Source organism: Schistocerca gregaria, chromosome 8, assembly GCF_023897955.1.
Source record: "Schistocerca gregaria isolate iqSchGreg1 chromosome 8, iqSchGreg1.2, whole genome shotgun sequence".
NCBI classification, from domain to species: domain Eukaryota; kingdom Metazoa; phylum Arthropoda; class Insecta; order Orthoptera; family Acrididae; genus Schistocerca; species Schistocerca gregaria.
The window spans coordinates 311,200,295-311,272,383 of record NC_064927.1 but is presented as its reverse complement, the minus strand read 5'-3'; the positions used below and the strand labels follow the sequence as shown (position 1 = coordinate 311,272,383).

The 72,089-nt window shown below is 43.7% G+C and overlaps 1 pseudogene; it reads right to left on the bottom strand.

The window, feature by feature from the left end:
• Positions 1-54,675: 54,675 nt before the first annotated feature.
• Positions 54,676-54,794, bottom strand: LOC126285588 (5S ribosomal RNA; annotated as a pseudogene).
• Positions 54,795-72,089: the final 17,295 nt, after the last annotated feature.

Genomic DNA, 72,089 nt, shown 5'->3' with positions numbered 1-72,089 from the left:
TCCAGAAGTCACCCAGTCGTGCACAGAGAGCGGGGCGTCACACGACAGATGTCAACGTGACTAAAGCCCCCAACGGGGCTGGCCCCGCAACACGAGGAAGTTGGTGGGACGGGAAAATTCAGTGTGCGTCAATCAGAAAGCAATTACGGTGCATTGAGGTTGTGTCCTCCATTACGACATGGCGCGGACACAACACTTCGTTGACTTCACACGGGAAGAGTCATCGGGAAAGTGAAAGTAGGACGAAATGTGACGAGTGTAGCTCACGAGTTTGGTATTGCTCACAGCATTGTGTCATGTACATTGGGAGCATTCCGAAATACAGGCACTACTGACCGAAGGAGAGGAGGTTGTCGATCTCGGTCAGCTACAGCAACAGATGGCCGCTACATTGAGCAAGAGGCAAGAAAGAAGCCACGTCAAACAGTCGGTGTAATTGCTGCCGCGTTTAACTGGTCTATAAGATAAGCAATCTCACCGTCCGCAGTAAACGTTGACTGTAAGGGAGTGGTCACCTTGCCTGTCGGCCAGTACGTTGTGTTCCGTTGACACCTGCAAATCGGCGGCACCATTTGAAGTGGTGCCAAGGACATAAGTACTCCACCAAAGACGAGTGGGGTCGCGTTCTCTTCTCGGATGAGAGCAGATTCAGTCAGAGTACTGACGTACCTTCATAAGGGGAGAGGTGTGGACACGTATTGTCCCCAGAAGCGTTGTCGAACATGGTCGTTTTGATGGTCCAGGTGTTACGATGTGGGAATGCATAATGTTGCGTGGCCGTACTGACTTCCAAATTTTTGAATCAGGTACACTTAATGCCATTTTGGCACTGTACTGCTACCCTGTGTGCGTCTTTTCTGGGTTGCTTTCGGCCCTGACTTCATTTTTATTGACAATAATGCGCGACCTCATCGAAGAGTGCAGGTGGGTGAAGTCTTGGAACGGGAGGATGAACTGCGAATGGGCTGGCCTGCCCCTTGCCCAGACTTAAATTCCATCGTGCACGTATGGGATGCGGTGGGGAGGCTATTAAAGCACGTCCACATTGTAATCTTACCCCCCCCCCCCCCCCCACACACACACACCACCATTAAAGTTCTCATCCTTTGCACAAATGTTGAAAACTTCGAGAGGAGTAAAATGACAAAAGAAGAACTTTTTCACTTATTTTGATTATCCCGTTGTTGATGTTGTTGATGGCTCAAAATCTTGTTGTGTCTAGCAGTACATTCTTGCTGCTGAAAATTTTGATTTGACGTTGCGGGCTCTTGAAGAAGATATAACTGACGAAGAGTTGCATGTTTGCTATGAGTATCCTTTTGTTTTATCCCATTCTTCTAAATCACATCGACTTCATAATTTCTACATTTAAAAAAAGCAATAATTACATTACTGGTGACAAACTTAGGAAACGTCTACATCCATCAGAGGCATGCCCACCACTACTCACATTCTGCGGTGCTCACAAATTCCAAAGAGTTTACAAAGCAAAAGAGTTTACAGACTTTCTCTTCAGGAGAAGACTCTTTGCCGAATTACATTATTATTTCATAAATAAATCCAGAAACAAATTTAGTCATTAGCATTTGATTACGCAATTAATAATATGAATTTTAAGTATGGCAGAAATTTTGTAATTTCAATTATTCTTAAAAGAATAGTACTTTTAATTGTTAGTACTTACCGAGTGTAACACATTAATTTCTTTTTTATACATTTTAGCCTGAAATATAATACATCGTATATAAAATCATATGAATCATTTTAGTGAAACAGCTGAGATAATTTTAACCTATGCAAGAATCGATAGTATACATGGTATCGGTTATCTCTATAAAAAAAGGTACTGTTAGAGGAGCATGATTCATTATAACATGCACCAACGGCCATCCATCTGGTGTAAAAATGGAATGCCTACCAAAAAAGCTCCTTACCAATCGGAATATAAGCAGAAGAAAGTATTCAATAGTTTTGTTTCGATACCAATTGCTTTAAGAATATAACCATTCTTTCGATTCTTACTTGATATCGTAAGAAAAGTACTTGCATCGATTCGGTCTTACATATGTTACAATATCCAAAATACACACATAAAAACAAGTTTTGCCTCGGCCCGGTTCACAGAACTCTTGAAGATAGAAGTTGACTGCGGATATTGTATCACAGACGCAGTCCCTTTGACTGTTCAGAGATGTCAATAAACCCGCCCAAAGACGTAAACAACCAAGCATGAGCAGCGCCTATTAGGCGGAGGCGATCCGGCAACCGATCAGTTCGAGTCATTCCACCACGAAGGACGTAGACGGCTCGTGTTGTCTGTGGTTCAACCACGCGCAGACGGTCAATACCGCGGTTCCACCGCGTCCGCATTGTTACTTTGTGCCAGGAAGGGCTCTCAACAAGGGAAGTGTCCAGGCGTCTCTGAGTGAACCACAGCGATGTTGTTCGGACATGGAGGAGATAGAGAGAGATAGGAACTGTAAATGAAATCCCTCGCTCAGGCCGCAGAAGGGCTATTACTGTAGTGCATGATCGCTACTTACATATTATGCCTCGGAGGAAACCTGACAGCAACGACACCATGTTGAATAATGCTTTCCGTATAGCCACAGGACGTCGTGTTACGATTCAGACTATGCGAAATAGCCTACATGATGTGCAACTTCACTCCCGTCGTTCATGGTGAGCTCCATCTTTGCAACTACGACACCATGCAACGCGGTACAAATGGACCTAACAACATTCCGAATAGACCGCTAAGGATTGGCATCATCTCCTCTTCATCGCATATCCCTTCAACCACACAATCGTCGGAGACGTGTCTGGAGTCAACCTGGTCAGGCTGAACGCCTAAGACACACTGGCCAGGTAGTGCATCAACGTGGAGTTTCTCTGCTATTTTGGGGTGGCATTATGTGGGGCCGCAGCTGGTGATCATGGAAGGCGCCGTAACGGCTGTACGATACGTGAATGTCATCCTCCGACCGATAGTGCAATCATATTGGCAGCACATTGGCGAGGCATTCGTCTTCATGGGCGACAATTCGCGCCCCCATCGTGCACATCTTATGAATGTCTTTCTTCAGGATAACAACATCGCTCGACTAGAGTGGCGAGCATGTTCTCCAGACACGAATCCTACCGAACATGCCTGAGATAGATTGAAAACAGCTGTTTATGGACGAAGGGACCCATCAACCACTCAGAGATCTACTCCGAATCACGTTGAGGAGTGGGACAATGTGGACCAACAGTGCCTTGATGAGCTTGTGGATAGTATACCAAGATGAATCCAGGCATTCATCAATGCAAGAGGACGTACTGCAGGGTTTTAGAGTTACCGGTGTATACAGCAATCTGGACCACTGCCTTAGAAGGTCTCACTGTATGGTGGTAAAAATGCAATGTATGGTTTTCATGAGCAATAAAAAGGGCGGAAATGATGTTTATGTTAATCTCTAATCCAATTTTCTGTACAGGTTCCGGAACTCTCGGAACCGAGGTGATGAAAAACTTTTTTTTTTGACGTGTATACAACAATGATTAATTGTTTGCTAACTGAACTTAATAGTATAACATCAGCATTGCCAACTGTAAAAGAATGCATGGACGTTTTAGTGAGAGAGCTGAAGCAAAGCTAGGGGTTAACTGAATCATGTAATGACCATGAAAGCTACTGCTACTGTATTGGAGCCAAGGTTGAAAAACCTGCAGTTTCAAGATCCAGGAGCATGCGAGGGAGACATGAACAGCTCAGAAGTATAATTTGTGAGCAGCTTAGTACTGAAAGTTATTCTGAGAAAGACGCTGCTTTGTCATCTGCAACACGGGAGTACGACTTCTGAAAGCGTCATAGAGAGCTAGCCGCAAAAGAAAAAAGCAACACACGAAAGTGATGACGTATCCCTTTATTGGTCAACATATCCCCACGAGATGGTACAGCCGCAACGAGATTCCTCTAAACGGATTTTTTTTTTTTTTTGTGATTGGTTCAACGACGTTGTACCCAGCCGGTTGACTGGCCGCAAGGGGCCCGATGCAAGAGGTTGTTTCACATAGGCTTTATGTTCACCTGATCTGACCCCAAGAGATTATTAACTTTGGGGGCTCATAACGATCATGCGCCCGTGCTTCCGCTACTTGCCGATCTACCCATATTAGGAAATAGTACTGAAGCAGTTGTTGCAACAATTACTACGGACACACTGATCAAGGCGTAGGAAAAACTCGCCCATCCACTCGATGTACGACGAATGGTGCTCACATTGAAAACTTGTAAGAAAAATTGTTTGAGTTGCTCTTTCATTTGATGTTCTATTTATAATTGTAAGTTGAATGTAAGAAAATACCAAAATGCCTTAAAACCCAGATGTTCATTTTGAAACAACCAGCAGGATGATTTTTTCCTTTTTGTTATCCCACGATGGGATAAGCTTGCCGGCGGGTAAGACATTAGCACTGAATGATGGACGTCTTGTGACGTAGGTTCTGAGCTCACTTTTTAGGCTGAGGGGGGTGGGGGGGGGCGTAAGTCACTGGATTGGAGAAAGTTTTACGAAGCCCCTGGAGAGAGAATTGCAACCATTATAAAAACATACCATAGGCCAGTGTTGGTGGTAAATTTAGTAATTGGTGGGAAAACTTTAGATTCACAGAAAATAGCTACCAGAATGAGGATAGCTGTGTTTTGGACACTTAGATTGCAAACTCTGGAGAAAGAGCAACACTTAGGGTTGGTACACTGGAGAGTGCAGAGGACTTGGGCCGTGTACTCTGGTAAGGCTACTACAGCCAGGATCTAGATTCCGAAGCGTATCTGAGGCCACCTTCTGACAATGGAAAGAGCATGTTGCAGCAGGAGCATGGCAGGGAAAGGTCGGTACGTTAACTCGGTAAATTTGCGGTATTAGGGATCACTCTATCGGCCGCTTTGCCCATAGTATTACTCCTAACGTCACAGGCTGTCATCCTTTTGCGTTGCAATCACTTTGTACTTGGGCTTTAGTCCCTTGATAAGATGACAATGACTATAAGTGGTGTGTTCAGTTCACTAATCCCATCGCCCTAAGAGCTATGCCAACAGTTAGGTGTAATAAACAATTTTGATCGATGATTTCAATGAACCATTCGTAATGAATGCCAGAATCAATAGAAAGCTTAATGAAGCCCTCTCAGGATACAATGATTAGCCCCTCCAGAACCCACCCTTAAGTTATCGCGTCCATTGCAATCCGTTGTTCAACTTCATTACTCACCACTAGCTGCTGAGGGGTGGTCTCTTGCCGTAGCTGTAGTGGACGGTTCATTAGCAAAACAGCAACTCGTCGGTTCTCACAAGGTAATTTCTTCTATCCTACAAGTATAAATAAAATCGTATAGGGCCAGTCCCTAAGGTCTCATCGGTGAATATAACCATCGAATCAGAGGAAGTCAACAAAAATACAGTGGAATATGGCGGTTGCAACTGGTTAAGAGAAAATTAGAAGGGTTTGCAAGTGCAGAGGAATAGGGCAACCCACGTACTATTCTGGTTCAGTTTTACACCGTGTCTGACTCAGCTGTCACTATCGTATTGATAATAGCTGAAAAAGTCAAGATCACGTCACACTTAATGTGTTTTACGAAAGAAAGTAGTCTCAAGGGTCCTTACCCAGGTTCTCTGCAAGGTTAAAGAGGTTAGAGAGAGAATGGATTTTTTTTTTTTTAAAGTCATCATTCTGATGGCGCATCAGCACGCGAATTACCTATACTGCTGTTTGCGAGGAGATGGCGAGAGGTGAAGCTATGCTCGCAGTTGGCCGCTGTTAAGCGGCTCGGGTTATAGGGGTGACGCAGATCATAGGAATAACTCAAGGTATGAAGTCAGGTACCCACAAATTCGGCGGGGAACGTCTCCTGCTTCGCGGCATGTGTTGAATCACCTTGACGACTGTGAGAAGACAGACCGCAGTTCCTAACTTGAGGGAGTTACGTCTTCTGCCTTACAGCTGGTTTCTTATTTGTGGATATTTTAATGTCTTTCCTGTAGTCCAGAGTCTTGTTGCAACTACCGATCTTCCCCCTCCACTCTTCTTAGCAACAGTAGTCGTCGTCGTCGTCGTCATCGTCGTCTGCCGCCCCCCCCCCCCTCCCCTCTCCCCCCCACCCCTCTCTCTCTTTCTCTGACAGCCGTAGCTGTTTGATGCAAACTTTCACTTTGGTTTTTGATGACCGACATTCGTCTTTAGCTCAACACGGCGAAATTTGGGTAATGAATTTGTGCCACCTTCCTTACGCCTCTAGAGTGCTGACCATTCTTGTTTTACGCTGGTTCCTTTAGGATGAGACTTTAACCCAACTTTTCTAAGGTTCCTGACAACGTCGCTTTCATCGTTCACTAGTGAGTAGTGAGATGTGATACTGAAATTCGGTGGAGAGGGGACCAACCTCTAGTACGTTGCCATGTTGAGTCCTTTGGGTAGTGAATTCAATAAATTGTACATAACCTACAGAAAAACGTTATATTGAAAATGAACAAACAGTACATTCAAACGTATAAAAATGAACATTATTATTATTATGTCAGGTATTAATTATATGAAAGACATTCCAAGAGATGTAGATACAAGCAGACACATTAAAATCGCTGCCATTGTAAATAATGTATAAATAGCAAATGGCAAGTATAATCTCTCTGTATTGATCTTTATTGCTAGTTTGCTTTTGATATTATTGCTCGTATGTGGTATCGACATTCTTTTTTCTTTTTTTGTTATAAGAGCGATTGTTCTTATCTGGACCTATACGTCGGTATCGTGGTAAATGTATAATTGTTAGGTTTCTTAACACACTGTAAAGCTACATTGAGCGTACATATATTCATTTATTATATAATAACCTCCATTTGCCACTTATCTGATATTTTCCAGAAATTTGGCATGGCTGTTGCGGAGGCCGAAAAGATTATCGCTGACCGCCATGTGATTCGCCATAACGCGGACTTCTTAAATTTCAGTATACTTAAAACCAACAACGCACTCTAAGGCACAAAAAATGCTTAGAATATGGAATAAATGATCCTGACTTGTATTTAAACATAAAAACTTTGATTTAAATACCAGAACTTGACGTAAGTAGAAAGGGTAAAACATACAATCCTGGCTTGACTGTATGAGACTGAGTAAGTAATTGATGCTTAATTTCCAATTGTACTGACAATGAGGAGTGAATGTCATTTTACGACATTTCTTGCAAATCACTTTGTTGCCTCATAAGTAGGTGTGTTTTGTGGTGAAACCCACGTATATCAAGTGCTTCAGTATAGCTGACGGGATTTTATTTTCTTTTTTATTAGATGCTAACAAATATGAACCATTTAATCCGCGGATGTGATAGCTTGCCATTAGTGTAAATTTTCAGCATTTGCAGGCCACATTAATACGAACAACGCATACAGCACCGACTCCGCACTCCTATCATCTGAAACTTCTTAACACAACTTTTTATACCTTATACACCACACACAAGTGGCGCCCAAAGCGGGGCTCGAACCCACGACCCGGAAATTAAGCATCTCATGTTTTACCGACTGAGCTATGAAATTTAAAAGCTGCTACATTACCCGATGTTCGGTTGAAGTCCAATGTCAGCGCTCTTTAATACAATTTGAGCAGAAGATGAGCCAGTTCCCATCTGTGCGGAAATCCTTCATATCTTTCCTACAGTGAGACTGTCATGGATCGTCACATGTGACTGAAATATCGCCGGTGCACCCGAATTTGAATGAACAAGGGCAGCCATTGGGCTCGGGCAAGGGAGAGCGGTAACTGCAGGCCCATTCTCCTTTTCCAGTCGTAGCACACTGACCACCCACGTCTAGCCCCGCCGTCTGGTAATCTGTCGTTAAGCGACAAACAGGAATGATCAGGAGCCACAAACCACACTGAACTGCTTGTCCTTGGGTAGTGCTTTTCACATGCCGAGACGTCACGAACAACAGATCTCAGAAAGCTCTCCAGTATAAATCAGTTTATATTGAGTGACTGTACGGAGTTCTGTGTACATCTACTGAAGAAAAGTCATGTGAAACACGTACCTGAACACAGACGAAAACGTCACGAAAGGACACAGTGTTTATTGATATTAATGATGAACAAAATAACTAACACTATTAGCATATCAAAAGAAGAATTACCAGTCTTCTGCTGTCCAGTCAGCCGGCCGGTGTGGCCGAGCGGTTCTAGGCGCTGCAGTCTGGAACCGCGTGACCGCTACGGTCGCAGGTTCGAATCCTGTCTCGGGCATGGATGTGTGTGAAGTCCTGAGGTTAATTAGGTTTAAGTAGTTCTAAGTTCTAGGGGACTGATGACCTCAGATCTGAAGTCCCATAGTGCTCAGAGCCATTTGAACCATTTTTTTGCTATCCAGTCAAAGATTTTGCCAGTTAGGACGGATGATGCTTCCCGATTCCAAGGAAAGTACTGAATGCCTATATGAACTACAAGGGCAGGACGAAAAATATGGAAACGCCTCGAGAAAATAATGTTTGAACATAAATGCAAATTCTAGTCAGACTTGAAGGTTGCGCTGTTGTGTTTAGTTCTAAACGGCAATTGTGCCATGTCCTCAATATGCTGAATGTGTCAGTGGTGGTCGGGATGAAGTTCCGTATATTCGTGAGTGTACTGAAACAGAACTTGATGTCCCGTTCCATATATTTGTCAATAAATTCCGGTACAGGAGAATTATGGCGAGAGTGTTTTTACTCTGCAGAAGTAAGTCTGTGAGTAACAAGCAGAAGAGAATGGTGTTTATTTGTTTACTTATTGATTTTTTATTTCGTGTGTCCCACGTTTCCTTGCATCCTTTCCGATATGCGACCTTGGACTGCATGAATGAGGGATTATGTGAAGTAGCAGAAAGCTTTGGTCAGAGGTTGGAGCACTGCATGAATAGAGTAGTTCTGTGGTAGGGTAGTACCAACCCCTAGATGCGAACAAGTTTGGCAAAGATAATGTGCAAATCAGGTCAAAGAGGTTACGAAGGCCGAAGTAGGCCGGCCGCTGTGGATGTGCGGTACTAGGCGCTTCAGCCCGGAACCGCGCTGCTGATACGGTCGTACGTTCGAATCCTGCCTTGGGCATGGATGTGTGTGATGTCCTTGGGTTAGTTAGGTTTAAGTCGTCTAGGGGACAGATGACCTCAGATGTTAAGTCCCATTTGAAGGCACGAGTATTGGCTCTGTTAGGTTGGTGAACCATCCCCTCCACCACGTTTTCAACGAACAATGGTTAGGCGAGGTGTTCGCAGGCCCCCTTGTTCCAGGGCAGCGGTGCTGGATAGGCGTGGTGACCCAGCTCTCGGTTTTGGTAATGTTAACAAAGGTATCAGAATGTCTAAAAACTGCTAATAATAAAGTCCAGATGTCGAAATCAGGTGTGAGATTACCACCAAACCCCCATAAGGGAGTTTAATTTCATAATTTAGTCAAATTTCAGTCAGAACTTTGCGTTTGTACCTTGGTCAGGCCACGTACCCTGGGCCTGAAGCTCACGTTCGCATTATTGCTTTGTGTTTACCGGAAGTTCACTCATTTAATGTATTTTAATGTGGTCTTTCTTTTGCAGTAATATTTTGAGGGATTTTTTTATTTATTTTTCATGTGTTCTCTTTGTCTTCTTGCTTTCCCACCACGTGGTTGGATGGAGCAACCGCCTCATTGGTAAAGTGGAGTTTCGGTCTGAAAATGTTTAGTAGACGAGTGAATAACCATACGGTAGTGGGCGAGTGTAAGATAGGGAAGGAATAATCCTGTGTGTGTCCGTATTTTTTGCATTTCTGTTGGGTAGCGCAACTTGTCCACGTGTGCGGAATGGTATTAATGTGATAACCCCCTCCCCCCCATAACTATTTGATTCGCTGGCAATGTTGTGCGTTACGTAAAAGACACGGTTTAAAATCTTGTTTCCAGTAAAGTTCAGGTTTTAATGCCTATTGATGGAATAAAAACTTCAAAAGTTTCCCCCCATTTGATAGTAAATATTCTACCCCTCAGCTCAGTAGTGTGGTGTTGTTTCTCAAAGCAAGATTCATTCATAGTTAAGTGCACCACTTGCTACCCATTCTTCAGCATACGTTTCAACGAAAATTGAAATATTTAGGCAAATACTCTTCCCCCCCTGACCGAGTTCGCTTGTAGTGTCTTTGCTGAACTTGTTCTGCGTGATCTCTAGTAATTGGTTGTAATAAGTATGGGTTTAGGTATAATTGTGTGCCTGCTTAAAATTACATTGAAGCCAGGCCTGCTCTGCCCTCTCCCTTTCCATAATTACGTGGCGAAAGTGAATCATGTTAACTAGAGATACCAGTTGTGATTATGTGCATTCCAACAAACACAGGCTAATTATTGAAATGCCATCCGTATTGAATAAATATCTATTAACCTATACCCTATGATTGATTATTTCCTCCCTTCATCATAAACAGTTCAATGCTCGGTAATGAAAGTAAATAATGGCTGCATGCTCCCTATTAAGCCCTGAATAGGTGCCCTTTGTAGTGGTTACAAAAAATATTGCGTAATCCGTTGCTTTCAAATTTTTACCGGTTGGTTAAAACCTCCCGCTAGAAATTATTTACACCCCAGTAGTAAATCGCAGAGGCCTGTAATTTCGTGGACCACGCGAATTTGTTTAACCATTTTACAGATGGTAGCTTGCAGGAGCTGTAGGACATGACAAGCGACGATAATCTTCGTACCAGGTTGAGTTATAACTTTAACTATACCACCACCAGTAAGGAGGTTGCGTTGCAGCGTTATGTCGGAGGTAAGTGGAATCGAACCCGGGGCAGCTGTTGGTGCTCGTATAATAGGTGCTGCCTTAACCAAAGTAGGCTAACTGTCTGGCGTTTCAAGAGGCACCATATCGAAGATTTATACCGCTTACAGGGAAACCGGTAAAACATCATCAGCTAAGGCACAATGCGGACGAATGTTTGTGCTGAATGATCGTGACGGACGGTCATTGACTTGGACTGTGACGAGAAATCAGGATACGACAGTTTCGAAAGTCATTTCAGATCCGAATGTCGCACTCACGAACCCTATCAACACCAAAACAACAAAAAAGGGAGCTCCATATGCAAAGAACTGCAAGGCGAGTTGGGATTCTAAAGCCTCTCACCAGTGACGCAAATGCCCGTTTCCTTATTTGCTTATATAATTTGCTAAGAGATTCCAGTCAAACAGAAGACTTGCGACAGCATTATCTGATGGAATTTAGCAAACGACATTAATATCTATCTTATTTACTTCTGGATGAGCCATGTTTGTAACGGTGATGAATAGTATTATGTGGTGACGCTATGGTCTTTCCGTTCATTTGCCACGCAGAAAGTGAAAAAAATTAAAAATATAAGTTACAGCAGTATTAGTTAGTATTTGAAAGAGAGATGACAATGACAGAAAGCTTGTGTTAAAAGGTCTGTTTGTATTTAGAGACGTTTAAAACTGCTGAAGCGCTTGAAATGCATGGCTAACTACAACCTGCCTCTTTTATAAAGACAATTTGAAAATAAAAATCAAAACATTTACTCCTGTTCGGAAATTTTTACGTCAATGTTTAAGAGCAAATTTTTATTTTATTGGCTTTCTGAACGTCCCCATTCAGTCAGCTAAACACAGGAAATGTCATATTACAACTGATTAACAGTTCACGGGATAGACATTATTTAATTGGACCCTGGTACGATGTAACATGGGGCTAACAAAGCACTGATTCGACATAATACAAGATTTACAATCAGAGTATACGAAAGCGAGTAAACAAGACGAAAATGAAACACAGGATATGCACTGGTAGTATACTATAAAAATCCTATTATTAACAAAATAAGAAATGTTAAATCGTCGTTGGTACACATTCGGGGTATTCCCAATAATATCAATAGCTCTCTGGGTTACTCGAAGCCTTTTCGCCGGCAGATATGAACTCGTTTTCTTCAGACGAATTTCTTGGAGTAACATATTTAATTTACTGACAGAAGTGTAACTGGGTCCGTAAACTAGAATGGGCGGTCTATACTAATTGTGAGGGCTTCAGTTACGTTTTTTATTAGAGGTGAGGTATTAGCGAGGTTTTTTTCCCCCTCGGCTAACAGAAATTTTCTTCGTAACTAACATTGATATAAAATGTTTCATGTACCTCGAAAACAATGATTATGACTACAATAGACTCTGAGGAATTACTTTATTTGCACATCTTTTAGCAAAATTTTCGGTTTATTGAGGGCTTTGCTACCTCTGCTTGGTTTTCCTGGAATGACTGGAATTGATCATTAGACTCATTACACACTTCTCTGATCATTTTTAACTACATTGATAGAGTTTCATGACCAGGCACGCTAAAGGTCTCGGATGCAAAAAAAAAAAAAAAAAGTACGTGTCCAGATTTTTCATTGTCTAGTACGTCAAGTTTACCCACGGCCAATACTATGCTTCTACTAACTCATAAACGATATAGTCTTTATTGAGAATAGTATTTTTAAGTAACTCTGCTTTCTGTTTGTTTCTTGTGGCTCTTTGTTTGTCTAAAGATCAAACGGCCTTGGCAACACGTCGTATATTTTTGTCACATTATTAAGTTACGTTGTGAGACACTTTTTATTCGTTTTTGAGGGAAGTATCTCATTTGTTTTCGACTATTTCGAAGCCTTTCCTTTGTTTTTTAGTCGACAGTATTGCACACCTTAGGAACGACATCTTCCCACAGAAGGTGATGAACATTATGCTCCAGTGCGTCCCATTCTGTTGCTGTTTTTTCTACGTAGCGCACTTGTTGGCTAGTTTCTAGCACTGCCTTTAGGCATATCCAGTCTTCATTTAGTTAAATGGTAAAGAACGTGTTTAACAGAAGCTGGAAGCTGTGCAGGAGTTCCTTGGGTGCGCTGCGACCTGTTTGCCAGACCGACGGTCAGCTTGGCTGGCGCTCCGCTGCTAGCTGGAAGTGTGGCAGCAGCTGCAGCCGCTGCTGCTGCTGCAGCGCTTTCGCTTTCCCGGCCATTATTCCGGTCCACGAGCTGCAGCATTGGCCTAACTGGCGCGTAATGACGGAACAGTCCGCCGCTTCCCTTTGTCCTGCAACAAGCGCAGCGCAGCGCGTCCACGCCGGCGTGCGGGGCGTGTACTACGCGAGAGCTGAGTCACGCTCGGGGTGCATCACGACAAGTGCATCGCAGTCTGCTGTAATTTGGTGGTCTGGTACCGAACTCTACGAAAGTCGACTTTCATCCATCAAAGGTAATAAAATACACTCACAAGCAAACAAATGTTCAAATGGCTCTGAGCACTATGGGACTTCAGATCTGAGGTCATCAGTCCCCTAGAACTCAGAACTACTTAAACCTAACTAACCTAAGGACATCACGTACATCCATGCCCGAGGCAGGATTCGAACCTGCGACCGTAGCGGTCGCCCGGTTCCAGACTGTAGCGCCTAGAACCGCTCGGCCACTCCGGCCGGCTACAAGCAAACAAACGGATCCACAATATGAATGCCTCGCATTTACTTCATAAATACACTGCTGTGCAAAATTTGAGGACCGGATTGATACAGTAACGTTACACAATAACTACTCGGTGGAAATGAGTGGAAGTGCAGGATAATGTTCTTCCAGTCGTGCACAGACAGTTGGCCGTCGCATGGCGAGAGGTCAGCGTGACTATAGCGTCACGAGGTAGTTGAAGAAACAAGTCAAGACGGTGTGTCTCAACCAGCGAACAGTTACGATACACTGTGGTTGTTCTCGGGCATGGATGTGTGTGCTGTCCTTAGGTTAGTTAGGTTTAAGTAGTTCTAAGTTCTACGGGACTGATGACCTTAGATGTTAAGTCAATTAGTGCTCAGAGCCATTTGAACACTGTGGTTGTTTTCTTGGTTACAGCATGGTCCAGGGACAACATTTGGACGACTTCATACAGGGAAAAATAGTAGTGAAACTGGAAGACGGAAGAAGTGAGACGAATGTAGCCCAATGTAGCCCAAGAAATTGGTATTGCTCGTAGCACTGTCTCACGTTGAATGACAGACATTACAAAGGGGAGAAGGTGGTCGAACACAGTGACCTGCTGCAGCATATGACCGCTACAATACGCTTCAGGCAAGAATTGGCCCGCATCAAACAGCGGATGCAATTGCAACCACGTTTAGGAGGACTGCAAGGTACGCAATCTCACGCTCCACATGGTTGGTTGGTTGGGTGGTTGGTTGATTTGTAGAGAGGGTACCACACAGCGAAGTCATCAGTCCCATCGGATTAAGGAAGGATGGGGAAGGAAGTCGGCCGTGGCCTTTCAAAAGCATCATCCCGGCATTTGCTTGAAGCGATTTAAAGAAATCACGGAAAACCTAACTCAGGGTGGCCGGACGTGGGTTTGAACAATCGTCCTCCCGAATGAGAGTCCGGGGTGCTAACCACTGCGCTATCTCGCTCGGTCTCTACAGAGGCATGACGACTTCAAGAGGGTGGTCTCTTTGCCCGAGGAGCAATGCGTTCCTTTGACATCTGCCCATCGGCGGCAGGGTTGCGATGGTGCCAAGAGCATAGGGACGGGATCAAGACGGAGTGCAGTCGAGTGCTCTTCTCGGAGGACAGCAGATTCAGTAGGAGTAATGATTCTGGACATATCCTCATAGGGCGAGTGATCGGAACACCTGAAGTATCCACATCGCCGGACATGATCGTCCTGGCTGTCCAGGTGTTATGGTATGCATAGGCATAAAATTGCATGGGTACACTGACCTCCAGATCTTTGAACACGGTACACTCATCTGTCAAGAGTATAGCGTCATTGTACTCCTTCCTCATCTGCGTCTTTCAAAGGGTGCTTTCGGCCCTGACTTCATTTTTATGCATGGCTGTGCGAGACCGCATCAAACTGCGCAGGTGAAGGTGCTCTTGGAACGTGAAGATATTCGGCGAATTGACTCGCAAGTCACATTTATCATGTGTAGGATGCGTTGAGGAGAAGCACTGCAGCACGCCCATGTGCCCCAACGACTATCCATCAGTTGTTAACCGCGCTGGTGGTGGAATCGACGCTATGCCACATGCACTCCTTACCAACCTTGTGGCCAGCATTGGGGCACGTTGTAGAGTATGCACTGCTGTTCGTGGTTTCCACACACCCTTTTAAGATCCATGTTCCGCATTTTGTAATGTCCATGGAACCATCATACATCACTGTGACTGCCGTGTAAATATTGTATTTCTGTTACCTTCTGTACTATATTGCAGCAATTCCTTCTGTGTATCGACCACGTTTCATCCAACTGTATTACTTGGCAGTGACACATCGTCCTAAACCTATTTATGTACTTGAGTTTTGCACACCAGTGTGGCAAAGTAAAATATTTTCATTGTTAATAACTGACTTAAAGGACCCATAAATGTAAGTAAAAATTGTCCATACAACTAACAAGTATATACACTGAATCACCGAAGAAAGTGGTACAGGTACGCGTATTCAAATACAGAGATATGTAAACAGGCAGAATAAGCACTGCGATCGGCAACGCCTATATAAGACGAGAAATGTATGGCGCAGTTGTTAGATCGGCTACTCCTGCTACAGTGCCAGGTTGTTAAGATTTAAATGGGTTTGAACCTGTTGTTACAGTCGATGCACGAATGATGGGACACAGAATCTCCGAGGTAGCGATGAACTGGGGATTTTCTCGCACGATCATTTCACGAGTGTACCGTGAATATCAGAAATTCGGTGGAATATCAAATCTACGACATCGCTTGGCCGGAAAAAGATCCTGCAAGAACGGGAGCAACGATGACTGAAGAGAATCGTTCAACGAGACAGAAGTGCAACCCTTCCGCAAATTGCTTCAGATTTCAGCGCTGGGCCATCGACGAGTGTGAGCGTGCGAATGATTCAACAAAACATAGTCCAGCTGCATGGTCACCGATGGTATCTGTTCTTTCGAACATTTCCGACACACATATATATATGTGTGTGTGTGTCGATATGGGCTTTCTGAGCCGAAGCCCCACTTGTATAGCCTTGATGACTGCACGACACAAACCTTTACGCCTCGCCTGGGCCTGTCAACACCAACATTGGACTTTTGACGACTGGCAGGAGGAGTCTCGTTTCAAATTCTATCTAGCGGATGGACGTGCACGGATATGGACACAACTTCAGGAATCCATGGACCCTGCCTGTCAGCAGGCGACTGTTCAAGCTTGTAGAGGCTCTGTAATGTTGTTGGGCGTGTGCAGTTGGAGTGATATGAGACCCCCGACACGTCTATATACGACTCTGACAGGCGACACGTACTTAAGCATCCTGTCTGATTATCTGCATCCGTTCATGTCCATTGTGCATCCCGACAGATTTGGGCAATTCCAGCAGGACAATGCGACACCCGACACTACCAGAATTGCTACAGAGTGGTTCTAGGAACACTCTTCTGAGATTAAACACTTCTACCTGCCACCAAACTCCCAAGATACGAACATTACTGAGCATATCTGGGATGCCTTGCAACGTGTTGTCCAAAAGAGATCTCCACCCCCTCGTACGCTTACGGATTTATGGACAGCGCTGCAGGATTCATGGTGTCAGTTCCTTCCAGCATTACTTCAGACATTAGTCGACTCCGTGCCACGTCGTGTTGCGGCACTTCTGTGTGCCCGCGTGGGCCCCACACGATGTTTGGCAGGTGTACCAGTTTATTTGGCTCTTCAGTGTATTTATACAATGATGAGCGAAAACATTACGATCAATTGTCTTACTGTGTTTTGGTCCACCTTTGGAATGCAGCGATGCTGCGTAGTGTAGATTCTACAAGGCCGTGGTAGATATCGCAATTGTGTGGCACCAGATATCTATGGGCAGGTCACGAAGTTCCCGAAAACTACAGTCAGGTGATTTGTGTACGCCACAATTCCTCAGTCTGGTTGCTGCTATGGTGCGGAATGACCACAGAGTGTTGCAAGAGCTCCATTACTTGTTATCGGATGTTAGGCGCAAGTTCCAATGGGTTGCGATGTGCTTGGCGCAGAGTACGGAGATCATCCCCTCTGGCGGTCACACGTGGTTGACCATACCCTTGACGAAGAGTACACCTGTCTTCACGTCCCCATGCAGTCCAGTGTCGGGCCACTGTCGCACACGAATACACCACAAGCTTTGATATGGTACGATTCGACTAGCCTGCCACACGGAGGCCCAAAATCAGGCCCCTTTCAAATTCTGTCTAGTGCTGATAACGCGCCTAGTGTTGTTAACGCTTTCTCACGCGAGTACGCGACATCACCGTGTCCTTTACCATAGTCAGTCAACATCTGACACTGTTGACGCCCCTTATATACACCACCAGGCCTCATTACGTTTTTTTCTTTATTTACTTTCCATAGCCCACTTTCTTGGTTACAGCAATGGACAGTAAAATTTAGAATTACATGTGCGTTGAAGTGTTCCTCCTTCTCTCTCTGCCGTGTGAGGTAGCCGGGCATCTGAGACGTCTTGTCACAGTCCGTGCGGCTCCCCTCGTCGGAGTTTCGAGTCCTCCCTCGTACATGTGTGTGTGTGTGTGTGTGTGTGTGTGTTGTCCTCAGCATAAGTTAAAGTTAGATTAATTAGCGAGTAGGCTTAGCGAGTAGCCTCAGCAGTTTGGCCCCCTAAGACCTTACCACAAATTTCCAATTTTCCTTCTCTCTCTAAATACTGAGATATTTTATTAATAATTTTTCTCACTTCTGCAGAACTTGAATACCGCGACGAGAAGGAGAAAACTCCAGCGACTATGAACAGAAAAATTAGTCTCTCTTTTGACTGATTATGGCTACCATGCGTTTATATGGTGGTTGATCGTCATATTTAAATAGTGGAGCCACATCAGGCCTGTGAAGCGATTGACGACGTCATTGTTCAATGATAGATGACCGATCATTTTAACAAACCTCTTACGTGAAAATGTATGCAAGAAAGTAAAAATGATCGGTTAATAAATCTCCGGGCGTTTCTGCTTTGCAAGAATGAATAGGTAAACGTGTCCTATCGTTATATCACCGAACAAACCGCCCTAGATTTTCGTTGTACGGCCTCTGGAACGATAAAAATGCATATAAAATGACCTTCACAAGAAAGGAATGATGAGAGCTAATGTGCTTTAAAATAAGTAGGATAAAATTAATAATAAAATATGATATACTTCGTCTCAGCAACGGACTATGCCACTTTCGTGTGTGCAGTTCAAGCCCACATCAGAAAAGGCCTCAATATGCGGGTAGAAAAATTGAAGTGCCATATCTTCTCCTGTTAAAAAATTGATAGTACGCCTTTCAGAAGAGTGGCTGAATAAATTTGAGTCTTTTCCTGTGATACAGCTAATTCCTGACTTTGGTTTTACATTTAAGACTGTTTTAGACAAAGAAAAAAGAGAATATATGTACTTTATTGTTATAATAGTAAGTTCACATGTACAAATTAATTTTAAATAGGCGAGTGGTTGGAGACCTTTGAACAACCATTCTGGAGTGTAATTAGCAGTCTTCGAAAGAGAGATAAGAAGGAAATGACAAGTATTTTGGACAGGTGAGGAAAACTGCTGGTGAATCCTGTTGATGCCTTGGGCAGAAGGAGGGAATATTTTGAAGAGTTGCTCAATGTAGGAGAAAATAAGATCAGTAATGTTTCAGATTTGGATGTACAATGGGATAGGAATGATGGTGGAAATAGGAACACATTTGAGGAAGTGGAGAAAATGGTCAATAGATTGCAGTGAAATAAAGCGGCTGGGGTGGATTAAATTAAGTCGGAACTCATCAAATACAGTGGAACGTCAGGTCTTAAATGGCTACACAGGATAACTGAAATGGCGTGGGAGTCGGAACAGGTTCTATCAGACTGGACGAAAGCAGTAATCACACCAATATTTAAACATGGCAATAGAAAAGATTGTAACAACTACAGAGGTATCTCTTTAATCAGCGTTGTGGGTAAAATCTTCTCAGGTATTGTCGAAAGGAAAATGCGAGTATTAGTTGAGGACAAATTGGATGAAAATCATTGTGGGTTTAGGCCTCTTAGAGGTTGTCAGGACCAAATCTATAGCTTACGGCAAATAATGGAGAAGTGTTATGAGTGGAACAGGGAATTGTATCTATGCTTTATGGATCTAGAAAAAGCGTATGACCGGGTTCCTAGGAGGAAGTTATTGTCTGTTCTACGAGATTATGGAATAGGAGGCAAACTTTTGCAAGCAGTTAAAGGTCTTCACATAGATAGTCAGGCAGCAGTTAGAGTTGACGGTAAATTGAGTTCATGGTTCAGAGTAGTTTCAGGGGTAAGACAAGGCTGCAGCCTGTCTCCACTGGCCGGCCGCGGTGATCTCGCGGTTCTAGGAGCGCAGTCAGGAGCCGTCTGACTGCTACGGTCGCAGGTTCGAATCCTGCCTCGGGCATGGATGTGTGTGATGTTCTTAGGTTAGTTAGGTTTAAGTAGTTCTAAGTTCTAGGGGACTGATGGCCACAGCAGTTGAGTCCCATAGTGCTCAGAGCCATTTGAACCATTTTTTTTTGTCTCCGCTGTTGTTCATATTATTTATGGATCATATGTTGATAACAATAGACTGTCTGGGTGAGATTAAGATATGTGATGGCAGATTCGATTGAAAGTTTGCAAAGTAATATTTCAGAGCTAGATCAGAAATGTAAGGACTATGGTATGAAGATTAACATCTCCAAAACGAAAGTAATGTCAGTGGGAAAAAATACAAACGGATTGCGTACCAAATAGGAGGAACAAAGTTAGAACAGATGGACGGTTTCAAGTACTTAGGATGCATATTCTCACAGGATGGCAACATAGTGAAAGAACTGGAAGCGAGGTGTAGCAAAGCTAATGCAGTGAGCGCTCAGCAACGAGCTACTCTCTTCTGCAAGAAGGAAGTGAGTACCAAGACGAAGTTATATCTGCACCGTTCAATCTTTCGACCAACTTTGTTGCATGGGAGCGAAAGATGGGTGGATTCAGGTTACCTTATCAATAAGGTTGAGGTTATGGATATGAAAGTAGCTAGGATGATTGCAGGTACTAGTAGATGGGAACAATGGCAGGAGGGAGGAAATCAAAGAAAAACTGGGAATGAACTCTATAGATGTAGCAGTCAGGGCGAACAGGCTTGGCTGGAGGAGTCATGTTACACGCATGGAGAAGCAAGGTTACCCAAGAGCCTCATGGGTTCAGCAGTAGAGGGTAGGAGGAGTCGGGGTAGACGAAGGAGAAGGTACCTGGATTCGGTTAAGAAGGATTTTGAAGTAATAGGCTTAACATCAGAAGAGGCACCAATGTTAGCACTGAATAGGGGATCATGGAGGAATTTTATAAGGGGGACTATGCTCCAGACTGAACACTGAAAGGCATAATCAGTCTTAAATGATGATGATGATGATGATGATCATGATGGTGATGATGATAAGTGGCTGATACTTAAGAGTTTAGGTGCGTGAAACAGGTAATGTCATAGCGTGAATTTTCATCATAATCTACTTATTTTCTTATCCTTTTTTTCTGTTCTGAGCATGAATTATATTTAATTCTCTCTTTACCTGCCGAAGAGGTCTCAGAAGCCCCAATGGCACCTGCCGACCGCCGTATCATATTCAGCCGACAGACGATATTGGATGCAGATACGGAGGGAGGGGCACGCGGTCAGCACATAGCTCATCGGCCGTTCCGTTCTCAGTCTTCCGGACCTGAACCACTACTTCTCAATGAAGTAGCTCCTCTATTGGCCCCACAAGGGGTAAATGCGCCACCTCTTGCCAATAGCACTCGGATGACCCGAACGGTCACCCGTCCAAGTGTTAGCCAAGCCCGACAGCACTTAACTTCAGTGATCTGACGGAAACCTGTGTTATCGCTGCGGCAAGGTTGTTGGCTGAATTAAGTTTATATTCACTATAACACTATTTTTCCTTGTCTTTAATTTTTGCTAGTATTATCTGTCTAACATTTAGATGGTCGCGTATCGTTTTCATATGGCATCTCTGTACAGAGTCAGTCGGGGCTTCCTTTACTGTGACAGAAAGAGAGCCATAGGTTTTCATTATATCAAATTATCTGGACTGATCTACGGTTGTCATTGTGCCTACTGCTATTACTACCGTTATGACACCATATACTACTGCTAAAGCCGCGAGGAGTAGCCGCGGGGTTTGAGACGCCTTGTCACGGATTGCGCAGCCACTCCCGCCGGAGGTTCGAGTTCTCCCTTGAGCATGGGTGTGTGTGTTGGTCCCTTAGAAATTCACACATTTGAACATTTTTAACTACTGCTACAATAACTAACAATACACCTATTACAATTACAATAATGTCGCTAATACAACTACCACAATCTAGGTTCTTTTCGGTTTTTTCCACAAATGATGCTACTACAGAAAATTGTATTATTATTACTAACACTAATACTAATATTTCAATATTTCTCATGTAGTTACATACGATCACTATTTGTTCTTTTTGAAATCTGGAATTGAGAGATGTACGCACATGCAATTTGGTAATTAAAATGTATTCAGTTCCTCTCTCTGTACCAAATCGGCTATCCCGTCGGGTTAGGCAATATTTTGCTGCTTGCAGACAGTAACGCGACGGATCAGAATTTATCACTTACACTCCTGGAAATTGAAATAAGAACACCGTGAATTCATTGTCCCAGGAAAGGGAAACTTTATTGACACATTCCTGAGATCAGATACATCACATGATCACACTGACAGAACCACAGACACATAGACACAGGCAACAGAGCATGCACAATGTCGGCACTAGTACAGTGTATATCCACCTTTCGCAGCAATGCAGGCTGCTATTCTCCCATGGAGACGATCGTAGAGATGCTGGATGTAGTCCTGTGGAACAGCTTGCCATGCCATTTCCACCTGGCGCCTCAGTTGGACCAGCGTTCGTGCTGGACGTGCAGACCGCGTGAGACGACGCTTCATCCAGTCCCAAACATGCTCAATGGGGGACAGATCCGGAGATCTTGCTGGCCAGGGTAGTTGACTTACACCTTCTAGAGCACGTTGGGTGGCACGGGATACATGCAGACGTGCATTGTCCTGTTGGAACAGCAAGTGCCCTTGCCGGTCTAGGAATGGTAGAACGATGGGTTCGATGACGGTTTGGATGTACCGTGCACTATTCAGTGTCCCCTCGACGATCACCAGAGGTGTACGGCCAGTGTAGGAGATCGCTCCCCACACCATGATGCCGGGTGTTGGCCCTGTGTGCCTCGGTCGTATGCAGTCCTGATTGTGGCGCTCACCTGCACGGCGCCAAACACGCATACGACCATCATTGGCACCAAGGCAGAAGGGACTCTCATCGCTGAAGACGACACGTCTCCATTCGTCCCTCCATTCACGTCTGTCGCGACACCACTGGAGGCGGGCTGCACGATGTTGGGGCATGAGCGGAAGACGGCCTAACGGTGTGCGGGACCGTAGCCCAGCTTCATGGAGACGGTTGCGAATGGTCGTCGCCGATACCCCAGGAGCAACAGTGTCCCTAATTTGCTGGGAAGTGGCGGTGCGGTCCCCTACGGCACTGCGTAGGATCCTACGGTCTTGGCGTGCATCCGTGCGTCGCTGCGGTCCGGTCCCAGGTCGACGGGCACGTGCACCTTCCGCCGACCACTGGCGACAACATCGATGTACTGTGGAGACATTACGCCCCACGTGTTGAGTAATTCGGCGGTACGTCCACCCGGCCTCCCGCATGCCCACTATACGCCCTCGCTCAAAGTCCGTCAACTGCACATACGGTTCACGTCCACGCTGTCGCGGCATGCTACCAGTGTTAAAGACTGCGATGGAGCTCCGTATGCTACGGCAAACTGGCTGACACTGACGGCGGCGGTGCACAAATGCTGCGCAGCTAGCGCCATTCGACGCCCAACACCGCGGTTCCTGGTGTGTCCGCTGTGCCGTGCGTGTGATCATTGCTTGTACAGCCCTCTCGCAGTGTCCGGAGCAAGTATGGTGGGTCTGACACATCGGTGTCAATGTGTTCTTTTTTCCATTTCCAGGAGTGTATATACACTGATAAATCAAGAAATTACGACTTCCTACCTGAAAGCGTGTTGGTTCACTTCTGGAACGAATTTAACAGTGATTCTGAGCTCCATGGATTCGACAAGTACTTGATAGTTTTCCAGAGGTTTGTGGCACCTAATCAAAGGTCACATATTCCCCGTAATTTACGGGCGGTTGGTTTGGATATTGTGGTACTTGCAGGGAGTGACACTTGTAGGGAAAGGAAACATGTTGATATTTGTACGGGGCCCAGGACACTGTAGGTAGTGGACAGGGTGTTCCAGAAATAGGATACACCGGCCTGTCCGCCGCTATCTGCGACGTATTCTGGGGAAGGCCAAAGCCCAAAGTTCCCTGTCCCCGCACTTCTTCCTGCACGTGGCTTTCTCCATAGATCAGTACTGCAATTGATTTCTGACTGACAAGCAACGTTCCGCGTTTTAGTGCTGAGGTAATGGAGTTCACCGAGTTCACCACAGGGAAGCCTTTATTGATTTACAATGGGCATTAGTACATAGTGAAGTATACAAACAATCAAGATATGTGACTTATTGGAGTTGTGTAAATTTTAAAAAGAATAAACGCAAAGAAAGACTCGTTCGTATACCATATGACGCTGCAAATGAAATGCGAAAACATTTTGTCAGCGCAAAAATCTAGCAAAAGAAACAAACGCTGCAGTTTCATCAGTTTAAGTAGAAGATGTAGGGCAGCTCTTCAATAGGGGCTACTATTTACCATATCATTGTTACCAACACACAGCAGTGCGAACATCAAGACTATTTCTTGCAAAGAATTCATTCAGATTGGTCTATATTTATGGTTAAAAAAGTTATGGAAAAATGGATTTTAACATTTTATCAAAAAATGAATGTTACTACAACACACATTGCAATTAAAATTCACCGGCCCCATGACGTGTTCCCTTCCTGCATATAAGAGTCGTCTTCTTTTAACTTCAAGCTGTGAGTGACATTTTCTTGAATTTTATGAATAAAAATCTACTCACAGTCTTCTTGAGGAGGTGCAGTTGTACGGATATCTGATTGTAAGCCAATGCCTGTTTCTTTGGAGCTTGTTTATTGTACTGAACAGAACTTCAGTAAATTCTTTATATTTATATCTACACAGTCAACAGGCAAAGTAATTGATTTCCAACGAGTGGCTTCCAACTGTTTCGCTTCAGTTGTCCTGGAAATCTTGCAACTTGCTTTTCCCAGTCTCAGTTTATGCCAAGTTCGTAGTGACGATGGTTCTGTTTTATGGTGCTAGAAATCAAAATTTATCTTTGGCATCTTTCGGTCTGCCACAGCCTCTTACGCCATGTATATATCAAAGTTTTCTTAGGCGTTCTTGTTATTCGAATACAGCCAGATCGTTTTGAGATCTAAGAGCAAAAAGTGTGAAATATGAAATAGCAATTAAATTTATTTGGAAGAAAACTGTAAGTTTTAGGACGGATCAAAACGAAAATTTCTGTTCCGACACTGACAATGTTGAGTGTTTATGTAAAAAGTTTAAGGCAATTGTAAAATGCGTTTTAGACAGGTTCATGCCGAGTAAAACTGTGAGGGACGGGAAAAACCCGCCGTGGTTCAACAACAAAGTTAGGAAACTACTGCGGAAGCAAAGAGAGCTTCACTCCAAGTTTAAACGCAGTCAAAACCTCTCAGACAAACAGAACCTAAACGATGTCAAAGTTAGCGTAAGAAGGGCTATGCGTGAAGCGTTCAGTGAATTCGAAAGTAAAATTCTATGTACCGACTTGACAGAAAATCCTAGGAAGTTCTGGTCTTACGTTAAATCAGTAAGTGGCTCGAAACAGCATATCCAGACACTCCGGGATGATGATGGCTTTGAAACAGAGGATGACACGCGTAAAGCTGAAATACTAAACACCTTTTTCCAAAGCTGTTTCACAGAGGAAGACCGCACTGCAGTTTAGTTCCTTCTCTAAATCCTCGCATAAATAAAAAAATGGCTGACATCGAAATAAGTGTCCAAGGAATAGAAAAGCAACTGAAATCACTCAACAGAGGAAAGTCCACTGGACCTGACGGAATACCAATTCGATTCTACACAGAGTACGCGAAAGAACTTGCCCCCCTTCTAACAGCCGTGTACCGCAAGTCTCTAGAGGAACGGAAGGTTCCAAATGATTGGAAAAGAGCACAGGTAGTCCCAGTCTTCAAAAAGGGTCGTCGAGCAGATGCATAAAACTATAGACCTATATCTCTGGCGTCGATCTGTTGTAGAATTTTATAACATGTTTTTTGCTCGAGTATCATGTCGTTTTTGGAAACCCATAATCTACTCTGTAGGAATCAACATGGATTCCGGAAACAGCGATCGTGTTAGACCCAACTCGCTTTATTTGTTCATGAGACCCAGAAATTATTAGATACAGGCTCCGAGGTAGATACTATTTTCCTAGATTTCCGGAAGGCGTTCGATACAGTTCCGCACTGTCGCCTGATAAACAAAGTAAGAGCCTACGGAATATCAGACGAGCTGTGTGTCTGGATTGAAAAGTTTTTAGCAAACAGAACACAGCATGTTATCAATGGAGAGACGTCTACAGACGTTAAAGTAACCTCTGGCGTGCCACAGGGGAGTGTTATGGGACCATTGCTTTTCACAATATATATAAATGACCTAGTAGATAGTGTCGGAAGTTCCATGTGGCTTTTCGCGGATGATGCTGTAGTATACAGAGAAGTTGCAGCATTAGAAAATTGTAGCGAAATGCAGGAAGATCTGCAGCGGATAGGCACTTGGTGTAGGGAGTGGCAACTGACCCTTAACATAGACAAATGTAATGTATTGCGAATACATAGAAAGAAGGATCCTTTATTGTATGATTATATGATAGCGGAACAAACACTGGTAGCAGTTACTTCTGTTAAATATCTGGGAGTATGCGTGCGGAACGATTTGAAATGGTATGATCATATAAAATTTATTGTTGCTAAGGCGGGTACCAGGTTGAGATTCATTGGGAGAGTCCTTAGAAAATGTAGTCCATCAACAAAGGAGGTGGGTTACAAAACACTCGTTCGACCTATACTTGAGTATTGCTCATCAGTGTGGGATCCGTACCAAATCGGGTTGACGGAGGAGATAGAGAAGATCCAAAGAAGTGCGGCGCGTTTCGTCACAGGGTTATTTGGTAACCGTGATAGCGTTACGGAGATGTTTAGCAAACTCAAGTGGCAGAATCTGCAAGAGAGGCGCTCTACATCGCGGTGTAGCTTGCTCGCCAGGTTTCGAGAGGGTGCGTTTCTGGATGAGGTATCGAATATACTCCTTCCCCCTACTTATACCTCCCGTGGAGATCACGGATGTAATATTAGAGAGATTCGAGCGCGCACGGAGGCTTTCACACAGTCGTTCTTCCCGCGAACCATACGAGACTGGAACAGAAAAGGGAGGTAATGACAGTGGCACGTAAAGTGCCCTCCGCCACACACCGTTGGGTGGCTTGCGGAGTATGAATGTAGATGTAGATGCAGATGTAGAAAATAGAGAGTATCTAACATTCTGCGTGGTGTTTGTTTGTTCTATATCGTGTCTCCCTACAACTTTCGCGCAACGACGCTCTGAGCGTGTTTTTTAGGGAATTGACTAGTTTGAGCCTGGGACCTGTTGGTAAGGAGACGCCAGACCACACATGACATGTAGAATTCAGAAGAGTTCAGTGAGACTAGCGATGATACAACCAAATACTTAATGATTTCAGCGTCAGCTCCACTGCACTCCCTGTAAAAGAATCTTAATACTAACTAAATTTAGTGGAAGGGGTTCAAGGCTTTCCTATTTTTAGTTAGCTGGTAAAATAAAGTCTAAAAAGCAGGTACGTTTACCATTGGAAATTTTATTCTACTCATAAAACATCATTTATAAATTGCACTATTGATAAAAGGAAATGTTTTAATACGGGATGGTAAAAACCAACTGCGTTCAACAAAAATGTGAACGAATACTCCCTGAATAGGTTTCCAAGTTCTACAATGGCTCGAAGGATAACCTATGCCATATCACATCTATAATCTAGGTTTAAATTAAGTTTCACAAAAGAGAAAACTATCAAATTGGTCTACAGTGACCCTCAATTATCTTTAATTACTTATCTAACTTGTCGTAAATTACAGTGGCTTATGTGGCTTCTCAATAGTTATATAACAGAGAAATCATCACGTTTCAGATTTTTGCTTCAAGTGGCAAATGTGAACACCATGGCTTTAATTGACGATCGACACTAGTATTACGCAAAAAGGGGGTGTAACAGATGAGACTTCTGCAGTTCTGAGTAAAGCTTTATGCGCTGTTATGCGGCATCGCGTGCGTTCATCACTTTGTTGGTGTTCGTCAGGGGGCGGCGGCCGGCGCAGCAGCCATCCAACTCGCCGTCTCGGAACTAACTTACCTCTCCTAACTTCACCTTACCACAATTTACCGAAGTTGGTTTTAAAAAAAACTATCTGGCTGTGTTTTCATCTGACCAATTAGGGTCTCAATGTTAACCTTAAGCCCCGCCTACAAAAATTCTGTCTATCCAATAAGAAACGTTATACTTTTCATGGTGAGGCAATGTTTTTAAAGTTTGCAACGTAACAGAGACGCGAAAAAGTCTCACGCTAAAACTAGCAGCTGGTGTGGTCCTTTTAGCGTTATCGTAAGGTCTATACTGTTCTTCTGGAGGGCTCTAGCTTTTAACATGGGCTGCGAGGTGGTCCTGACGTAACAGAGACGCGAAAAAGTCTGACGCTAAGGCTCCAGCTTTTAACATGGGCTGGGGGGTGGTCCTAACGGTTAGCTGGCGACGTGGGTGTCCGTCCCTTATCGTAGGGCCTTCTAACTTAACATGGTTCTGCTCTCGGCCTCTGTTCTCGTTTCTCTCCTCAACTGCGTCTGTCTCACGGTGGGAAGGTATGACATGCATTTAGGCATTCTGTGGTATTCCATTTGCTCACTCGTTACTCTTATTGCTTTGGTTGACTTAATGTCACGATTTATTCGGAGCTATGTGACATACTACTGGATTTGCTTATCATGTCAGAGTTTTCATGGAAGGTGTTGGATTTGCCTGACACCTTACAAGTACCTGTTTTTAAATGGATGAAAAGTAGTATGATGGTTGGGTTGGAGCTTCAAAGCCGTCAGACATATCAACATCAACGTAATCGCCGGGTAGCCGCGTGGTCTAGGACGCCTTGCCACGGTTCGCTCGGCTACCCCAGTCGGAGGTTCGAGTCCTCCCTCGGGAATGGGTGTGTGTTGTCCTTAGCGTAAGTTACTTTAAGTTAGATTAAGTAGTGCATAAGCCTAGGAACCGATGACCCTAGCAGATTGGTCCCACAGGAACTTACCACAAATATCCAAAATTTCCAAATCAACGTAACAGTGCAGGATGCCTATTCTATACGTTTATTGTATGTGATGGTGTCTTGATACGCTTAGCGTTCTATTAATGTGCTTCAAATAATCAAATGTGTGTGAAATTTTATGGGACTTAACTCCTAAGGTCATCAGTCCCTAAGCTTAGACACTACTTAACCTAAATTATCCTAAGAACAAATACAAACACCCATGCCTGACGGAGGACTCGAACCTCCGCCGGGATCAGCCACACAGTCCATGACTGCAACGCCTTAGACCTGTGGTTCAAAACTCTGAACCTAACGAAGAAATTTAGTTTACAACGACATTACAATAAATCTCATTCAAAAGACTGTTGACATTTGAAAGGCAAACAGTGAGAAGCCGATGTGGAAAAATTAAAAAAAAAGGGGGGGCGGGGCTTTTAAGCGATATGACTGAAGAATGTATTAATCATAAGGGAACAGAGAAATAAACATCTCAGTAATTTTCCCATATTTTCACCATGGAAATACATTTTTGTCTTCAGGAGGAACACTCGACGAATAAACCTGCAGTTAGATCAAGTTAGCATACCGCTTTTCAGCTTGCAAAAGGTTGCGCACTTCCATTGGTTTTCGGGTTACGTTGACAGTGTGGAAACTCAGCAACAGAAAGAACCCTAACACTTGCAGTGTGACGTTTGCGTGATTAGTTTCATAGGAGAATTAGTTTCGTAGATTTCTGTTTCCTCAATATAAAGCAGTGTTTATATCGAAGTTTAAACGTACATCTACATCCTGCTTTTTTACGCAATGAAGAAAACGAAATCCATCCATAGAAACTTGCAGGCAGACATTAGGAACTTGTCTTCGAATTAGAATTACTCGAAAAGTGTGGTCCTTTTAGCGTTATCGTAAGATCTATACTGTTCTTCTGGAGGGCTATATTTTTTAACATGTGCTGGGGGGTGGTCCTTGCCGTAACAGAGACGCGAAAAAGTAAAAAGCAAAATAAATTATATTCATTGACATTCCGTGGTTTTATGTTTAACGTTTAAATAAGATGGCAGTGAAGTATAATATTGTCAATTTAAATTTTATCCTAAAAGGGCAGTTAGAAGTCTGCAAAAGTCGTAAAAGATTCAAGGTGTACCACTTTGCTTCCGCCGTTAGTCGACAGGTGGCGACAACGGTAATTAACGGTCGAAAGAAATAAATCGCAGACGTCAGGCATTTAGCTTGCACCTCGGTCAACATAATCTCATACAAACATTAGTCGATTTGTGTCTGCATAAAGTTGTTCTTGATTGAAAATGTCAGTTTAAGAGCCTAATTCTCGTCATTTGCGGGAGGTGTTACTTTTTTGTTTCAGTATGAAGAAAACAGCGATTGAGTCTCATCGAATGCTCTCAAGTACGAAGGACTGTATTAGTGAAATAACGTGTCGTGAGTGGTTTCAATACATCAAGAACGACGATTTTAATGTCGTAGACTGGCATAGTGGTGGAAGAGAGAATGTTTTCGAAGATGTAGAATCGGAGACATTGCTGAGTGAAGACTCGCGTCAAACTCAAGAAAAATTGGCACAATTAGTGGGAGTGACACAGCAAGCCATTTCAAAACGTCTCAAGGCTACGGGCATGATTCAGAAAGAAGGAACTTGGGTCCCGTGTGAGCTGAAACCAAGAGACGGCGTTCGTGTGTTTGTGAACAGTTGCTTCAGAGGCAAAAACGGAAGGGATTTCTGCATCGCATTGTGACCAGGGACGAAAAATGGGTTCATTACGATAACCCTAAACGCATGGGGATATACTGGCCATGCTTCCACGTCGACGGGGAAACTGAATATTCACGGCTCCAAGACCATGCTCTGCATTTTGTGGGAGCATCTCAGCGTCGTGTACTGTGAGTTGTTAAAACCAAGTGAAACAATCACAGGTGCTCGTTATCGAACGCAATTAATGCGATGGGGAAGAGCTTTAAGAGACAAACGGCCGCAATACAGCGAGAGGCACGATGAAGCGATTTTACAGCACGACAGCGCTCGTCCCCACGTTACAAAAGAGGTCAAAACGTACTTAGAGACGTTAAAATGGGAAGTCCAGCCGCACCCACAGAATTCTCCAGACATTGTTCCCTCTGACTATCACCTGTTTAGATCAATGGCGCATGCCCTGGCTGACCAACACTTCCGATCTCACGAAGAAGTCACAAACTGGATCGATTCGTGGATCGTTTCAAAAGATGAAAATTTTTTTTCTACGCGGGATTCGTATACTGCGCGAAAGATGGGAGAAACTAGTGGCCGCGGTGGAAAATACTTTGAATGATGCATGTGTAACCAATTTGTTTCATTAAAGCCTCATATGTTAGGGAAAATACGGCGGAAGAGAAGTTGTACACCTTGTACCATGTTTCGTACTTACCTGCCCCCCGTTCTTTGCATCATAAAAATATTAAAATAGATGTTGAATTTCATTGTCAGTTCTTATGATGTTGAATTTCATCGTTAGTTGTCATTAACAGCGCATCGTTCAAAATAAAATTCCTATGACACTCTCAACTTGAAGCGATACATGGTTGTTCACCGCTGCGATGTAAGCACGAGGCAGCTCGCACGAGCTGCTGTGATGAACTGCTAGAGTTCTTAGTGTACCCGTACCTGTGAAAAGCCAGTTACCTCGGCAGGAGCGCCAGGCTCCGTGCGAGTGTTGCTCCATGCAACTGTCACTCTGTGCAAGTGTTCCAATCTCGTTGGTTTCTGAGTGCGGAGCTGACGCCCGATAGCGTCCAGAGTTGGTTTCACCGGATCCAGATAAACCGAGTCTGATGGTCAAGAAATCAACGCGAGTTCACTATCATGCTTCTCGAGCCATTGCAGCACGATTGCTCTTGTGATATGGACTGTTATCCTACTGGAAGATGCCATCGCTGTTGAGAAAAGCATCAAGCATAAGGGATTACAGGTGGTCCCTAATAATGTCCACGTAATCCACAGTTGTCGCGGAGCTTTCGATTACTACCGCTGGTCGCATGGAAGCCCAAGTGAGTGTCTCTTGTCCGGAGCGCGCTACATGTTCGGAGCAGCCGATCGCCTGTATGACGGCGTATTTGGACACGACCGTCGACCTGGTTTAATAATTAACAGGATTCATTCGGCTAGCGACACGATTACATTGATCCGCAGTCCAATCTCAATGAACCCTTCCTCACTGTGATCAAAATTGACGATGTTGCTGAGTTAGCACGAGAGCACGTAAGGGTCCTCTGCTGTGGAACACCGTATTCAACATCGTGCGCTCAATGGAATGCTCCAAAACACCTGTGCCTGCGCCAGCACTGTACTCAGTCGTCAGATCTACCACAGATATCCGTCTATCCTGTTTTAGAGAGAGGTACGGACGTTCAACTTCTTGTCGCTTTCCGTTGATACGACAGTGGGACGAGAACAGCCGCCCAGCTTCGCCGTTTCCTAGATGCTCGCTCCCAGGCACTGGAGCACAACAATCTGGCTTTTGTCAAAGCCGTTTAAGTCGGCGGATTTCCGCATTTGTGCCACTTATCCTGTCTTGAGCGATTCCTCATTCGTCTCTGCTCCACTCATATAATTCTTTTACTGCGTCACGTGCCCTTAGCGCCACCTGGCAACATACAACCTCGCTGTGGGCAGTAGTCATAATATTTTGGCTCGTCAGTGTAAGTGCCTGTAACAACGCTAATGCACTTGGTGGCTATTCCCTACATAACCATTTACATAGCCGCCGAACATATATCTGTGTACGACGTACATTCACGCCCAACCATGTCTCTGGGTACTTCTCTTCTTTGGTCACGGAGTGTATGTTCAAAATCCGCTCATTAAATTCTTCGTAGCCTACTTGTAACGACGAAATCTGCACCAGTGTTTGTTTTAAAATACTCGTAAATTGGTTTCTGAACTTTGTTTCCAAGGAGATGAACTGTGAACAAGTGTTCCAATTCAGTTTGCCTGTTATCTCCAAACGTCCTTGCCTTGGTTCCATCTCCCGGGAAGGAGTGCATTGTCATATACAAGGAAATGATGGGGAGAGAGAGAGTGAGAGAGAGAGAGAGACAGGGAGGAAGGCGGTAGAGAGAAGAGAATTGAGACTGCGACACGTTCAGGGCTTCGCAAGCAGATAATAATGTAGTCACGGGTTATTAGGTATAGTTAAGTTAAACCACCTGATGTAATGACAGTGCTGACGGAATGTTACAGCTGGAGCAAAAACGTAGCGTGTTACGCAACATTTCCTTGTTTTGTTTGTTTATGACATTCCCAGTGTTCGTTGAAGAATTCTTTTCGGTTTAATTTTTTCGTATTGATAACTCGTAAATCCTTGTTGTGTAGAGCAGGTCTCTTTCGTATCCGCTTGCATTTCAAAAGATTCATTGGTTTCTTCAGTTTAAAATTTCATTTCCAACCAGATGACAGACTAGCTTTTTTTGTACTCGAGTCAACATAGCACAGTATTTCTGCGCCCTCATCCTTTCTGTCCCCTAAGGTACGAGTCACTTCTGTGAGGGAACAAGCTCTGAAAATTTCTCCTCAGCTTATGAGCCACTTGCGAGGGGGCCTTGTAATTGATGAGTTCTCGTAGCTAATTAGAGTACTTTTATTGTTTTACTGTGTCGGTGTGACCATGTAAACTGTAACACATAAATCAAGTAAAAAGACAACGATAAGAATGAAAGTTTGTACGTAATGAACTTAGTGTATTAACTTAATGAAGTACGCTGAGGCATAGCGTAAAATTATCATGGAAATTTAGTTCCAGAGAACAGATTTATGGTCGATCTTAAATTCTACACTATGTGATCAAAAGTATCCGGACACCCCCTAAAACATACGTTTCTTCATATCAGGTGCATTGTGCTGCCACCTACTGCCAGGCAATCAATATCAGCGACCTCAGTAGTCATTAGACATCGTGAGAAAGCAGAATGGGGCGCTCGACGGAACTTACGGACTTCGAACGTGTTCAGGTGATTGGTTGTCACTTGTGTCATACGTGTGTACGCGAGATTTCCACACTCCTGCACATCCCTAGGTCCACTGTTTCCGAATTAACAGTGAAGTGGAAACGTGAAGGGTCATGTACAGCACAAAAGCGTTCAGGCGGACCTTGTCTATTTACTGACAGAGACCGCCGATAGTAGAAGAAGGTCTTAATGTGTAATAGGCAGATATTTATCCAGATCATCACACAGGAATTCCAAACTACATCAGGATCCACTGCAAGTACTATGACAGTTAGGCGGGAGGTGAGAAAACTTGGATTTCACGTTCGAGCGGCTGCTCATAAGCCACACACCACGCCGGTAAATACCAAACGACACCTTGCTTGGTGTAAGGAGCAAAAACATTGGACGACTGAACAGCGGAAAAAACGTTGTGTGGAGTGACGAATCACGGTACACAATGCCGTGATCCGATGGCAGGGTGTGGGTATGGCGAATGCCCGGTGAAGGTCATCTTCCAGCGTGTGTAGTGCCAACAGTAAAATTCGGAGGCGATGGTGTTATGGTGAGGTCGTGTTTCTCATGGGGGGGCTTAATCCCCTTGTGGTTTTGCATGGTACTATCACAGTACAGGCCTATATTGATGTTTTAAGCACCTTCTTGCTCCCAACAGTTGAAGAGCAATTTGGGGATGACGATTGCATCTTTCAACACGATCGAGCACCTGTTAATAATGGACGGCCTGTGACGGAGTGATTACACGACAATAACATCCCTGTAATGGACTGGCCTGCACAGAGTACCGATCTGAATCCTGTACAACGCCTTTGGTATGTTTTGGAACGCTGACTTCGTGCCAGGCCTAACATCGATACATCTCCTCAGTGCAGCACTCTGTGAAGAATGGGCTGCCATTCCCCAAGAAACCTTCCAGCAACTGATTGAGCGTGTACCTGCGAGAGTTGAAGCTGTCATCAAGGCTAAGGGTGGGCCAAAACCATTCTGAATTCCAGCATTACCGATGGAGGGCGCCACGAACTTATAAAACATTTTGAGCAAGGTGTCCGGATGCTTTTGATCACATAGTGTATCATTGTCATCATCTAGTTCACTGTTGGCATGGTGTTTTTTCCTGATATGTTGTTTACAATCCTAGACAAGTTTTCGAAAACGTGTCCACTTGGAGAGATAAAAGGTACTAAATCCATTAATTGCTCTGTTCTGTTACTTATATTCTCATTGCATACTGTTTCTCTTTTTCGACGACTGCAAGAGAACGCACTGGATGTTTTTGGCTTTTTAGAAGTCAATCTCAGAGTTGTGTCAGTGTTTCTTTAAGTAGTCCTCTCAAATTGCTTCCATGCTTTCTTCAGTCAGCTTGCACCCCTTCCGCCGTTTTCAGTTCGGCGAACCCCTTAACGGCGTGCGTCGCGAATTTGCATCATACCAGAGCGGCACGAAATAGTGGGAGGTTAACTGTTTCTGAGCACCGGCGGATGTACCTGCAGCTACCAACGCCTCTGACGTGTGTCGCCATTTGCTCAGTGTTTCGTGTACTTGTAGGGCTACTTTCTTTACACGCCTTTGTTCGCGACACATACACGGAAAGTTATCATCATTCTTTAGATAATTACAGATAAATAAACAGGTAAGATCAGTTCTGAAAATTATTTGTTTGTTCTGTAATATCTGTGGAGTGACATAAATCTCATTTTGAGGTAATGAATTAGCTGCACGTGCAAAGAAATTTGAAAATACTGTTTGTGTAAAATAGGCATTATTAGGCATTAATCTACGTTTGTGAGGCATGCAAGAGATGAAATCAAGTGAAGTTATTGCACCTGAATACTACATTGACCAATTGTCTTGCCCTAGAAAGAACAGAAATTTATTAACCTCAAGGATAGATTCAAATCTCAGGAAGTCTTTTCTGAAAGTATTTGTATGGAGTGTAGTCATGTATGGAAGTGAACAATGGATGATAAATAGTATAGACAAGAAGAGAACAGAAGCTTTTGAAATGCGATGCTACAGAGGAATGTTGAAGATTAGAAGAGTAGGTCAGATAACAAATGAGGTACTGAATATAATTGTGGAGAAGAGCAGTTTGTGGTACAACATGACAAGAATGAGGGATCGGTTGGTAGGACACTTTCTGAGGCATCAATGGATCGCCAATTTAGAACTGTAAGGAAGCGTGGAGGATAAAAATCGAAGAGAGAGAGACCAAGAGATGAAAACAGTACGCATATTCAGAAGGATTGTGAGCCATACGTTTGTGACTATTACAGCGCCATCTATCACAAAGCGAAAAAAGTGGTCCAATTAAAGCATTCATATTTCTTTACGTACTACACGAACATGTAATAAAAAATGGGGGTTCCTATTTAAAAACAACGCAGTTGATATCCGTTTGACCCATGGCAGCGCCATCCCGCGGGCCAACCGTAACGCCATCTGGTTTCCTCCTTCAAGCTAGACGGGTTTCGTTCTTTGTAGTTTTTTCGATTGATGCTTATTTCGTGAGATATTTGGCCCGTTCACTATCAATGGACCACCCAGTATATACAACTTCAAAACTGTTCTGAGTTATTACATTTCACTTTTTTCGCGATGTGGAAATTTTAGTGAGCTGTCAATAATCTGAAGCTTTTATTTTGCTAGCAATGGATTGCCAAAGACTTACGTTCCACGAAATGCAAATGGACATTTCAAGTCTCGTGTCCTACCTGCGGAAAGAATCTGTGAAAGTTGTAAAATCCCCCATTGTAAACAGAATGTTCTATTAGAACTCAAATCCAGAATAGTAGTGTATTACCAAAATGTTAAATAAAAATCTTTTACTAAATGGAGTGTTGCAAGTGTTCGGTGTCTCAAATAGCTGTTGTCACAAATATACGACATACCCAGTTGTAGCTGACAAGTACAACATTATCTTAGCTTTGACCTTGTGTACTCTACAGTATGTCATTGTTTGTTATAGAATATGAGATTTGATTTGTTCCTTAGTGGAAATTTGTTCACGTATTAAAGGATTAAAAATTTCCTAGGGGCACTTATGAAATCATCTTGTTGCATCACAGTCACCTGAACCAACTTTCGTTTAGTAGTATTTACTATACTCATCCGATCATGAAACGAAGAAATTTATTTTCGCTGTTATGCATTCTTTTCAACAAATTCAAAATCCGAAACATTAGGCAGATTGCACTGTTCCCATTCAAGAAATCTGTGATCAATAATTTTGCCTTATTGTTTGAATTGTTAACATAGTGCATAAACGTAAAGCCATATTAACGTAACGGATCCCCAAAATTATGTATACGCTAATAGCCGAATTTCGCAGGTGTGTCCGAGATGGTGATGCTACAAGATAGTCGGTAAGAAGTAGAAATCGTAACGGGCCACTGGGAATAACAAATTATACTAACAGAATCTTCCGTCAGTTCGTGGTAGAACAACATTATAATAAATGAAAAACTCCAGTTTGCTTTTGTTCTACAATATGACTTTTATTTTGTCAACCGGTTTTCGGCTTATAGTTCAAATGGCTCTGAGTACTATGGGACTTAACAGCTGAGGTCATCAATCCCCTAGAACTTAGAACTACTTAAACCTAACTAACCGAAGGACATCACACACATCCATGCCCGAGGCAGGATTCGAACCTGCGACCGTAGCGGTCACGCGGTTTCACACTGAAGCGCCTAGAATCGCTCGGCCACACCGGCCGGCGGTTTTCGGCTTACAAACCCATCTTCAGACATTTACAAAGTATTGTTACCAAAGAAGTTACAATGTTTGCAAACAACATTAGAAGAGAAGTAACACGTCTATACTGAAGTAGGAACATACAGTAAGTAACATCTTTGACAGTGTTGTGGTAATGCAATGAAAAATTGAAAACATGAACAGTAAATGAATAAAAATGGAGTAGACAGGAAAAACTTTAACACAAAATAGGGACAGCATGCCTTTAGTGCTTGACAAGGCCACATTTGGAAGTATAAAACATGGCGAGTGATACACAAACCAATTATAAGAAGAAACAATTATCAGTGTAACTACAGAATACATAAGGATCTTAGACAATATCTATAAGAGAAACAGGAATAAATAAATGCAGGAAAATTAAGGTGTTTGAGGGAACATACAGTAAATGCAGTTTTTGAGAGTGTGGTGGCACTGCACTTTAACATTAACATTATATTCAAAACAGTTTGCATTGAATAAATGAACAAAGTAAAATATGAACAATATTTGATGAGACAACTACAAGAGGTGCTAAACATGGACAGTAATAGAAGTACCAGTTCAAAGAAAGCCTTAACTATTGAAACGACAGTCTATATGGAATACACAGGTAACTTCGATAATACAAGCATGTCTGTGTGGCCAGTCTCAAGTAATTCAGTTCCACAGGATTGACATTAGACTTGTGCATCAGCTCTGTCAGAATATCAACGCATTCTACCAGTGGTATGTTGGAAAACAAACTGCAGACATCAAAGGATACTAATTTATCTCCGTGTGAGACAGACATACCTTATAACTTATTTACTATGTCCACAAAGTTTGAAATATCATGCTTTGGTTTGAATTTAGTATTGCTCTTAATTAGGCCATCCAGTTTACTATCTAGTTTGTAAGATGGAGTTGTGAATGATGATACAACTGCACGAATAGGAACGTCTTGTATATGCAGTTCAGGAAACCCATACATTCTAGGAGGTACTGGTTTATATTAGTTTACAGTTTTGCTTCAAACTCAGAGAATATGCTTTTCAAGAATTGATTGCATATTTAACATCCTCTTTGAATAATTTAGTAGAGTATTTAGAAAGAACTTGGAAGCCTGTGGTGATCCGGAAATCATTAACTTTTTCCACATAATCACATTTGTTCTTGCCTTTATCAGATTTTGTGGCAATGATACCTTGGTGTTGTAATTTCTGCTTTAAGGACTGAGGGTGTGAAAGTCAATAGCCCGTGAGATGTTACACACGAATTTGTTGTTATCACTTCCATCGTGTACGCAGCATAGAACAGGAGTCGTATAGGAAAACGCACGGAACGAAAGCTATCGACGACGACATTGTCTGAGAAACAGTGACAACACCTGCACTGAGGGTGAGCGACTGAGGTAGACAAGCAGTAGGGAGGCTCAGTTTGCAAACACCTCGTTAGGGAACCGGTTGCTCGGGACAGCTTCGCTACCTACTGCACCCTTGTAGGAAACCCCACGATAGGAATCCCACATAGCCCTTGTAAGGAGACTGCGTATAGGATGCTTGAGCGACCTATTCTTGAGTACTGCTCTAGTGTTTGGGATACGTACCACGTCGGATTAAAGGAAGCAATTCAGAGGTGGGCTTCTAGATTTGTTACTGATACGTTTGAACAACATGCAAGTGTTACGGACATGTTCCGGGAACTCAAATGGGAATCCCCGGAGAGAAGGCGACTTTCTTTTCGGGGAACACTAAAGAGAAAATGTAGAGAACCATAATTTGAAGCTGACTGCAGAGCAGTAGTGCTGCTTCGAACATACATTGAGCTTAAGTACCACTATCATAGGGTATTAGAAATTAGGGCTCATACGGAGGCATATAGACTGTCGTTTTTCTCTTGTGCTCTTTGCGCGTGGAACAAGAATAGAAGTGGCTAGTAGCAGTACGGTCTACCCTCTCCCACGCGCCTTACGGTGGATTGCGCAGTGTCTATGTATATGTAGATTTAGAGTGTAACGTCTCTATGTGAGCCGCTACATAGTTCTATGAATGTTGCGAGCAGTGTAGCCAACCATTGCGTAGAGCTTCGAATAAGGCTACGTAGGGTCAGAGAGTCAATATTGGCCACTGGTCAGCACCAATTTGAGGTTGCTACAGGTAGAAACCAATTACGCGCTCTGAGCCATTTTGGTCACTGTGACTGGACCCCGGTCTGGAGAGACGACTTGGTTACTCTTCCCTAGGACGCTGGTGACTACGGATGCTCTGAGTAGCATCTGTGTTTGCTGAAATGAAATGTGTGAGAGCTTTGTTTGAGTTTCCGGTAGTCACCCTGCTGCGTGGCATTGATAATCGTGTCGCAACACCTAATTCAGTCAGGGAACAGTGTGAATTTCAGAAGTATTCAGTTTATTTGATGAGATCTTTTGAGCAACTGTAACTTGGCGTGAACGAGCGGTGCCGTCACATAATGTACAGCTTTAGTTAGTGTGTGTGTGATCTTGATAAATCGTATGCAGTAATTTAGCAGTCTTGCCCCACATGTATAGGTCCAGAAGCTGCGCTGTATAATGTGCCATGAGTCATTGCGAGCCCTAGCATCCTAAGTACCTGTATTTTAACTTCTGTGTGTGAATGTTACTGTTAGTGAGAAAATAAATGTGAATTACTGCTAAATTATTTGTTATTACATCTCACAGGGCCATTCCGCTCCCTAGTCAGGCTCATTAAAATCAGTCAGTTTGCACCTCTTCTTAGCAATGTTTCAATGAAATTTACACTAATTATTGTATATCCAATATATGGACTGGTATTTTATTAAATCATCAAATGATCTATGAGATGGCGCCTTTTTATCAGTTTAATTAATTAATATTTAAATAAATTTGGCCCACTAATCAGAAATTATGTTTGGTACTTGTTGCAGGCAAGCAGACAAAGCCCCTACTTGCAGAGTCATTCTTGGGAGTTGTTGTTGTGGTCTTCAGTCCTGAGACTGGTGTGATGCAGCTCTCCATGCTACTCTATCCTCTGCAAGCTTCTTCCTCTCCCAGTACCTATTGCAACCTACATCCGTCTGAATCTGCTTAGTGTATTGATCTCTTGGTCTTCCTCTGGGATTTTTACCCTCCACGCTGCCCTCCAGTGCTAAATTGGTGATCCCTTGATACCTCAGAACATGTCCTACCAACCGATCCCTTCTTCTAGTCAAGTTCTGCCACAAACTTATATTCTCCCCAATCCTATTCAACACCTCCTCATTAGTTATGTGATCTACCCCCTTATCTTCAACATTCTTCTGTACCACCACATTTCGAAACCTATTCTCTTCTTGTCCAAACTATTTATTGTCCATGTTTCACCTCCATACATGGCTACACCCCATACAAATACTTTCAGAAAGGACTTCCAGACACTTAAATCTATACTCGATGTTAACAAATTTCTCTTCTTCAGAAACACTTTCCTTTCCATTGTCGGTCTACATTTTATACCCTCTATACTTCGACCATCATCAGTTATTTTGCTCCCCACATAGCAAAACTCCTTTACTACTTTAAGCGTCTCATTTCCTAATCTAATTCCCTCAGCATCACCCAACTTAATTCGACTACATTCCATTATCCTCGTTTTGCTTTTGTCGATGTTCAACTTATATCCTCCTTTTAAGACACTGTCCATTCCGTTCAACTGCTCTTCCAAGTCCTTTGCTGTCTCTGACAGAATTACAATGTCATCGGCGAACCTCAAATTTTTTATTTCTTCTCCCTGGATTTTAATACCTACTCCAAATTTTTCTTTTGTTTTCTTTACTGCATGCTCAGTGTACAGATTGAATAACATTGGAGAGAGGCTATAACTCTGTCTCACTCCCATACCAACGGCTGCTTCCCTTTCATGCCCCTCGACTCTTATAACTGCCATCTGGTTTCTGTACAAGTTGTAAATAGCCTTTCGCTCCCTGTATTTTACCCCTGCCACCTTCAGAATTTGAAAGAGAGTATTCCAGTCAACAATGCAAAAAGCTTTCTCTAAGTCTACAAATGCTAGAAACGCAGGTTTGCCTTTCCTTAATTTTTCTCTAAGATAAGTCGTAGGGTCAGTATTGCCTCACGTGTTCCAATATTTCTACGGAATCCAAACTGATCTTCCCCGAAGTCGGCTTCTACCAGTTTTTCCATTCGTCTGTAAAGAATTCGCATTAGTATTATGCAGCTGGGACTTATTAAACTGATAGTTCGGTAATTTTCACATCTGTCAACACCTGCTTTCTTTTGAATTGGAATTATTATATTCTTCTTTAAGTCTGAGGGTATTTCGCCTGTCTCGTACATCTTGCTTACCAGATAGTAGAGTTTTGTCAGGCCTGGCTCTCTCAAAGCCGTCACTAGTTCTAATGCAATGTTCTCTATCCCAGGGCCTTGTTTCGACCTACGTCCTTCAGTGCTCTGTCAAACTCTTCACGCAGTACCGTATTTCCCATTTCGTCCTCATCTACATCCTCTTCCATTTCCACAATATTGTCCTCAAGTACATCGCCCTTGTATAGATCCCCTATATACTCCTTCCATCTTTCTGCATTCCCTTCTTTGCTTAGAACTGGGTTTCCATCTGAGCTTTTGATATTCATACAAGTGGTCCTCTTTTCTCCAAAGGTCTCTTTAATTTTCGTGTAGGCAGTATCTATCTTACCCCTAGTGAGATTAGCCTCTACATTCTTACATTTGTCCTCTAGCCATGCCTGCTTAGCCATTTTGCACTTCCTGTCGATCTCATTTTTGAGATGTTTGTATTCCTTTTTGCCTGCTTCATTTACTGCATTTTTGTATTTTTCCTTTCATCAATTACATTCAATATTTCTTCAGTTACCCAAGGATTTCTACTAGCCCTCGTCTTTTTACCTACTTGATCCTCTGCTGCCTTCACTACTTCATCCCTCAGAGCTACCCATTCTTCTTCTACTGTATTTCTTTCCCCCATTCCTGTCAATTTTTCCCTTATGCTCTCCCTGAAACACTGTACAACCTCTGGTTTAGTCAGTTTATCCAGGTCCCATCTCCTTAAATTCCCACGTTTTTGTGATTTCTTCGGTTTTAATCTACAGTTCATAGCCAATAGATTGTGCTCAGAGTCCACATCTGCCCCAGGAATGTGATACAATTTAAAACCTGGTTCCTAAATCTCTCTGATACCATTATATAATCTATCTGATACCTTTTAGTATCTCTTGGCTTCTTCCATGTATACAACCTTCTTTTATGATTCTTGAACCAAGTGTTAGCTATGATTAAGTTATGCTCTGTGCAAAATTCTACCAGACGGCTTCCTCTTTCATTTCTTACCCCTAATCTATATTCACCTACTATGTTTCCTTCTGTCCCTTTTCCTATTCTCGAATTTCAGTCACCCGTGACTATTAATTTTCGTCTCCCTTCACTACCTGAATAATTTATTTTATCTAATCATACATTTCTTCAATTTCTTCGTCATCTGGGGAGCTATTTAGCATATAAACTTGTACTGCTGTAGTAGGCGTGGGCTTCGTATCTATCTTGGCCTCTATATTACGTTCACTATGCTGTTTGTAGTAGCTTACCCGCACTCCTATTTTTTTATTCATTATTAAACCTACTCCTGCATTACCCCTATTTGATTTTGTATTTATAACCCTGTATTCACCTGACCAAAAGTCTTGTTCCTCTTGCCACCGAACTTCACTAATTCCCACTATACCTAACTTTAACCTATCCATTTCCCTTTTTAAATTTTCTGACCTACCTGCCCGATTAAGGGATCTGACATTCCACACTCCGATCCGTAAAACGCCAGTTTTCTTTCTCCTGATAAAGTCGTCTTCTTGAGTAGTCCCCGCCCGGAGATCCGAATGGGGACTACTTTACCTCCGGAATAGAGGACGCCATCATCATTTAACTATACAGTAAAGCTGCATTCCCTCGGGAAAAATTACGGCTGTAGTTTCCCCTTGCTTTCAGCCGTTCGCAGTACCAGCACAGCAAGGCCGTTTTGGTTATTGTTACAAGGCCAGATCTGTCAATCATCCAGACTGTTGCCCCTGCAACTACTGAAAAGACTGCTGCCCCTCTTCAGGAACCACACGTTCGTCTGGCCTCTCAACAGATACCCCTCCGTTGTGGTTGCACCTACGGTACGGCTATCTGTATCGTTGAGGCACGCAATCCTCCCCACCAACGGCAAGGTGCATGGTTCATGGGGGGGGGGGGGGGGGGAAAGTTAGGGAAACAGTATAGGGATATTTTGCGTTGCAGATCTTACCAGTAACATGCAGTAGTAAAAGACGACAGGTCTCATTCAAGAGGTCTAATGTCTACCACAGATCCAATGCATCTCGTAACAATCAGTTAAATTATCTTTAGGATGAGCTCAGACCATTTACATTTTAGGTTCTTTGATATATTTAACGGTACAACAATAGTTAAACACGCAATATCAAATCATCTTATAGTCTGACAAAGTTTGGTTGCATGTCTCTTTGTATATGAGCACTATTACGTATTCGTAAATCAGTGAAACCGCATATCCATAAGACACCACACGTCATGCTATGTAACACTGTTCCATTACAGGGTCTTCAGTGCCACACGTCCAGACTTCACTCCACAAAATTGTCAAAACCAAGCCACCGCCTGTTCGGAAACAATTTAGGGGAGTCCGTAACGTCCATAGGGCGAAGGAACAAAACATGATCGTTGAAACTTCTTTAATTTCATTGCCTTGGGAAAATGTCTCTCGAGTTTTTCCTTCAGTATTCCTTCGAGTCCAAATCATAGCTAATTATATATTCTGCTGTCTGGATTTAAAGAGACAGTGGCCGCTCGTGCAGACGTGAATAATAAAGCTGACTTGTACTAGCTTTGGCTCTCGAATTATATTCTTGTAAGAGCAGTCTTCCTGCAGATCGGTGGAGGGGCAGTGGTGGGAAAGGCGTGCAGCTCAGAGGCTTGCCTGCTGCGTCGTGTCCCGCGTTTCTCCTCAGAGCAGTGTGCAGCTGCGCGCCAGCTTTATTTGTGCCGACTGTGCTCCACCAATAAGGCTGGCAGCACGATTCCCAGAGGCGCAGATTACAGCACTGAAGCATCGGCACCACAGCGGTTTCCTTTATTACTTCGAGGATTCACTTTTTCGCCGACTTGGAAAGATGCTTTGAGAATGTTGACCAACCACCCAGTATATTTCCAAGGAACATGGATTGAATTTCACTCTCCTTCCTCCCAAACTAGGTATATGATAGGTATAGGTATAGGTATATGACAGTTGGCAAAGTACAATTTGTGGCAACAGGAAGAAGAAGAAGAAGAAAGGGAAATAGAGGAGAGGAAGAAAGAGAATTAAGAAGAAAAAGAAGATGCCGTTGTAGTAGGGGAGACTCCAACTTGCCAGGTATAGATTGACAGTGTTGTGGCATCAAAACTAGTGCCAGAGACAGGGAATCGTGTGGCATTGTTCTGGCTGTCTTGTCCGAAAATTACTTTGAGCAGATAGTTAGAGAACCAACTCGTGAGGGTAACTTCTTAGACCTCCTGGCAACGAACAGACCTGAACTCATCGAATCAGTTAACGTAGAGGAAGTTATTAGTGATCGTAAGACTGTGACAGCATCTATGACGACAGGTGCTACAAGGAATGTTAAGAAAGGTAGGAAGATGTATTTGCTCAGCAAGGGTGACAGGATACAAATTTCAGAATATCTCAGGAGTCACCATCAAATATTCGGTGTCGAGGAGGAATATGTGGAAAACAAATGGAAAAAATTCAAAGGCATCGTTCGATATGCCCTAGACAATTATGTTACGAGTCAGGGTTTAAGCGATGGGAAAGATCCACCATGGTTTAATAGCCGTATTAGAAAAGCGCTACGTAAACAAAGAGCACTTCATATCAGATTCAAGAGAAGTAAAAACCTATCTGACAAACAAAAGCTGAACGAAGCGAAAATGAGCGTAAGGAGAGCAGTGAGAGAAGCATTCAATGATTTTGAAAGTGAGACGTTGTCAACCGACTTGAGTAAAAACCCTAAGGTGTTTTGGTCGTATGTACTCGTAAAATCAGTGAGTGGGTCAAAATCATCTATTCATTCTCTCAGCGACCACACCGGCACCGAAACGGAAGATAACAGAGAGAAGGCCGAAATACTGAATTCGGTATTCCGAAGTTGTTTCAGCGCGGAAGATCGTAACACTGTCCCTCCTTTCAATCGTCGTGCGAACATCGAAATGGCTGATATTGAGATAACTGATCATGCAACTGAAAAGCAGCCACAATCGCTTAGTAGTCGAAAAGCTTCAGGACCAGGTGAGATATTTATAGGATTCTATAAAGATTATGCGAAAGAACTTGCTCCCCTTCTAGAAGTAATTTATCGCAGATCTCTTTACCAACGAAAGGTACCTAATGATTGTAAAAAAGATCAGGTCATTCCCATTTTTAAGAAATGCCGTAAGACAGATCCACACAATTATAGACTTTTATCGTTGACGTCAATATTTTGTCGAATTGCGGAACAAGTTTTGTGCCCAAAAATTATGATGTTCTTGAAAAATGAACAGCTCCTGTATAAAAATCAACATGGACTCCGCAAACAGAGAACCTGCTGAACTCAGCTCGCTCTGTTCCATCGTGAGATCCACAGCGCAGTGGACAACGGTGCTCAGGCTGATGCCGTGTTCCTTGACTTCAGTAAGGCATTTGACACCGTCGCGCATTGCCGTTTCATGAAAAAAAAAAAAAAAAAACGAGCTTACGGAGTATCGGAGCAGATCTACGATTTGATTCAAGACTTTCTTGCAGATAGAACTCAGCACGTCGCTCTTAACGGAGCTAAACCGAAAGGTAATATCGGGATCACCACAGGAAAGTGCGATAGGACCGTTTGCTGTTCACAATAAATAGAAATGATCTAGTAGAAAGCGTCGGAAGCTCTTTAAGGCTATTCGCCGATGATGCAGTTGTTTATACCAAAGCAGCAACGCCAGAAGATCGTAAGAATTTGCAGAACGACCTACAGAGAATTGATGAATAGTGCAGACTCTGGCAGTTGACCCCGAACATAAATAAATGTAACATATTGCGCATACATAGGAAAAGAAATCCACTACTGTACCAGCTACACCATTGACGAGAAAGAGCTGAAGACAGTGTCTGCCGTATAATATCTAGGCGTAATTATCCAGAGCGACCGTAAATGGAATGACCATATAAAACAGATAGTGGGAAAAGCAGACACCAGAAGAATCTGAAGGGAATGCAACTCATTCCGATTCTTGAGTATTGTTCATCTATCTGGGATCCCTGTCAGGTAGGACTAACAGAGGAGATAGAGAAAATCCAACGAAGTGCGGCGCGTTTCGCCACGGGATCGTTTAGCTGGCGAGAGTGCGTTACGGAGATGATAAGCAAACTCCACTGGCAGATGTTACAAGAGAGACGTTGTGCGTCACGGAGAGATTTACTACTGCAATTTCGTGAAGGCACTTTTCAGGAGGAGTCATACAACATATTACTTCCTCCACATACGTCTCGCTTATTGACCACGAGCAGAAAATTCGAGAAATTAGAGCCAATACAGACGCTTACGGACAATCATTTTTCCCACGCACTATTCGCGATTGGAACAGGTGTCATGTCCTGACTTAGGTGAGAGAGGGAAAAAGGGGTTACTGGTCAGTCTGCGCTTCCGAGCGGTACAGAGCAGAAGGCAAAAGGACAATTCACAGTGAAAGCATTTGATTGTTTTCTTCTATCCGAGCCAACACTGGTACAGGCATGTACTAGAAATGAAGGACTCGGTAGGGAACCCGTTGTGAAGACTCTTGGACAAACAGGGTTTTGAAATAGTTGTTTATTCCAGACAGGACTAACTAATACACTGGAGGCTAGTTCTAGGGTTGGAAAAAGCCTGAATAACACTGTTACAACAGAAACCAATGCAGAAGTCCCAGGAGTGGATGCTAACCACAGTAGCAAACACTTGGTTCAAATGGCTCTGAGCACTATGGGACTTAACATCTGTGGTCATCAGTCCCCTAGAACTTAGAACTACTTAAACCCAACCAACCTAAGGACATCACATACATCCATGCCCGAGGCAGGACTCGAACCTGTGACCGCAGCAATCACGCGGCTCCAGACTGAAGCGCCCAGAACAGCACGGCCACAGCGGCCGGCTAGCAAACACTAGCAGCATCTTAAGGTAACAACTTAGGTGCAAAACAAAACATAACTGAATGTGACACTGTTCAGTGAGGCAATCAAAGAGAGAGAGAGAGCAGACTTACGCGGAGCTGGACCGAGGCTGGAGTCGACGGACGAGGATTCGGATCCCAAATCGTCTGACTTAGAACTCTGCCAAAATGCGGAATCTAGGGGTTTTAAAGAGTCGCGTGTGGGCACTGTTTTTCCCACTTAGCCACCCACCCAGTCCCGTAGGTCTCTTGCAGGTGCCTGCCAAACACGGTTTAGTTAGGTCCCCTCTACTGCTCCTAAGGCGGGGATGCTAATGCAGTTGCACTAAGTAAGTCCGTATTTGGTATCAACATTGTTCAGCTGACAGCTGAACGTGCCTGCTCTGCCAAATAAGGCTTGCAACATTATTGTTACACGTCATTTAGCTCCACCCTTCGGGCTCCCCGCAGACTGCTAGGTCTACAGTTTTTCTTTCCAAACCTTGAGAGCCTACTGACAGGGCTGGTATCAAGCTGGCTTTATACGCTAGTACGGGCCTGTTGGTTACAAAGTTCTGCGGTGGCAACCTACCACAGCGTCTACACGACTTTTAAAGTTACATGTTATTTCCTTGAAGAGTAATTGGCGCCCTGGGACAGAATCTGGGGGAGTCTGCATGTTCGCAAGGCTCTTCCCTTACGGTTTACTTCTCTCCTAGTTTCGTCTGCCCTCAGCATCGTCTCTGCTTCCATGCCATTGAACGTCTGTCTTCCTTTCTCACCGCTTCAAGATAACACTACAGTAGCAAGAAATAATCAATATATTACACAAGGTTGGAGAGATCAGATAATGGTACCGATAATGGTACCGAAAGTACCCTCCGCCACACACCATTAGGTGGCTTGGGGAGTATGCTGTAGATGTAGATGTGATCTACACATTTCGCCATAGCCATTGTACCAGGGACAGCTGTAGTTCCCTTGTACGGTGGCGTGTCGCACGACTGGGACGTAGCCAGTTAGAATCTTGGTGGTGGAACGAGAAGAGGAGAGGTTCAGCATAAATAGTCTGATGACCAGATTCTGATCCGATCTCACGATTAATTCCAAACTTTTCTGCAGTGCCTCATGAAGTGAGGGCATTTGATTCGACCCGTCATACGATGAGCCCGGCAGTTCTTTTGTTGTACTGTAACGGACCAGTCTCTGTGCCGGAACCAGGTACCACGCTCTTTCTTGTGTCATCATCATACAACACCAACATTGCACCACACCAATCACACAACCATTTACGACCATCAAACTCAAATGGTACGCTTCAGGTACAGTTGTCTGCAACCAACCTGTCTGTATCCTAGACACACTGGACGTACACCTGGAGTTATGGTCTGGAGTGTGATTTCGAATATCGTCAGTCTGTTGTGCTGCCAGTCTTGAACAGAATTTCAGGGATTGTTTTCCAACAGGGTAACGCTAGCCCATGCACCGCTGTTGTAACCCAACATGCTCTACACACTGTCGACATATTGCTGTTGCATGCTCGATCACCAGCCCGCATCTCGTGGTCGTGCGGTAGCGTTCTCGCTTCCCACGCCATGGTTCCCGAGTTCGATTCCCTGCGGGGTCAGGGATTTTCTCTGCCTCGTGATGGTTGGGTGTTGCGTGATGTCCTTAGGTTAGTTAGGTTTAAGTAGTTCTAAGTTCTAGGGGACTGATGACCATAGATGTTAAGTTCCATACTGCTCAGAGCCATTTGAACCTTTTTTTTTTTTTTTTTTTTTTTTTTTTTTTTTTTTTTTTTCTCGATCACCAGATCTATCTCCAGTGGAACGCATATCTGACATCATCGCATGACAATTCTTGTCCTCCACAAACAAACCGTTCCTGTACTGACTGACCAAGTGCAACAATCATGGAACATCATCCCACTAACCGAGCTGGCCGGTGTGGCCGAGCGGTTCTAAGTGCTTCAGTCCGGAAACCGCGCTGCTGCTACTGTTGCAGGTTCGAATCCTGCCTCGGGCATGGATGTGGTTGATGTCCTTAGGTTAGTTAGGTTTAAATAGTTCTAAGTTGTAGGGGACTGATGACCTCAGATGTTAAGTCCAATAATGCTTAGAGCCATTTGTTTTACACTGCGTAGAAAGAAACCTTTTTGATTAAGTAATTGAAGAGCCCATCGGGTCTTCACGGTCAAAATTCATTATCAACTTTGCATCATCCTAACGAGGAAGTGTGTCGCAGCACTTTGTTGTTCATATTGTACGTGACTGACTTTATGGAAATATCAACAGTAATCTCAGACTTGTTGCGGATGCTCCAGTTATTTATAATGAAGTACCGTCTGAGAAAAAGGCTTCATACATATCCTATGACAAGAAGTTCAAGAGGTACTAATCTTGGAAAATTTATTTAAATGTTCAAGAATTTAAGTTTTGTACTTCACAAAACGAGAAAACATAGTTTCCTTGATATAATAGTAGTGAGTCGCACCTGGAATCTGTAAACTCACACAAATACTTAGGTCTAACATTTAGCAGAGACGTGAAGTGCACAAAGGCTTAAACGTGAGTAAAGAAGGCAGCAGACTTCGGTGTGTCGGTAAAACACTAGAGAAAAGCAGTCAGTTACGAAGAATATGGTTACAAACCACTTGCGCGACCCATCCTAGAATATTGCTCAAGTGTGTAGGGCTCGTACCAAACAGGACAACAAGGGGAAATTGAACGTGTACAGAGAAGGGCAGCACGAACGGCCTCAGGTCTGTTCAAATGGCTCTGAGCACTATGGCACTTAACATCTGAGGTCATCAGTCCCGTAGTACTTACAACTACTTAACCTAATTAACCTAAGAACATCACACACATCCATGCCCGGAGCAGGATTCGAGCCTGCCACCGTAGCGGTTGCGCGTTTCCAGACTGAAGCGCCTAGAACCGCCTCAGGTCTGTTCGAGCAGTGAAAGACAGGGTGTCAGTAAGATGCTGAAGAAACTGGAGTGGCAGATGCTTGAAGACAGACAGAAACTGTCCCGAGAAAATCTACATACAAAGTTTCCAGAACCAGTTTATTTGATGAAACTAGGAATATACACTGACGGAAAAAAATCGCAATACCAAAAAATAATTAATGTAGAGTAATTAAATTTTGGGAATTCATTTGCTGTCAAACATATTTAAGTGATTAACATTTCAAGATCACAAGTTAACGTAAGGGCGAGATACGCAATTTGCAAATGTGAAATACTGGTACATTACTAACCGGTGTAACGGCAAGAATGTTGAATGCAAGCGAGCAAACGTGCAAGAATTGTGTTGTAGTGTTGTACAGGTGCCAGATGTCGGTTAGTGTGATGATGTTCGATGCATGTTGCACTAGGTCAGTCAGTACAGGGACGGCTTGTTTGTGGATGACAGGAATTGTCATGCGATAATGTACGGCAATATGTTGACACTGTGTAGAGCATGTTGGGTTACAACAGCGGTGCATGGGCGAGCGTTATCCTGTTGGAAAACATTCCCTGGAATGCTGACGTACAGATTTGCAGGTGGTGTGTGTGTGTGTGGGGGGGGATAACCACGAGCGTCCTTCTGCTGTAATTCGAAATCTCACTCGAGACCATAACTCGAGTCGTACGTCCAGTGTGTCTAGGATACAGACAGATTGGTTGCAAACCCTCAATTGCCCGCCCGGTTAGCTGAGCGGTATAACGGACGGCTTTGCGAGTGGGAAGGAGCGCCTGGTCCCTGGCACGAATCCACCTGGCGGCCTTATGTCGAGGTTCGGTGAGCCGGCGAATCTGTTGATGGTTTTTAGGCGGTTTTCCATCTGCCTCGGCGAATGCGGGCTGGTTTCCCTTATTCCACCTCAGCTACACTATGTCGGCGATTGCTGCACAAACAAGTTGTCCACGTACGCGTACACCACCATTACTCTTCCACGCAAACATAGGGGTTACTCTCGTCTGGTGTGAGACGCTCCCTGGTGGAAGGGGGGGGGGGGGGGGGGTCCACCGGGGGCCGAACCGCACAATAACGCAAATAACCCTGGATTCGGTGTGGGACGGCGGAGGGGTGAAGTGGACTGCGGTAGTCGTAGTCGGGTTGTGGACCACTACGGCTGTGGCGGGGATGGAGCCTCTCTGTCGTTTCTAGGTCCCCAGTTCACATACAACAACCCTCAACTGGTTTCCTCCTAACCAACATACGGCAATCGTTGGCACCGAAATAGAAGCACCTTTGATCAGAAAACAAAACAGACCTCCGCCCTTCCCTCCAAAGAACTCTCGTTTGGCACCTCAGAAGTCGCAACTGGCGGTGGTTTGGGGTCAGTGGAATGCACGCTACAGGGCGTCAGGTTGGGAGCTGTCCTTGAAGTAGTCTATTTGCAACACTTCTTTGTGTCACTGCGGTGCCAGCTGCTGCTGCAGAACCAATACGACGCGCCAGAGCTATACGCCAAACACGATGGTTTTCCCTCTCGGTAGTGCCACGTGGCCGTCCGAAGGCCGGTATTCTCGTGACCGTACATTCGCGTGACCACCTCTGCCAGCAGTCATGTACAGTGACCACATTCCTACCAAGTCTCCTGCAGTATCGCAGAAGCAACAACCAGCTTCCTGTAGTCCTATTGCACATCCTCATTCAAACTCAGTGAGGTGTTGATGATGGCGTCTTTGTCGCCATAAAGGGATGCTTGACTAAGATCAACTCACCGCGTCCTGTCTCAAAGGTAACTAAAGCTCGCGGGTATTGGAGCTTGTATTTGAAACAAATGTGATCTGAATCCTCATAATGGCGCTACTAGCGAAATTTGAGTAAACACCATCTTTCACATGTAGAAACATTAGACCAATGGCAGTGCCCACTTAGGCAACCATTCTCCCTGCGCTCCACACGTTAATGGAAGGAGAGCTAGCTCTAAGAAATGGTGGAATGGGAAGTGCCGTCTGCCGTGCTCTTCACATTGAGTTGCAGAGTACGGATGTAGATGTAGAGGTAAAGCGACTATTACCTTTATGCGAGTCTTCTTGAGCCTTTCTTAGTTTTTTGTCTTGTTTTTGTTTTCTTTTCTCTTGTTCGCTGAAGGGACGATGTGAAAATGACACGTGTGTATTTCAGCTCGACTAGAGACAAACGGCATTTACATCATGCGAATGTGCAGACGCCCACGTCAGCCGCTGCAAGTGGAGGCCGCGTATCGCGGTTTGGCAAGCTCTGGTGGCGTGCCTATAATAGAGATTGCGTTTGCCGGCACGTACGCGCGGGAGAAAAAAAGCACGCTGGCGGGAAAAGCTCGCGACACGTGAGACTGCGGTTAAAGGTCGCGCAGCGGAATCCGGCCTGCGCGGCGCGCCAGCCAGTTGCCCATGCAAACGGCGTTAACGGGAAGCGCTTGTAAACCAACTTCCTGAGCACAGCCAGCGGCATGCGAGATCACTATCCGATGCTCGTGGACACGTATGTTGTGGTGTGATTGGCCTAAAAAGGGCAGGCAGAAACCAAAGTGCCTCATGTCATTGTTGGCTGGATGGTATAATGTGTAATGGGAAGATATTTTATATTCGTTCGTACTATCTGATAACTTATAACAATGAGGCATGTTCATTTGGTTGTAAGCTGGATCTTTGAAAAGAAATAGCGAAGATGCAGATTCGAACTACGACAAAAGAAAATGAGCGATCACCGTCTCAGTTAATTGCAGTGTCAGATATACGAGGGCTATTCGGAAAGTAAGGAACGATAGGTCGCGAAATGAAAACCACAGTGAAAATCAAATCTGTCTTATTTGCTACAGTTAACTTCAACCTCCAGTTACTTATCTCCATAGTCGCCGATACAACTTAGACATTTGTCGTAGCGTTGTACCTACTTTCCAATACCCTCGTTATACAAGACAGCCGCCAGTGCTTTCCACCAATTCTCTACGCTAGCGTACAGCTCGTTGCCTGTGGTAAAATGTTGTCTTCATAGTCAGCGGTTCATGTGAACAGAGATGAAACTCAGACGGAGACAATTACGGGCTGTATTGTGGGTAATCGAACATTTCCAACTGAAAAAGACACAAGAGTATCTTCACTGCCCCTGCAGAATGCGGCTGAGAATTGTCTTGAAGAAGCCGGTCTGGTGGCCGAGTGGTTCAAGGCGCTTCAGTCTGGAACCGCGCGACGGCTACGGTCGCAGGTTCGAATCCTGCCTCGGGCATGGATGTGTGTGATTACCTTAGATTAGTTAGGTTTAAGTAGTTCTAATTTCTAGGGGACTGATGACCTTAGATGTTAAGTCCCATAGTGCTCAGAGCCATTTGAACCATTTTTTTGTCTTGAAGAAGAAAAGGCACGACAGTTATGTAATGTTGTCTGCATAGCTTCAGGCGAAATTTCTCACCAGGCCCTCGGGCTTGGCGGGAGACACTATTGTTCTAGGTATCTTTATGTGCTCCCTGTGTGCTCAGAACTAAAAAGAATGACGTAATGCGATCGACGGGCATAGCAGAGACACTGCCCAACACAGCTGTGCAAAACTTCATGGATTCCATTTCGCGATCGATCGTTCCTTACTTTCTGAATAACCCTTGTACATACGATAATACTTCAGTGTTTTTCTGCACGGCCATCTTCCGCAGCAGCTGTTCACTAATTTACATTCAACTGCATCCATCCACACAACAGAACACCAATACACACAAACACATACACACACAACTCGATACATGCAGTTTGGGGCGATGGGTGAAGTAGGACTGAGCTTATATGATCGTTGTGGCAACGGCCTTGCAGCAGTGGATACACCGGTTCTCGTTAAGCGCTGTCGGGCGTGGCCGGCATTTGGTGGGTGACCATCCGGGTCGCCATGCGCTGTTGCCATTTTTCGGGGTGCGCTCAGCCTCGTGATGCTAACTGAGGAGCTACTCGACCGAATAATAGCAGCTCCGGTGAAAGAAAACCATCGTAACGACCGGGAGAGTGGTGTGCTGACCACACACTCCTGCTATCCGCATCCTCAGCTGAGGATGACACGGTGGTGGGATGGTCCCGATGGGCCACTTGTGGCCTGAAGACGGAGTGCTTTTATGTGATCGTTCCATTTAAAAAGAAAAAAAAATCGTCCAAACAAGCCTTGAAGGCCCAACAGTAGCGACCGGCCGCCTTTTCACCCTCAGCCATTTGGCGTCGCCAGATGCGGATACGGACAGGCATGTGGTCAACACACTGCTCTCCCGGCCGTTGTCAGTTTTCGTGACCGGTGCAGCCACTTCTCGAGCAGGTAGCTCCTCAATTGGCCTCACGAAGGCTGAGTGCACACCGATGTCCAACGGCACTCGGCAGACCCAGACGGTGACCCATCCAAGTGCTAGCCAAGCCCGACAGTGCTTAACTTCGGTGATCTGACGGGAACCGGTGTTACCACTGCGGCAAGGTCGTTGGTCGGTCGTTCAGTTTCGTATCCCTGAAAATTTTTACATCCAAATGTTTGTACGAGTTGACCGATTCCAGTTCTGAATCGTTGATATTGTAGTCATGGGGTGCTTTGATCATATTTTGTAAGTGGGAACTATTTTTAACAACACAACCTTTCACACTGACCTGAAAACCATTTGTGCGGACTGCTATTAGAAAGCGACGGATTGCATGCTGTGCCTAGCCTTCGTTCCACTGGTCCACTTCTCATCTCCCCTAAACTGAAATAAAATGTTCTAACTCTCTAAGAAAAATGCAAAGGTATAAGGAACAACGACGATGAATGAAAGTCGTTCAACGAAACGGTATATTATTATGTATGTTCACAGGCACAAGAATAAGTATGAAAATTATTAAAGCTTGTCTTACTGTACACAGCACGTGAACCAGTTCACAGGTGATTTCTACTGCTTTTTCCCATGTACAAAAAGCTAGCTGATCGCCTTAAAAGGGGAGAATAGTTTCGGACACTTCGGACATCACGTGGTTTGCTGCAATATAGCGGGCGGCACGCAAAGCGGAACGCAGATAGGAAACACGGGATTTCCAGACAAATTCTTAACCCAAGTAAGTTCTCTTTCACGTACTACTACCAGTTACACATGTTCGACCGAAACACAATGATGTCATCCATTGTTAACGCCATCCGAGGCCTAAGCGTACGCCAAGACAGATTCACAATGGAGCGTTGCACCTTCCCGTTAGACCGACAACGATCGAATAACCTCCTAGGTGAAGACAGCTCGTTGTTTATATACGCTTGATGCGGACGGCTAAGGGAACGCTTGCATCGAAACTATTCCAGCGTTGGTAGCAGTGCCCAGCCAGCACCCTTCGTGACTACAAAATTATTTACCCTCTATAAAATTCTTAGCCCGATAGCTCTTATATTTTGAACTCCACAGTTTTCCAAACGAAATCTATGTTAAATGGTGGCTTCTTAACTTTTTGTTTTTATCTTTGTATGTTGAAGCTTTACAATATCGAAACTTGGTATCATGAATGTAGTGCTGTCATCTCGACTTAGTAGCTTAATAACAAAGATTACTTAATCTAATTCGTTTAAAGAAATTAAGGGCTAAAAAATAAGGTTCTTCTTAAAAATTCAAAACTTCAATACTATGGGCTTCTAATATTTCGAAAAAGTGGAATGATTCAAAAAGTAATAGACGAGATTCCCTGTAAACTGCTACCATTTGGTTTCGTGATAAACTGAATCTAATTCCAAAAGTATAAGTTTCTAGGTTTAATATTGTATGCCTCTAGAATTTTACAAAACGTCAATTTTTGACGTAACTAATTAGTGAGTCATGTTGAGATTCACAATATTCAACATTTTCATTGTCTTACATAATGTGACCAAGTTTTGAAATGATATTTATGCTTATTTGTTTGACATAAGTGATAGTGCAATCTACTTGTTAGCTGCTGATGGCATTGTTTCCCTACAATAGACAACGCTCATAATCTACGCAGGAAACAAATGAATAAACATAATGACTGTGCTGACGGGGGACCCGTGAAACCACAGGTCTTATTCTGTTGTGAAGTCCTAGAAAGTGATGTGAAGGGGAAATAATGTCGATACAGGACACGAAAAGGCGAAAATTGCTAAGAATGAATTTGAATCGAACTTTCTATCCACGTCAGTCTCCGATAACGACGAAGGAAAAAAGCAGGGAGTGTTCGATGTCCTGAGGAGCACTTCGGGGACCGCATTCTGGCTCTGGGGTACCCAGAGGCCACTGGCATGGGCCTCGATGGACGCCATACTCTCCGGATCTGAGCACATGCGACTTCTTCTTGTGGGGCTATATTGAAGACAAGACGTACAGCAATAACCCCAAAACCATTACTGGGCTGAAAACAGCCAATCATGAGGTCATCGACAGCATCGATGTTCCGACACTTTAGCGGGCCATACAGATTTTCGCTATTCGTCTGCGCCACATCATCGCCAGTCTTGGGAAGCAAGTGGAACATGTCATAACCTAAATCCGAATATCTGTTGTGACGTTTGTGTGTTGAATACAGTGAGTGCACGCCGCAGTTTGTAACTAATTTACGTTTTTTTTTTCGTATAGTTCAGTAAAGAAGGGAAAGCAGAAAGGTGGAAGGCGTATATAGAGGGTCTATACAAGGGCGATATACTTGAGGACACTATTATGGAAATGGAAGAGGATGTAGATGAAGATGGAATGGGAGATACGATACTGCGTGAGGAGTTTGACAGAGCACTGAAAGACTTGAGTCGAAACAAGGCCCCGGGAGTAGACAACATTCCATTAGAACTACTGACAGCCTTCGGAGAGCCAGTCCTGACAAAACTCTACCATCTGGTGAGCAAGATGTATGAGACAGGCGAAATACCCTCAGACTTCAAGAAGAATATAACAGTTCCAATCCCAAAGAAAGCAGGTGTTGACAGATGTGAAAATTACCGAACTATCAGTTTAATAAATCACAGTTGCAAAATACTAACGCGAATTCTTTACAGACGAATGGAAAAACTGGTAGAAGCAGTAAACATGTCCCCCTTACCACTGCATGGGAATCACGTAATGTTTGCCAATGCAGCTTGTGAGTGACGAACGACGGCAAATGAAAGTTTGGAGCTGGCCGTGAGTCGTAACTGATAGCCAAAGGGCTTTAGGCGACCGCTCGCTGAAAGCGGGAGATCCGCGTTCGCCTCCAGATTTTCATTGAAGTTATTCCATTATTCCACTACACAGCTGATGGTTGTCCGCATTCGCAACTGCAAATGCGTCTCATGTGTTTCATGTATTATTGGAAATGCTTAGCACACATGTTTCCATGGCCCTTTAATAACAGGCGTTTCAGGATGTTTTCCAGCATTTGATTCAAACGTTTCTCCAAGAGTTCCGTCTCACTGACCGATGAATTTACGTGCGTACTGACCCATAAACATAAAATGTCGAGTTATTTCGTTATAAGGATTTGTTTTTGTATACCTCTTGCTCGGACACCCTGCGTTTCCTTGCATTGACAGTTTACAATAACGCCGTCTTATGCCTTCAAACTTACCGCTTTCGAACGGCGACTTCTTGGTCTGACCTTTGATTCATACAACTAAAAAAATATCTCTTACAAAATCAGTTCATGCAGCAAGAAAACTGTTTAAAGTTCAATGCACAATTATAAATTCCGTAAGTGTTTGCATTTATTTTCTTGCAGGTAATGAGATGTTTATTTTTTCCCCAAGATTTTGCTTTCCTTTCTTGAAATAAATGTAACACGCTAGGAAAAACGAAACATTACACTATCTCCTCCTCGCTCCTCTCTTTCTCTCCTTATCCTACTCCCTTCTCTCTCTGTCCCTCCACTCTCTATTCATCTTCTCCTCATTCCCTTCTCTGTCCATCTCCTCCCCAATCTCTGTCCGTCTCTTCCCTCTCTCTGTCCATTTGCTTCTCCCCTCTGTCTCTGTTCACTATCTCCTTCCTCCCTCTGTCAGTCCATCTCTTCCTTCACCATCTCTCCATCCAGCTCCTCCTCTTCCCTTTTTCTGTCCATCTCCTCCTCTCCCCTTTCTGTTCATTTCTCCTTCCCCTCTTTCTCTCCGTCTCCTCCTCCCCTTTCCTCTCTCCAAGCTGTCAACCCACCTCAACAAGAGATTGCTCGTTCTTACCCTCACAATATTTCTTTCCACATAACATATAATAAGTGTAAAAAGTTTGGTTGATATTCATCCAAGGTCTTGGGAAGACTTTTTTTCCCGGACTTTGCGCACGTACAGATACGTCAAACATATTTCACATTTACGACAAAGCAGGTTTCACAGGTATCTCTAGCGAATTTTGCCCTGCAATTTCGTTTTCGCGCGGCCACATCTTCTGTGCTACGTGTCGTACAGTGATGTATTTTTGCAGGAACATCCAGTGCTATATATGGACACAGACTGCGAAATGTGTTGCGAATATAGTCAGTAATAAAAAAGTAATAAATGAAAATGTCACTCACGATGCGGCACTTTTTCACGTATCTCCTAAACTATTTGTCTAAAATCATATTTTTACAGGTACATTCAGTGGTGTAGGTCAATACTGTCTGCAAATTTGGAGCAAACACACTTACTTACTTAAATCCATTTTATAATATGTGTGGAGTGTGAATATTGTTTCAATCCGTAAAGACCAAAACATACAAACATATATATTATGTATCCAAATCTCCAGAATGACCAAAGAAGATGCTTTGTAAATAGAAGCGAAAGTCGTCTGGTATAAAAATACTCATTAACTGCAGTAAACTCAAAACCAGTAATAATTAGATATAATACGTCTGCCTACTCAATTATTGATATCTGATGTGGAGTCTCCCCCGATTCAAACTTTTTTACCGCTGTTCAAATACTACTCCATATCACGTACTCTCAAATTATTTTAGAATAGATAATCGACTGACGTTAATGTCCTAGATGTCAAAACAACCACTAGTCCATCAAATTTTACCGAAATACAAGGCCATTTACTGCTTCTAAATCAGTTACCTTCATATATATATATATATATATATATATATATAGGGTGTTTCAAAAATGACCTATATATTTGAAACGGCAATACAAACTAAACGAGCAGCGATAGAAATACACAGTTTGTTGCAATATGCTTGGGACAACAGTACATTTTCAGGCAGACAAACTTTCGAAATTACAGTTACAATTGTCAACAACAGATGGCGCTGCGGTCTGGGAAACTCTATAGTACGATATTTTCCACATATCCACCATGCGTAGCAATAATATGGCGTAGTCTCTGAATGAAATTACCCGAAACCTTTGACAACGTGTCTGGCGGAATGGCTTCACATACAGATGAGATGTACTGCTTCAGCTGTTCAATTGTTTCTGGATTCTGGCGGTACACCTGGTCTTTCAAGTGTCCCCACAGAAAGAAGTCACAGGGGTTCATGTCTGGCGAATAGGGAGGCCAATCCATGCCGCCTCCTGTATGTTTCGGATAGCCCAAAGCAATCACACGATCATCGAAATATTCATTCAGGAAATTAAAGACGTCGGCCGTGCGATGTGGCCGGGCACCATCTTGCATAAACCACGAGGTGTTCGCAGTGTCGTCTAAGGCAGTTTGTACCGCCACAAATTCACGAAGAATGTCCAGATAGCGTGATGCAGTAATCGTTTCGGATCTGAAAAATGGGCCAATGATTCCTTTGGAAGAAATGGCGGCCGAGACCAGTACTTTTTGAGGATGCAGGGACGATGGGACTGCAACATGGGGCTTTTCGGTTCTCCATATGCGCCAGTTCTGTTTATTGACGAAGCCGTCCAGGTAAAAATAAGCTTCGTCTGTAAACCAAATGCTGCCCACATGCATATCGCCGTCATCAATCCTGTGCACTATATCGTTAGCGAATGTCTCTCGTGCAGCAATGGTAGCGGCGCTGAGGGGTTACCGCGTTTGAATTTTGTACGGATAGAGGTGTAAACTCTGGCGCATGAGACGATACGTGGACGTTGGCGTCATTTGGACCGCAGCTGCAACACGGCGAACGGAAACCCGAGGCCGCTGTTGGATCACCTGCTGCACTATCTGCGCGTTGCCCTCTGTGGTTGCCGTACGCGATCGCCCTACCTTTCCAGCACGTTCATCCGTCACATACCCAGTCCGTTGAAATTTTTCAAACAGATCCTTTATTGTATCGCTTTTCGGTCCTTTGGTTACATAAAACCTCCGTTGAAAACTTCGTCTTGTTGCAACAACAGTGTGTTCTAGGCAGTGGAATACCAACACCAGAAAAATCCTCTGTTCTAAGGAATAAACCACGTTGTCCACAGCACACTTGCACGTTGTGAACAGCACACGCTTACAGCAGAAAGACGACGTACAGAATGGCGCACCCACAGACTGCGTCGTCTTCTATATCTTTCACATCACTTGCAGCGCCATCTGTTGTTGAAAATTGTAACTACTGTAATTTCGAAAGTTTTTCCGCCTGAAAATGTACTGTTGTCCCAAGCGTATTGCAACAAACGGTGTATTTCTATCGCTGCTCGTTTAGTTTTTATTGTCGTTTCAAATATACCGGTCATTTTTGAAACACCTTGTATATATATGTGTGTGTGATCGAAAGTCTCCGGAAACCCCAAAAACATACGTTTTTCATATTAGGTGCGTTGTGCTGGCACCTACTGGCAGGTACTCCATATTAGCGGTCACAGTAGTCATTAGACATCGTCAGACAGCAGAATGGCGCGCTCCGCGGAACTCACGGACATCGAACGTGGTCAGGTGATTCGGTGTCATTTGTGTCATACATTTGTACGCGAGATTTCCACACTCCTAAACATCCCTAGGTCCACTGTTTCCGATGTGATAGTGAAGTGGAAATGTGAAGGGACACGTACAGCACAAAAGCTTACAGGCCGACCTCGTCTGTTGATTGACAGAGACCGCTGACAGTTAAATAGGGTCATAATGGGTAATAGGCAGAAATCTATCCAGACCATCACATAGGAATTCCAAACTGCATCAGGACCCACTGCAAGTGCTATAACAGGCGGGAGGTGAGAAAACTTGGATTTCATGGTTGAGCGGCTCCTCATAAGCCACACATCACGTCGGTAAATGCCAAACGACACCTCGCTTGGTGTAAGGTGTGTAAAGAGCGGACGATTGAAAAGTGGATAAACGTTTTGTGGAGTGACGAATCATGGTACACAATATGGCGCTGTCCATTTGGTTCAATTGGATTTGCAAGAACCTTTTATGTCTCTGTCGGAATTACAGTGCCAGTGGTAAGCTGAAAAGCTTTTATGCCTTCTCCCTGAATTTTAATTCCTTTTCCATACTTTCTTCTTCACTGCTTGCTCTATACAGGGTGTTACAAAATGTACGGCCAAACTTTCAGGAAACACTCCTCACACAGAAAGAAAGAAAATATGTTATGTGGGCATGTTTCCGGAAACGCTTACTTTCCATGTTAGAGCTCATTTTATTACTTCTCTTCAAATCACATTAATCATGGAATGGAAACACACAGCAACAGAACATACCAGCGTGACTTCAAACACTTTGTTACAGGAAATGTTCAAAATGTCCTCCGTTAGCGAGGATACATGCATCCACCCTCCGGAATCCCTGATGCGCTGATACAGCCCTGGAGAATGGCGTATTGTATCACAGCCGTACACAATACGAGCACGAAAAGTCTCTATATTTGACACCGGGGTTGCTTAGACTTTCAAATGCCCCCATAAATGAAAGTCAAGAGGGTTGAGGTCAGGAGAGCGTGGAGGCCATGGAATTGGTCCGCCTCTACCAATCAATCGATCACCGAATCAGTTGTTGAGAAGCGTACGAACACTTCGACTGAAATCTGCAGGAGCTCCATCGTGCATGAACCACATGTTGTGTCGTAAAGGTACATGTTCTAGCAGCACAGGTAGAGTATCCCGTATGAAATCATGATAATGTGCTCCATTGAGCGTAGGTGGAAGAACATGGGGCCCAATCAAGAAATCACCATCAATGCTGCCCAAACGTTCACAGAAAATCTGTGTTGATGACGTGGTTGCACATTTGCGTGGCGGTGAATCGAGGTAGTACATACTGACGAAACTAAAATGAGCTCTAACATGGAAAGTAAGCGTTTCCGGACACATGTCCACATAACATCTTTCCTTTATTTGTGTGTGAGGAATGTTTCCTGCATGTTTGGCCATATCTTTTTGTAAGACCCTGTATACAGACTGAAGAATCAGGGAGCTAGGCGAGACCCCCCTCTGAACTACTGCTCCCCGTTCGTGCCGTTTGACTCTGGCGCTGCAGCTTGATTTCCGTTCAAACTGTAGATAAGTTTTCGCTCCCTGTATTTTACTCCCTGTTACCTTTAAAATTTCAATGAGTGTATTCTAATGAGCACTATCAAAAGCTTTCTCGCAATCAACTAACGCTACAAACGGAGGTGTGATTTCTTCTCTATGTCTACTGTCTAGTAAGATAAACCGTGGGGTCAGTATGGCCTCGCGTGTTCCTACATTTCACTGGATCCAAACTAATCTTTTCCGAGGTCGTCAATAGTTTCTTATGCAATTTCCTCACATCACTCGAACACTTCTCTTACAGTGAAAAATTATAAGTGTTTCTCACTGCAGTGAGGTTTCAGATCAATGTAGTTTGTACCACGTTTTTCTGGTGAGTAAATTCTATCCCTGAAGTAGCATTCTGGGTCAGCAAAATCCGAAACTGCGGGTACCGCTTTATTGGACTCAGCAGCTTTGAAGAAACAGACTAAAACTGACTGAGAATAGGTAGAACTCAGCTGATACCAGAGAATTAGGAGAGATGTTCCAAGAACTTGCACCAAAAGTCACACTGCATCTATGTGACTTCGTTGTCCCGAGGAATTAGAGGCTTTTTACTTTTTATTTTTGAAATACAAATTTTTTCACGAATTCAGAGCAACCAATCGTTTTAGAAAATTCAGTTGTTTTTAAAATGGTCCAGATACTCATTCTCTCTTCGGCTGTTGGTCAGAACTCCTTAAATACTGCATCCACTTGGCGCAAAGCCTTCTCATAATTACCTCTGAAATTATTGTTCGGATGGTGTTGTCTGCATTACACACCTTTAATCACCGATCGTCGAGTACTGCTATCTGTGGTTTCAGTTTAGGTCGCATTTCACATTAATTACCTTCAAGAGAAGCATTTCATTTTTATGTTCAGTAACCGTTTCCTTGTTGTTGAAAATGAAAAATCTGACGCCTTATAAAAAATGCATCAGGTGGCTCTAGCACTATGGGACTTAACATCTGACGTCATCAGTCCCCTACACTAGCTCGAAATAACGTCATTCGGGACCAAACTGCAGTAATAGGGGAGTCCAAGCTCAAGTTATCAGAACCTCCTCCCTGGCACTCTGTTTCTATGCAGGACGATATGCGTATCCCATATAGTACAGCTCCACCCGAGCAAAGTAACTGAATTAAACTCCACGACTGACAACTGGATGTCTTAAACGGATAGTTACAGACAGGGTCTATTGCTTGGCAGGTACGGCAGCACGTGAAATACGTCATTAAATAACTAAGGACGTTGAAAGGGGAAATGGTTGAGCTATATCATTTACACCCTCTCGAGAATCATCAACCATCAAAATCTAGCTTGAAACCTGGAAGAAGTTTTCTTACTTCAGCGCAGGAGTAATTATGTCTTCACGTGCTGCCAACTTCAAACATGGATGAAATCTTCCGAGTGCTACCACTTGGAGCTACTTTAAATTGGTCCTCCTGGAGATCGCTGAAGCTAAGATCAGGTGCTGGTAAATCCAGGAACAACCTTGTCAAATGGGGACTTTCCAAAGGACCGACATATTGTGAATGCGGTGGAGAACAGGTAATGGACCACCTATGCCACTGTCCATTCTGTTGTGAGTCATAAAATGATGAAGAGCTGATAAAGGGTGAAGGCGGTGTAGTTGTAGTTACACAGTTGTGCACGAACATCATTTAGTTCATTATGTAAAATATGTAAATTATAAGTTATGTAAGTTGTCGTTGTATTAGTATCCCTTAATATTGTACAGTCAGTTTTGTGTAGCTAGTGACTCGAGTGAAATACAGTCTATTATATGCTAGCCCGAAGAATAGTACTGAAACGTCCCCATAGAAAAATTATAAATGACTGTGCTTAAACTGACACACAATATTTTTAGCGCAACGCAATCTGACTTTCAAAAATCCTTACAAAAGAATGGCCCTGACTAACAATAACCTATACCTTTCATGACTCACTTACAAAATCAGTTCATCATATCCAGAATTACAATTTTACTCTCTCTGATGGACACACGTCCAGACCATCCGCTCTCAAAACTGCGCCATCTCTCTTCCCTTATCCACCTCTGCTGGCGGATCACCTCCAACTGCGCAACTCTAAGCGCTAACATCCAACTGTCCAACACTACAATAGCAAATTCCAACAACGCAAACCAGCCACAGACATCACACAGCACAATCAGTGATTTTTACATAGAGCGCTTCATGACGTTACCCACATAAAAACCTAAACAGCCCACTTTTTCATATAGAGCGCTACATGGCCTTACCAACATAAAAACCTAAACAGCCTACTTACAGTACGAATGCCAGCCGGAATACGTGGAGATAGATCCATTATGGTCACTACGAGAGCTATCGAGGCCACGCAAGGGCGGGTCCCGAAACCCCGGACTAGAATACAGGGATGAGACCACTGTTCATGGTTTGTATCGTCTGCTGGATCTTATCTGCAGGCACGAGGTGTGTGAGAAAAGTAATGAGACTGACAACACTGCGAGCGAACTGGCAACACTGTGTTATTCCCCTGGCTTAGACCGATGTATTCATCCGTTCCAGATCTTCAGTCCGATTTTCAGCTCCATACAGCCATCATGTAATAATTGGGAGAGTCATCAGTGAATCTGTGCTTTTGTTGTGTGTTATGAAAATGGAAGAGCGGAATTTAGAGCAACGTTATGCAATCAAGTTTTGTGTTAAACTTGGGGAATACAAGTTGACTGGGCCTATGAGGAAGATTCTTTATGAAGAGTACAAGTTTTTCCCTGAGACACATCATTTTTAGAAGGCCGAGAATATGAAAGTGAACCTCGCTCAGGGAGACCTTCAGCTTAAAAACCGACGAAAACGTGGAATGTGTGCATCTCGTGTTGGATCAGACCGACGTTTAACAGTAAGGATGATGGGTGACCTGTTAAACATTTTCACTGTACATAAAAATTTGAGAGAAGTTTTGCACATGTTAAAGATTTGTGCCAAATCCACACGACTGAGCAGAAGGACAATTGAAGAAAGGTTTGCGTTGGTCTTCTTAAGAAGACAGCCAATGACCACGAATGATTCAGAAGTGTGATCACAGGTGATGAATCCTCGATTTTTGCGCAAGGTCCTGAGACAAAGCTGCAAAGTGAGTAGTGACACACTGAGAAAAAGCTCGAACGAGCAAACCAAAGATCAAAAAATGCTTTTTTGACAGTAGGGGTATAGTGCATAAAGAATTTGTTCCTCCAGGACAAACAGTCAATCAAGCGCTTTACAGATACATTTTAAAGGCTCAGGAAAACGGTGAATTGGGTGAGACCACACGTTGCGGGTAAGCCGATGCTGCATCATGAATTTTGATCTCAGAAAGCATTCCTGTTGTTTCACAGCACTAACCCAACCCCCCACCCCCACCCCCACCCCCCACCCCCTTGCCATTTCATCTGATCTGAGTCTATGTGAATTTTTTCTTTTCTCTGAATTGAAAAATGTCTTAAAAGGATGTGATTTCTGGAGTCGGGACAACATTCGATAGAATGTAACCGACATGTTAAAGACCTTACTGACTGAAGGCTATACTCCGCCGGTTTGAGGGAGACAATAGTGTTGTTTCAAAACATAAATAAACAAATAAAACCTGTGGCAGACAAAGAAATCAGTCTCATTATTTTCTCACACACCATTTAGACGTGAGACTGGCTTGCTAAACTGCTCTTTAATTTATGATGTTTGCTTCTTGACGGGCTATATAAGCCGGCCGCTGTGGCCGAGCGGTTACAGGCGCTTTAGTCCTGAACCGCGCTATTGCTACGGCGCAGGAACGAATCCTAACTCGGGCATGGATGTGTGTGATGTCCTTAGTTAGGTTTAAGTAGTTCTAAGTCTAGGGGACTGATGACGTGAGATGTTGAGTCCTATAGTACTCAGAACCATCTGAACATTCTTTATACGTAATGAGAGAGGCGTGAATGCCACTCATTGTAATTGCTCCGTGTGTCTGTAAGTAAATACCGTGTCAGCGTCTGTGTCTCTGCGTGATGAAGTAGAAGAGGTTCCATCAGTCACGGAGCGCTGCAGGGAATGAGGAAGAAAAGCGAGTTTTGTAGCCCGTGCGCGGACCTGCTGGCTGCCGAGGTGGACGTCCGCCGTGTCCTTGCCGCGTCCTCTGTGGACGGCGTCGCCTGCGCCGCACGATTCCTCCTTTGCCGCCGTTGCTGCTGCTGATTCTGCCACTCGGACTTCTGATCACTAAGGACCAGAGCCCGATTTCCGCACACGCCAAGTAGGCCCCGTAGACTCGGTCACGAAAAAGAAAAAAAAAAAAAAGTGGCCAAGTGCGAATACAACTCACGCAGTGAGGGTTCCGTGAATATATATATGCGAACTTTAACAGTGACAACTATTCGCTTCAGCACTACTACAAATCTGTCGGGCAGTAGACCGCGCCACTCGAACTGTCAACACACCTGGCATTGCTAAGAGTATCCTACGACTTCCACATCGCTGGCAACGGATTATACGCAATGCTGGTGACTACTCTGAAGGTCAGTAAATGTTTGAAACACATATCTGTTTTGTACGAGCTGTAAATAAATAGTTGCCACTATTAAAGTTCCAACCCTCCTATATATCTATTGATTCATTTGTGATGGTACTCACCGGTACGACATACTGGTACCTCTGTCAAAAAAGCGTTAAAATAACGTTTTAAAAAGTCCAAATTTTGAAAAAAAAAGCACACGGCGGAAGGTCATAGTTCTTGAACCTCTTTTTTTGAGAAATCGAGCACTATCTATGAGCAGGGGACGTCAGATTATATATGTAGAAATACTAACCCATTTAAGATTTTATATTTGCACGCAGTACTGTTCGTCTGTTATGCTTTTGAAGGATAGTGAATGCAATGTGTGTTCTAACGGAAAAAATATTTTTATGTCATTATTTGCAGTTTAACAATCTTCAGATTTTTTACTTTACTTGTGATGTGAAATCTTGCTTCTTGCCAAATTTCATTATTCTACGTAAACGGGAAATACCGTACATGTTTTGATGAATGGGTTTGCGAGTATAGAAGTATGTGACATAAATGGGCGTATCTTTTGATTGCCTTGACTTAGAAGCTAAAATCTTTATACCGCTGAGGGACCATAAACCTCAGTATGTGACATAAATATGAACTTGATACGCCAACCTTTTCAAGAGAGAAAGTGGTCCCAACAGACGGACAAACAGACTGATGACGTTGCGACAAGACGACACGGTTGATAACCCGAGAAGAATTCACTAGTGGAATACGCCGAGAAAGACTGCAATCGCTTAAATGATAAAAGTATTTGTTCGTGGTATATAATTACAAATTAACAATTTTTGCACTTTTTTGCTTTACTTATACTGTGAAATTCTGCTTCTTGTCAAATTTCAACATTCCGGGTTAACGGGAAATATCATTTAGATCTTGATGAGTGAGTATTCGAGCAACAAAATATTACATAAATGGCCGTGTGTTTTGATTGAATTAACTTAGAAGCTTAAAATTTTTACCCTGCAGAGGGACCATATACCTTAACAAGTGACAATAAATTTGAACTTGTTACGTCTATTCGTTCCTGAGAAAAAGGTTTCTCAACTGTCGGACTGACGGACCACAAAGCGAACCTCTTAGGGTTCCGTTTTTGCAGATTTACGCACGAAACCTCAAAAAATGCTAAGAAAACCGTAACATTTCATTCATTATTAAATTAGAAGACGAATGTTAACATCGCTGGTCGCTGCTTCTATAGAGTGGTGTTCCGCATAGAGTCTTGTACAAGGTAACATTACTTTGTCAGTAGTCTTCATTGCTTTTCGTAACTGTTATTCGTTTTTTAAAGTAGCCTACCGAACAGGGTAGACGATGTTGCAGTACACAAAACAGGAAACAAACAATTTAACGAAAAAAGAAAATGCAATTCAAGCTCAACGCTTTGATAAATACTTTTCTAAGAGTGAAAATCAAATCTGGATCCGCCCAGGCGGTAATAGAGACGTTGAGTCGAGGTGAAGTTTTAACACGGTTTCATGTAAGACTAGATGGCGTTGAAATGTGTAGCAGCTGTTGATGGTGAAGAGCCATTAAAGACAAGAGCTGCTATTGGTAGCGTGGAGCCTCCAAAATTTCGAAACGAGGACATGGAGGACGACAGAGCGGATGACAAGAAAAGCGGAAGGATGATTGTAAGAAGAAAAATCACTTTTATGTGCAGAACCTGTGATGCGTTGCTTTCAACTAGTTCCATTACTGTATACATTTTCTTTATAATACTCAGTTTCACGGAGGAACAAGACAGGTATGAAACTTAACGACGAGAGGGGGAAGGATGCGGTGGGAGTCTGTAAATCCGCCCCTGCTAAATATATTTTTATTAATTTATTTGCCACAGTCAATCAAACAATGCAGCCGCCTCTTCAACAGTTTACGATGCAATAAACATACAATGTAACAATGGCTGAACACTAAACATCAGTGCACAATAAGGCTACACAGCAAGTGGAATGAAAATTTGAAGCAAGACACTCCATAGGGGGATATGCCCTGCTCCAGATGCTTTCCAGGATAGAACATACTTTATGTACGTAGTTATTAATTTTCTATACGCTGTCAGATTTACCTACCTGCTCATGTACAACAGTTAGTTAACACTATTAAATGCGTTTTACAAACTATCACTTGATAAATACGGAGTTTCGGCACATTCATCCATAAAGAGCGTTATCGTACAAGCAATATTACAGACGTTGTATGGTCCACAGTAAACGTTCGAATAACCCACTGTCAGCTTCAGTGCACATATGAACTCTTGGGAGAACACACTGTGTTGCTTGTCTGAGTGCCTCTGCATGTTCCTTAATGAGGTGAGCTTCAGTGCACATATGAACTCTTGGGAGAACACATTGTGTTGCTTGTCTGAGTGCTCTGCACGTTCCTTAATGAGGTGAGCAGCGTCAGCCGGCCGCTGGTGGCCGAGCGGTTCTGGGCGCTTCAGTTTGGAACCGGCCGACCGCTACGGTCGCAGGTTCGAATACTGCCTCGGGCATGGATGTGTGTGATGTCCTTAGGTTAGTTAGGTTTAAGTAGTTCTAAGTTCTAGGGGACTGATGACCTCAGATATCCCATAGTGCTCAGAGCCATTTGAACCATTTGATCAGCGTCCATGATGCGACCAAGCAGTTCACCTCGCGTATTCACCTTTCGTTTGCGCACCTCAGACCTCTTTCAACCTCGTAAACAAAACTCTAATCGCCTAATATCTGGCGATCTTGGTGGCCTGTTACTTGTATTACCACGATGAACCCAGTCCTTTGGGCGTGACTTATACATGCAACTGCTTGAAGTGTTTGTATGGAGCAGCTCCTTACACCGAGTACTACGACCGTTAGCAGGAAATGGCTACCCCGAGTGTCTACATTCAGCTCTGGAGCTTGACTGGCCGAAAGGTCTGCACGTTAAAACAACTGCCTGGAGCGGTTTAGTGCTCTCAAAGTATAGGTATCCACTGGCAATCCTCATGAGGTGCGTGAGGTTATTTTTCTACTTTCTGGGGCGGTGGTAAGAATTGTAATTTTTCACGTGGTAGTCAGTGATCAGTGAAGTGTCTCTCCCTATATGGGAGTCTTGCAACACCTAGCGACTGTGTTCCCATATGCTGTCGAAGGTCTTCGTTCAGTAGTTTGCATTTTATCGAGGCGAGTGTTGCTGTCTAGTGGGTGGACAATGACTCAGTAGAAACAGGCTACACAGAAGAGAATTACGTTCTCAGCTATATGGAACTGTTGTCTAATAACTGGAGTGGACTTGGTAATGCATTACCTGTGCGTTACATATACCTGTGTAAAGCAGGTTGTGTGTGTGTGTGTGTGTGTGTGTGTGTGTGTGTGTGTGTGTGTGAGAGACAGAGAGAGAGAGAGAGAGAGAGAGAGAGAGAGAGATCCCTTCCCAAACCCTTAGTACCAATTCAGACAAATTTGCCACAGAAAGAGCAGGCCTCCAGATTGTTGGCACTGTTTAGTTCAAATCTCTGCAGCTCCACGAGGAGTGGAGGTGCTAGCTAAAACATCTTTCTTTCATCTTCTGGCATAAAGGATTCTGTGCACGACAGGGATGTCATGTGGAAATCGTGTTGGCCTGCCATATCAACCTGATTTGCAGGACAGCATACATGTCGGGGGTAAGAAATGGTTTCCCATGCTTAGACATGTAGGCTCTCCTCCAAGACAGACTTCACGTACATGGCAGCTTGTACATTAGGGGCAAATAAATGATTTTAAAACCCCTGATATGTAGTCTACCCTGCATGACAGGTGTGTTGTGAATGACGTATGAGCCTGTGTTATTGAACTAAATTGCAAGGGCTGCACTTGCCAATTAGCAATGCTGGGAATAGGTTGAGCTGGATAGAGAAGGGGATGGACAGAGCAAGGAGGAGGAGGAACTGGACAGACAGAGGAGAGGAGGCGAAGATGCATGAGGAATGTGGAAGAGGTAGATGGTTATTGGGCAGTTGGAAAAAGAAGAGAGGAGGTGCAGATGTAAAGAGAGAAGGGAAGGAGGACGTGATGGAGTGGGGAGGAAAATATGATCAGGGAGGAGGAGTCGAGAAAATGGACAAAAAGAGGAGGATACAGGGATGAACTGATGGAGAGAGTGGAGAGGAGGAGATAGATAGAGGTGGGAGGATGAGGTGGACTAACGAATGTGGATTCAGAGATGGGGAGGTGGAGGAGGCGTGTCCAATATACAACCCAAGACAAAAAAAAAAAAAAACAAGAAACAAAAACGACGTTCTGTGAAGAAATTATCCAAATGATAGGCATCGGAAGGCGTGATGTAAATGTACAGACAAACAATTTCTCACAATTTCAGAAAAGTCGTGATGATTTATTCCAGAGAAAGAGATACACATATTGAGCAAGTCAATAACGTGTTGGTCCACCTCTAGTCCTTATGCGAACAGATATTCGCCTTCTACTGATTGATAGAGTTGCTGGACGATCTGCTGACTGATATTCCGCCAAATTCTGTCCAATTGCCTTTTTATATCTTCGAAATCCCTAGATGGTTGGAGAGCCATGCCCATAATGCTCCAGACGTTCTCATTTGGGAAGGAATCCGGCAACTTTTCTGGCCAAGATATGGTTTGACAAGCACAAAGATAAGCAGCATTAGCTTGCTGAAATGTAAACTCAGGATGGCTTGCCAGGAAGGACAACAAAACGGGCCGTAGAATATCGTTGACGAACCGGTCTGCTGTACTGTAAGGCTGCTGCAGATGACAACCAAAGCGTTTCTGCTATGAAAAGACATAGTACCGCAGACCGTCATTCCTGGTTGTCGGGCTGTATGACTGCCGACACTGTAGCTGGTGCGTATCCAGAAACGTCTTCGGCCTCGAATCTCAATGACTCGACTAAGAAACCTGTACAA